The 72089-nt window shown below is 30.7% G+C and overlaps 2 protein-coding genes across 3 annotated transcripts; both read left to right on the top strand.

The window, feature by feature from the left end:
* Positions 1-13035: 13035 nt before the first annotated feature.
* On the top strand, positions 13036-47892 carry LOC106689267 (putative leucine-rich repeat-containing protein DDB_G0290503). Its single transcript, XM_014434162.2, has 14 exons — positions 13036-13374; positions 18415-18474; positions 18557-18700; positions 20435-20620; positions 24805-24930; positions 25983-26114; positions 26188-26286; positions 29478-34581; positions 35308-35372; positions 36528-36747; positions 38091-38256; positions 39878-40040; positions 46277-46732; positions 47755-47892. Exons 1-14 carry the CDS (start codon positions 13192-13194, stop codon positions 47830-47832), a joined length of 7182 nt encoding a protein of 2393 aa, XP_014289648.1. The 5' UTR covers positions 13036-13191; the 3' UTR covers positions 47833-47892.
* A 3269-nt stretch (positions 47893-51161) lies between these two features.
* LOC106689258 (clustered-asparagine-rich protein) lies at positions 51162-66565 on the top strand. 2 transcript variants are annotated; one of them, XM_014434155.2, is made up of 9 exons: positions 51162-51233; positions 56993-57073; positions 58020-58139; positions 59243-59341; positions 61037-61123; positions 62223-62309; positions 63177-63278; positions 65130-65195; positions 65721-66565. In XM_014434155.2, exons 1-9 carry the CDS (start codon positions 51167-51169, stop codon positions 65975-65977), a joined length of 966 nt encoding a protein of 321 aa, XP_014289641.1. In that variant the 5' UTR covers positions 51162-51166; the 3' UTR covers positions 65978-66565. The 2 variants fall into 2 exon arrangements, with proteins under 2 accessions (XP_014289641.1, XP_014289642.1); XM_014434156.2 differs by lacking the exon at positions 56993-57073.
* The last annotated feature ends 5524 nt before the right edge of the window (positions 66566-72089 follow it).

Genomic DNA, 72089 nt, shown 5'->3' with positions numbered 1-72089 from the left:
GAGATATAATTTCCCACCTAACTATTCACTAGGCCTTGGTCCAACAGATTTTCATTTATTTCGGGCCCTTCAATACTCTCTTAATTCGCTCGAGGACTGCAAAACGCATATAGAGGAGTTCATTGCGCAAAAATCTGAGAAGTTCCGGGAGGACTGAATTAAAAAATTACCAGAATGTTAATACCAAAGATAAAGTTATTTTTTCATTTGATTTATTTCTATTTTATCTGAATGATGTTCTATCACAATTATCTCCAACATCCTTTGACAAAGATCGAGTAAGATCACATAAGTTTACTGTATTTTTGAGAAGTATGACTTGATGACAGTGATCAACTTGCAGCAATAAAAAATGAGACAAAACTAACAATAATTTCAAAAACATTAATACAACTTCCTGATGTACGAATGCATAAAAAAAATTTTTTTTGTCTACTATCCTTTAGCCAAAAGTCTTTTTTTTTACTTTTTTTTTTTTTTAACATTCCAATCCACAATTATTTCTCTGCCTTACTTACCTTGGCAAGAGGAAAGGTTCAACCTTAGAGGGAACCTTACAGTTCAGGTAACAAACATTGTTTATTCATCAATAAACTATTTAATCTTCATTTTAACAACACATGACCCAATTAGGAATATTTAGAAAGCCCTCAACGCGGGGCTGTAATTTTGCAGAAGGGAGGATTGTAAAATTCACGAGATGGAATTGGGAGCTAATGGATTGTAAAGTCCTCCCTCTTAGCCCCCTCTTTTTTTTCTTTTCACTCGCTCGCAATAGTTATTGGCGATGGGCAATTCCTTCCGCAACATTTCTTATATTCCTCCTTAATCTTAATTGTTTCTACTTCAAACTGATTATATCCTTTTCTGATTGTGTATCCTGTTTTAAATCCCAACTCCCCTCTTAATTTTTAATCAGATAGTCAGATTATACCGTCAGATATCTTATATCAGTGTTTTTTCTCAGCTCTAGCACTCGTTAGCCACATCCTCTGAAGCAGCAGAGTGGGATATCAACCTAAGATAATGACAGATCCATTATTATCCGTAGTCTTTACATGGATGACCTGAAGTTGTATGCAAAAAATATACATGATGGAACTTGTAGCATCATTCAGCTGTTCCTTCGGTCCGTCAGTATCCTTCAGTTTAGAAAATTGTGTTGTAATGAGTGTTATTAAAAGAAAATTATAGGATAGCAGTCCTTAGCAACTTCGTTCAGGAGCTACCATACAAAATCAACCTCTAGGAGAATTTTACACATATCTTGTTGAAAAAAGTTCTTAAGATGACCTAGAAAGTGATGCATAGTGTAATAGCTTGTATGTTTAAGAGCAGACTGTAGCAGATTCTCAATATGAGGAAAAAATAAAATCCATATGATTACTACCTGGCTATTCCATTGGTAATGTACAAGGTTGGTTTAATTTCCTGGTCAACTGCTAAACTCCAAGAATCGGATGGAGGAATGATCCATACTAAATATAAAATTCATCGCCCAAAGACTTCTTTGGCAAGACTATATTTACCGAGTAAGGAAGATGGGCGTTGCATCATCTCTTTTGAATACTTATACTGAAAAAAAGTAAATTCTCTAAAAGTGTACTTTAAGGCGAGCTCTCCTCAGCTTTCTGATCCATACCGGAGGACTAGGAGGAACACGGATTTAAATATCCGTATTTTTGCATCTCTGCTCACTTCTTGTTTCCCTACAAGAGGAAATCTGATGATACACTCCATTGGCCTTCTTCACTCGATTTAGAACCTCCCGGTCTATTTTACCATCTTTACTTATTATGATCCCAAGATATGTATAAGTATTCGTGAGTTCTAGAGGTTCACCATTACACAAAATTCTAGGCTCTGCGTTTTCTCTTCCGACATACATTTCCTTTTGTTCAGTTAATCCTAATCCTCTTATCTTCAGTTTCTCATTCCATTCATTCAAGGATGTCTGAAGAGCCTCTCCAGAGTCAGCTATCTGTACGATATTATCCGCATTTATCATCGCTTGAGCCAGTGTTGGAGTTAGGTTCCAAAAACCTACTAGTACTCTTGGACATCTCATTTTACCTTCCCATGGTCCTCTTTAATTCTCACCTTTTGTACTAAATATATAAGAAGCAGTATTTAGTCAATAGTCTGAGAGGTGTAGAAAGACTATAAGTACTCGTACGTCAGTCGTAAGTTTGATGCCAGTATATCATTTACATAAGTAGTCTGATGTAACCATAGTGTAACGGTCACAAGATATATTTTTATATTATAAATAACGTTATATTGTTAGAACTTAAACATTGGAGAATTGGTTCACTTACTATGAGGAACACCTTCCAAAGAACAAATTCCCCTTAGAAGGACGGAAGAACAAGGGAGCGGGCGACACAGAAAGGGGTTAGATTGGAACGAAGACAGACGAAGCTAATGGTTACAACTGGGACTGGGAACAATTATCGTCGGACGGGAGGTGAGTTGTGGCCCGCTCCTGTAGGGGAGTCACGTAAGCCCCTACTTATTATGGCTCGGGGGTGTTGAGCACATTTGTCAAGGATCTCGGGTTCATCTCCTCGCTCCTCTATGTTCCGGATTTAGGGAGTGTCTCTCTCTCCACTATTTTATGCTATGTACTTACCGTGGGGGAGGACACTTTCCAAATAATGGCGATCTATTAGACTGGCCGGACAGGGAAAAAAATCTGTCATGTCTATCAAAGTATGTAAAGGATAAAATTGTAATTATCAAAAATTAATTTTCTTGACAGCGTAACGACAATTAAAACAATAAACAATTTAATTACTTTCTCTCGACTTTCAGAAGGTTTAACTGCATCAAATGCCGCATGAGCACCATAATCGACAAATGAGATCTCACGTCCAAGGATTGTAAGTTCAGAAAACGCTCACTAAAATCATCTAGTTACAAAGAGCTTACTTATTTTTCAAAAATTTAACTGTTACATACAGTCAAAGATTTCAGAATCATGCAAAAATTCAATAAGTTTCTATAAAGAATTATCTATGTTGAAGTTATGGCCAATTTTTTTTTTTTAATCTGTATTAAAAAAAGAGAAACAAACGAGTATGGTCCACTGTATTTATTCGAAAAATGTGATCTCAAGATTTACGAGAATAATAGAATTTCCTAAACGGTCTGTTACATTTGAATTGTTTTTCCTGCTAAGACTCCCATTGGAGTCCTATACTGCTTAAACATGGTTGGGGGTCAAGTTCTTCATTTTGTGGGACCGCCACTCACTGAAAAAAGTCGACGTCCCAATAATAGAATTACCAAAACGGTCAGTTACATTTGAATTGTTTTTCCTGCTAAGACTCCCATTGGAGTCCTATACTGCTTAAACATGGTTGGGGGTCAAGTTCTACATTTTGTGGGACCGCCACTCACTGAAAAAAGTCGACGTCCCAGGCCGGATTCGAACCGGCACCGCCAGCAATCTCAAATTGGTAAGACTTGGCCTAACCAACTGAGCTACGGACGGTCCAACATTTGAAATTCTAATATACTAATAAGTTAATTATTATCTATAATATACTTAAATTGCGAAAATAACAGTAACATTAAATACGAACATCATCCTAAAAATCCAGTGTTTAAAGTAGCGGTTTCCAATCATTTAGTACCTTTTTCTAGCACCCCATTCTTTTTAAATAACTAAATGGTAACTCTCAATTTTCGTATAAATCCAACTTCAAAAATACACGCCTAATATTCCAACTTATTTTATTGAGTACAAAATAACAAACTGTTAATATAATATTACAGATAAATATAAAATTGAATAATTTTATATGTAAAAAAAAATCAACAAAAATTAGAATACACAATTAATAAAATATGATAATACTATAATTGATAGTGAGGTTTGATTTTAATACAAATTCCCTCAAACATTTTCATCATTGAATATATCCCTGTTCCCAGTTTTATCTAAGGACAGAAAGAGATGGATAAATATGTCTTCAAAATAGCTACTGTAGAAAACACTGTGTTAGATCAGTAAGATTACAAATTACAATAAAATTCCTAAAGCATCGTTAAGTTAAGCAGGAAAATCAAACTTTAATTCTTGCCAATACGTAAAAATATAATTTTCTATATACATTTTTCTATAGTCATTCACAAGATAAATCAAATGTCATTTGTAGATCCGTTTGAATAGAAGGCTGAAATCATTAAATTTTTCAATCACAAATGGGTTTCCATTCGTATTTCGACACACCATGGTGAATGTAAAACAAGAATTGCTTTCACAGTCGATCAAGCAATTATTAATTACTTTACACCCTTAACTTTCTCTACAGTAGAGATGAATTTAGAAATTGGGGTATATGTTAATGTTATCATTTTTAAAACTTTTTATCAAGTTGTCTTATGTCATATGAAGATAACTTATATCACGATGATAATTAGTGTCTTAATTGAACTTCAAATATTGAATAAAGATATTTAACTATATTCCATATATTTGATTTTTTTCAACGCCCACTAAGCGACCATAAGGTCATGCTTGTCCAGTAGGGATGGTTGTCTCTCTGAATAGATGACGATTGTCTCTCACTCTGGGAAGAACAGCTTCAGGAATGACTACTGCTAGTTCCAAAACCTACATAACCTTTGTTAGAAGGTAGAAGACTGTCCTCCTAAATTCAGGTAACAAATTACTGGATATAATTTTAATAAATTTTAAATTTTAATACCCTGGAAAACAGTCTGGGAATTTGGCAACAAGCTATGGAGTGATGGATGTTGATTGAACGGCAAGTACTCCACTACCATCTGGATGTCCACCGAGTCCTAACGAGCTGCCCATCTACTCAACCTTCAGCCAGTTTGAGTGTGCTATGGCGAACCAAGCGAAACAAAGCATCAGAACAGAACGGAAATACGAACCTACAGCGGAAGGTGTACCCTATAAAAGGTAAAGTTTTCCTTTTAAATTCATACCTACGGACCTCGTACTTTCCTATCGTGCAGAAACGAGCCATTGCGTCGCTATTCAAGTAGGGGAAGAAAGGTTACTCGACTGAGCATTTTAGTCAGATTAGTTACCTCTGGTAATTTAGCAATATTTTTCCTCTCTTGTCCACCAAAACCTGATGTACCAAAGCAAGGAAAACGTATTACACGAACTAAAAACGATCTCTTGGAATTCCATTCAATACAATGCAGTAGATATGCAAACAAATTACAATAACAATAGATATCTATTCATATTTTGAGCAGGTTTTCACAACAAAGTCATAATATTTTAATTAAAAAAAAAGGTGTTTTATTAAACGTTAAGAATACCTCCATAAACATCAATAAAAACTGATGTATGTTCTTCCACAGTAAATCTTACCCTGAAAATAGTTTTGAACTCGGGCCGTTTTTCAATTTCAGGTGCGTTTTAAATATTGCTCGATTTAACTCTTGATCTTAAATTACCTCTTCCAGTTGTAAGCAATATTAATATAGGACCTGGGGATCCTGTTCAGAGATACTTCCGCCTGAGCAGCAGGGGGTCGCATGTGAGCATCATCTGGCCAAGCTGCACCCATCCGCTCCTCATCCGCCGACTGGAGGATTTAAAGTTTCCCGCCACCCTATACCGACTGATTGGAACCTATCTCAGCGGAAGGTCTTTCGTCGTACGGGTCGGCGGGAGCTTTTCGACTCCTGTTCCTACCACCTGTGGAATGCCTCAGGGCTCGGTACTGTGACCAATACTGTTTTTGCTCTTCACAGCCCCGGTGGTATCAATCCAGCATCCGAAGACAGTGGTTGCTACATATGCGGATGACATCGGCATCTACACCTCCAGCGTTAATACTCCAACCGCGCTGACTCATGCTCAAGAGGCGGCAAACACCATCGCTGCTGAACTCAAGCGCATTGAGATCAAGGTGAACCCAGCCAAAACTGATGCAATTGTGATGTCATTGGTATGAGATAAGGTATTTTGGTAAAAGATAAGAAACCACTGTCTACCCACTTCAAGATAGACGAGGTCGACCTCCTTACTCTACCTGGGAGTCACACCCGATCGTCATTTCCCTTTCTCCAGCCACATGCGTGAGAGGCTCAAGCTGGCCCGACAGAAAACATATTGGCTCTACCATTTATTGAAATCTCCGCAGCTCTCGCTCAGACTTAAGTTGCAGATCTACAAGGCTGTCATTTGACCCACGCTGCTCAACAAACTACAGAGCTTTCATAACTCCGTCCTTCGACAGATAGTAAAAGGAACAGCGTTACAGAGGGCCAGAAACACTGTTTTCCATGATGAACTCCAGCTGCCCTCTGTGCCGGAGTATATTGGCTGGAGACACATACAATTTTTTGATGGGTTAAAGGCCTGCACCAACCCGTTGTTCAGGGAAATTGCCCCACCATCACAATCTACCTGGAAGATGGCAAAGAAATGTCCCCGTGGTAAATGTTGTTACCATGGGAAGAGGTTTGGGTTCTGCAGTCTAAACCTAATACAACCACCAACAGCAAAGCGGACCCTCCCCGCTCACCATATTATGATGCGCATTTGGTGCCTTCGACTCTTCACATACAGTGGGCTTTACTATACTCCTTAAAATACCTTTGGGTAAAAGAAGGAAGCATCATTACAATTTACATCTTTTTGTACTTTATTATTATTTATTTTTAATAGAGGATACGAAAAAAAGGGATCCTAGAAGGGCAGGTCTGGTCGGAAAGGATTGCCTTTTTTTAAGTTTCCTCTCAAGAAAATCAATTATGTTACAACTCAAGTGAAATATTTCTACTTTTCAATCATATATTGTTGTATATATTAGCAAACCATACCAAAATAATATACTATTCATTCATATGAAATATAAAAATGTAAAAAATGATTCGCAAATAAGCAGCGATGCATCTTCATCGTAAGAAAAGAAAAAGTTAAATTTTTGAAAGTAATGAAAGCTACTTACTAATAGAAATTCATATTGAAACTTTTTTTTTCACATATCGACGGTATCAGGTTAAAAGCTATAAACGAAGAAAATATGATTTTTATTGAAATATCGTGAGCCATACTTATTTCATCTCATCCTGAACTTATAGAAATTTCAATTTCTCGATTATTTTATCGATTCAAACCATGCATGAGATAAAAAAAAAAATACATCGCATTCACAGAAACCTATTTCAGTAAAAAAAAAAAACTATTTCTTAGTTGTTTTTTTTTCGTTTGGTTCTAATAAATCTTTTTATTCTACTTTTGTGTTATCTGGTTTGTATTTAATAACATAACTTAGTGATATATAGACGTTTGTTAAAAATTTAACCATACCCATAGTTAAAAACATATTTTTTAAATTTTATTTATTTAATGCGCGAATATGTTGTGAATGAGTGTGGTCTTGTAGAAAGGCGATACAAAGGATTTTCATTTTCCGACCTGAAAGTTGGCCTCCTCCGTAGATCAGTGAACGAGAAGGAAGACATCCAGGGGGGAAACGAGTTGGGGACTTGAACTTTGATTTAATTTCAAGTAAGTTCCAGGGACCATTAAGAGTTATCAAGGAGTATACTAATCCATGCAACCAGAATACTAACCAGTCCTCCGCACTGTGATAATGGCCAATGGATTTACGGGTTAACCCGACAAAGTCTACGGGAGCAATTTGTAAAAAGAAATCAGGGAACTAAAAACAAAGTAATAAAATTGTAAATTTGGTCTTGAAGAAGAAATAATATATAAAATAAAATAAAATCGTCCTAATGAACCATCGTACATTCTCAAGACATTAACTAGAATAGGCGAAAATTGAGACCGTAAATACATATTTTTATTTAAATAATTTTTAAGGTTACGGTTGCTAACCTATAAACAAATATTTTTTAAAAAGTAAAATAATAATAATATGGATTATCTCTATAGGAAGTCTGGTGAGTCAATTCATTTAAAATTTTTTGAGGTTAATGACTTTCATTTTGAATGAATTATTTATTAATTATTCATAACATTGTACAACGTTTCGGGACCACTGTCCCATATTCATGAAGAAGGTAGCAGTTGTACAATGTTATGAATAATTAATAAATAATTCATTCAAAATGGAAGTCATTAACCTCAACAAATTATAATGAATAATAATAATAGTAATAGTGAGATTAAAATATTAAATATAAATACAATCGTCTGTTGTGGTGTTATTTTTATTTTATTTTATTATATATATACAATACATATAATAATACAATCATAGTGATATTTTAAGTCTCTTGATGAATGAAAACAAGAAGTATTAACTGCTACAATGAGCAGGACATAGACATTGGGAATTGAACAATGGAAGTGGATATTATTAATAATATAAGAAAACGTTTAATAACATTAATATAGTATATAAAGAATGGTTATTTTAATGATTTAAAAAAGTGTAAATTTAATGTGTAAAAAGCTAAATTTATTTATTCATTTACTAATTTCATAAGTCTAAATAAAGAATTATTTACGATTTAAAATAATTCTTTTGATATTGTTTATTTGTTTATTTTCGTACAGATGTTGAACTGTATAGAGAGTAAGTATTAATTACTTCCATACAAAGCAATAGTTTTACTTGCATCTTTAAAGCAATGACAGCCAATACGACAAACCAGAACAAGTGGTTCCTAAATTTTCATTAGTTAAACATCTGATTAACCTCACCTTGTTCTTCGTGTTATAAAAGGAAAGTTTATTCCTTAAAAACGTTCTCCACAAGTTGATCGTTTATAATCTAAGTATTTGCATTTTCACATCACTTGCCTTGAGTCTTCCTAGATGTTTAATACATACATATTAAAAATTTTTGAGTTACCCCATAGCATTGGGGTAAATGGAATATAATGGTGGATTTTCTATGTAGAAATCCATGCATTAAAAAAAATGCAACAGCGTCAAAAAATGTTCACATCTATATACATAAAAGGGAATGTTCGAATATTTGTCACCAATAAAGTTTTGAATTGCTGGACTGATTTACGTGCAGTTTTTTTCAAAATGTTACCTTTCACAGTGAAAAGGTGTAAAGATAAAGAAATTCCCGGATTCTCCAGTAGAAAAAAAGTTATGAATAAAATTAAGCATAAAGCTCAGGGTAAAGTAGTTCAATAATTTTTTTTTTTTTTTAGAAAAGAGCATTTCATATTTTTTTTAGCTTCGTCTCAAAATACCAAATACCATTATTCAAACAAATTAAAAATTTGAAATTTTTCACTTTGATTTATTCGGAGAATTTTTTTTGTTTCCATCGGTGGCTATTTTTCATATAATCGGTCACAACTCTTCATGTACGAATCGAAATTAATGTAACCGTTGGAAACGTGAATGAATGGTCTTGCAGCCGACTTGTGAACTTTAGGAATTTATAAGGGAGAAATATGGGTTTCAAATAAAGGAAAGATTTTGAAATGTTTTATTTCATTTATTTAGCAGCTCACGAAGCAAAAATCGGATGTCATTGTATATATTGGATCAATTTATGTTACTAAATCATATTAATAGAGTATACGTATGTGTTTAATTTAATTAACTACATAAATTTATAACCAACTATCAATTGTGTTCAATTTACCTATATACATCCTCAAATATAGCAATAGCGAAACATTACCGGATCAGCTAGTTAAAAATACATTCAAAAAAATTAAGTGATGATTTTTTTCTGATTATTTTAATATTCCTCAACAAACTTTATAGTACAAGAGCCGGCAAAAAAAGGCAATTATCTCACCCTAAGTTTTTATTACTTTAATGAAAACTATGTATAATTAATAGTCAAAATTGATGAGTCTGCCAAGTATAGGTAGGGGGAATAAAAAAGTGGGTGTTTCAAAACCTTAAAAAAACATTAATTTTTCATTCGGAGCTCTATATCTTAAAAACTACTAACAACACTAAAAACCCTAAGAGCACATTATTTAAAGAAGAGTAAATTTGCTGAAATATTAGACCTATCCACGTCCAATATTTCTCGAGATATAGCTTTTTAAAAAATTTATTTTGAGAAATCTATATCTCAGGAACTATGTGACGTACAGATGTCTATTAGCACTCAAATTAAAGCTAGTACACTGGACTATAAAAAATTATGTTACCTTTATCTTCGTAGGAATAGTAGTTTTCATGATATTTGCTAAAATAAATTGATTTATAGTTGTTCGGACAATAAATTTGATTTATGAAAAACTTCATTTCAAAAACCATTTGACGTACAGATGTCTGCCAGCGCTCAAATTAAAGCTAAATAAATTTAATATGAAATAGTTAATAATATTTATCTTTGTAGGACTAGTAGTTTTTATGATATTTGACAAAATAAACTCACAAAATGATAATTTCTAGTTGTTTTTGTAAAATGTTGGATTTTTGAAAAAATATATCTCTAGATCCATAAGACACACATAGGTCAAAATAAAGGAAATTTTACTTACTATAAAGTAGTTTATGACACTTATCTGCGTAAGGGTAGTAGTTTTTATGATATTCACATATTAATATAAATTTGGAAAATAAAATTTTGTCGGAACAACTATAAATCAATTTATATTAGCAAATTTCATGAAAATTATTACTCCTACGAAGACAAACATAATAAACTACTTTATAGCTCATTAAACTAGCTTTAGTTTGAGTGCTAATAGACATCTGAACGTTAAATGGTTTTTGAGATATAGATTTTTCAAATTAAATTCCCTAACTACTGATTATTCAGTATTTTCTGTACAACATTTTTAGGAAATATTACTTTTTTAAAAAGCTATATCTCGAGAACTATTTAACATAAATCACTCATATTTTAGCAAATTTACTCTTCTTTAAATGACGTTCTCTTAAGTTTTCTTGTGTTGTTCCTATTTTTTAAGATATATAGCTCCGAATGAAAAATAAAATTTTTTTATCGCTTTTAAACTGCCGCCATTTTTTATTCACCCTACCTATACTTGACAGACTCATCAATTTTGACTAGTAATTATACATAGTTTTCATTAAAGTAATCAAAAATTGGGGTGAAATAACTGCCTTTTTTCTCCTCTTGGGCTCTTGTACTATTAGGACTTGTGCATTTTCAAACGCCATACCCTCCTTTGTGAAGCTACAACAATTTCGACTTCATCTCGTCCGCTGGAGAGTTATACAAGACAACGTCTGGAAGAAAGTAATTAAAATGATAATTTAGAGTTCATTGTTAACACAAGTAATTCCTATCGGTCGAACCTGTTAACTTTCTAAACACTTCAGGAGCTGTGGCAAATCCTCTTTATTGTTAGAGATACTCTCACCTTCAACAACAGCTTTCTTCGCACAGTGAAATGTTTCCTTGGAAGTTTATTGAATCCCTGATTAAAATCAGCCTTCAGAGCTCTCACTTAATCTATGTGACATCTGCTCGCTATTATGAGATGCTAAAAGGGACTTGTAATTAGGGCCAGGAATGGATTTGAAGTACTACCAGTGAAAATTAGTCTCTCTAATGTTAAATAATCATAATCACGTTTATAAAATAACTTTGATGTGAAGAAGTTTAATTTTACACCTTCGTAAAAACAAAAACAAAAACTAGGTAACATAAACAACATCATTCGAGAAAATTGGTATGATTCGGTTACTTGCCTCTTATTTTCGTGTGCATTATAGTATGAGAAAAAATATATTAGGCAGTGTAGCGATGCCTACTAACCCACGAATTGAACCATCTACGTTTCACCCCCACAACTGATTTGGGACAAAAGGGGTCCCCGCCATAAAAATATTTGATTATTAGTTTGCATAATTATTTTGCATTAATTTAATTAATGATAGTGCATTTTAAAACCTTTAATAATTTATTAAACATTTAAAACCTTTTATCTAATACGAAACATCAAATAAAGTAACAATGAAGCAGTGAAACGATAATTCCAGACAAAATATTTTCTTCCGAAGCCTTACCACTTGGAGGAAGTAATATAATGTTGGGAATAATTTAGCAGAAATAGTGAAGTAATAATGGCGGGCCTTATGTGTCTTTCAGGGGCGTGGCAGAGAAGAAGGGGAAGAGCACTGCCTGCTTTTTTATCAGCTTAGATTACAATGATCGACATTTCTTTTAACCTATTTTCGTAGGCGTGGCCTACTTGGCTTCACTTTAGCTTTGAAGGAGAGTAGGTTTATCCCACCCTCTGCATTACAACCACTCGGTCCACCATATGGGTGAAATGTTCTTTAAAAAAATAATAGGGTTCTTTAATGTTGAAAAAAGAAAACAAAACAAACAGGTTAGTATCTAACATAAAACTGTTTTCAACTAACTTATAACAGGTAGGGGAGTTATGGCAAAGAGCTAATACACATAACAAACATTACACTGGGACTCACATGGCCCTAAAACTATAAAATCATTCATTTATAATTATATATACTTTTTTAACTGGTATGTAAATAAACCAGAGTTAGAAACAAATGAACGCCAATAAAAGTTAATGTTATTTTTTATTACTGGATCATCACCATCTAAAACATTTTTGAAAGAAGTTATATTAATAAATTTAATGAGCTTTTGCTACGATTGAACAATAACCTACATAAGATGCTTATTTAAATATAAAACAGCTTTCTTACTTTGTTCTCTAAAAATTTCACTTCTCCTTAAAAAATTCAAACCTGGGCTACTTTGTGCCGTCCTCCAAGTTCAGAGGTAGATTAAACTTTCCTGAGGACTGACTGAATCAGATGCGATTTAAGGGGTGTACTGTGGCTTTGCTGAAGATTTATCTGGATGAATTTAACCCGTGGAGAGGGAAGCGACAAATCCTGCAGCAATAGCGGAGTAGATTGTGCTTGGGCTAACACAATTAATCTTACCGAAACGGCAGACTACCAAATACAAATCGTTTCGATACGCATTCATCTCTCGGCCGGGGACAATTCAATCTGCCAAGCATTTGTCATCCTTCGTTTTAGAGGCTATGAGAGAAATTCGGTCCAAGACAAGCCGTTATGAGTAAAATATCGACGTAATTCAAATTATTCTTTGCAACTATTTAAATTTATCATATGTTGCATTATATTTATGTTATAATGGTGATTTTAAGTTTGGATTTACTTTGAAGAAATAAAAATTCTTAAATAAGATAGTGCCTCGGTAATCGAAATCGTAAAAAGAGTGCAATTCCTCTTTCTTCTTCTTCCATTATCAAAACCAGATGGCGCTGTATATCGATGAAAAAGAACGCATGTTTATGACGTCCTCGTGGAAGGACCTGAAGCTCATACGGAAGAGAAGCCATGGCAGGCTCAAAGCTCACTCGTCGTGCACTGACGTCAGAGCCTGGTCTTGTGATCCAACTGACCAACGAACGTACATCCGTGACGTCGTCAATGATTGCGTAAGTTTGCACTAATACACAATACTTAAACGTTGCATATCATAAAGCCTTTTTATCCTCGGTAAAACCACAGGCTTTCACATATTTATGAAATATATTTCGATCATCGGTCAAGGAAAATTTCAAATCTGGGTTTTCAACGGAAATACAGGTTTTAAAGTCTTCAAAATCCAAATAAACAAGTGTACTTTCCGGTAAATATGCAATTACTCTAAATGTCGGTCCACACAAATATACTTTGGACCCACAGAAGCTTTGTCCAGCTTGTGATGGAACGGCCCTGGAGGATTCTTTCCATATTTTGACAAAGTACCCCGCGTATCATCAGAACCGAATCCGATATTAGTCGAAATCAGTTGTATGAATTTCTGTCTGTACCCTCAGGATTCGACCTTAAACTATTCTTTATATATGTAAACCCAAAACTTTTTGCTTAGAGCTGGACACCTATCGTTCCAATAAGAGGTGTTGTTTTTTGTTTTGTTTTTTGATATTATTAAATATGAAGTAACGTTTTTGTTTTACTATATTATTCTAAAGAACGTAGATAGCCAGGCTTGAGTATATTGTTTGTTATTAGTCTATATGAACGATCTTTAACTCATCATTTTTGTAAAATTACTACAATTGATTATCTATCTCATGTAATTCACAGGCTAACTCTATTTCTACAAGGAATGCCCCATAAACAAATAAATAAAATTATTATTATATTATTATACAGTCGCGAGATACTCTGTCTATGTGAGTGTATGTATTTACGTATGTGGACAGCTTAGCTAAAAAAAAATTAAAAGATGCACGAAACTGAAATTACGTATTTAAATATTTAATCTTGTTACAGCAAATGTTCCGTTAAAATTGACTAACCGTAAGTATCCTTTATATAATCTGTATATAAATAAATTAAATTTCTCTAAAACGGCTAAAGATTTTAAATAAACTCGTCATTTGAAAGTATAATTTTTAATCCTCATGAAAACAATTTTACAGGACTTAAATTCCCTAAGTTCAAAGAAGCTTCCTATAAAGTACCACATATTTGAATTTATCTGTTATCTCTCATTATTAGCAGTAAGAAACAATGAACAAACATGAATTATATAATTTAATAATAAGCGTTCATTGTTGTTATTGCAATAGTCAGATTTTATTTTCATTTATGTATGGAATATATAATAAGAGGAAGTTTTGTCATCTTGGATAATAAGAAAACTGCTGTTGACGAGTTTGAAAAACCTGCGTTCTGCAGTATCGGAGCGGGGGGTCTGAACTTTTTTTTTTTTAATTTTCATAAAATGGTTTATTTTTATAATATAAAAACACAGCTATTATCAATCTCAGAAATCTTATCAATATTAGAAAATCTAAATTTTAAAAATCAATTTGAAAATGAATAGGAATTTTTTATTTCCTGATGAATTGAAATGAATTGAATAAAATTGAAAAATCGTTTTCTGAAAATTTAAATTTTTTACATAAATACACATTTTGAAGTCTCAGTCCTATGCTGGTCCTATGCTATAATTTGATAATAACTGTTTTCATGTAACCATATTTATCAAATAATTAGGGTTTTAATTTCATATAATCTATTTATGAGCCTTTTAGTTGACGGGGTAACTCCTTAAAATCATTCTTAGTCAATTCAAAATTGATTCTATTACAATTTAGCATTCAACAAATGGTTAAAAGCCGAATTTAAATTTTGGTTAGCTGTTATATTTTTATATTCCTGTCACAAAAAAAAAAAAAAAAAATGTTAAAATTTTGCAACGAGGAATATAATTAGAAGTACTTTCTGAAAACTTAAATCTGGGTTAGTCTATCCGTCAACTAAAAGGCTCATTTGGAAAATTAGTGGTAGGAAAGTATTCTCACAGTGAATAATAAAAATATTTATTCCAAAAGGAGCGAGGCTTAATTTCAACTTTAAGTGCAGTGATAAGAGAATGTGCGCTGTATACAAGATAAAAAAATTTTACTTATCAAAATAAAAAAAAAATTATCTTAGTATAATATAAAAGGATGTTCCGGTCGAGGTAAAAACTAAAATAGTAATTAAGGTATTTAATGAGAGCCAACTGCTCTTCCACCGTTGCAGTGCTTAACCAGAAATAAAAAATATATAAACAACTAAAATAAGTATATAGCGAGAAGTGGGTGGAGTAAGGAAACCCACCCTACTGCCCTATTTTATTCATTCCTTTCCCTGTTTTCTAGGTTTTTATTTTTATTTCCCTTAGTTTCCGTTATTTAGTGTTTACTGTATTTTTATATTTATTTTTTATTTGTTATTATTTCAGTTTTCAATAATTGTCTAATACCTTTTTGTAATTCTTGTTTATTTATACTTTTCATTGTAAATGTTATTCTCTTTAATTTTCCTTTTTCATTTGTAAATATATTTTCACATATTTCAAATCATTTTCACGAAATAAAAATCATCTAAGGTAGCTATTAGATGATTTTTATTTCGTGTTATCTATTCTCGTTCATTGTTACATTAGTTTAGTTGTTTGTATCTTTTTGATAAAGCCCTGCAACGTGGAAGTGAAACATTTGCTCACATTAAATAATTTAATTACTATTTGAGTTTTTTTATTACCGAACCCAGACAATATTCCTTTTATATAATACACACTGTCAATCAAGAATATATCCCAGTATCAGTAGGTAGGTATATTTTAAGCACTTTTTTTCCCAATGATGTTTTGGAAGGAAAAATTTAAGCCATTTCTTTACGTTCCGTGAATCCACCACTCTTTCTTTTCTAAAGTGTTGTCGTAATAGCACAAGAGCTGGAAAGAGAAAAAGGCAGTTATTTCACCCCAATTTAAGATTACTTTAATGAAAACTAAGTATAATTACTAGCCAAAACTGACGAGTCTGTCAAGTATAAGAAAGAGGAATAAAAATGACGGCTGTTTCAAAACCTTAAAAAACATTAATTTTTCATCCGGAGCTCTATATCTTAAAAACTACTAACAACACTAGAAAATTTAAAAGAACATTATTTAAAGGAGATTTAATTGGCTGAAATTTTAGCCCTAATAGAGCTATTTACGTTCAATAGTTCCTGAGATATACCATTTTAAAAAGCAACATTTCTTAAAAATCTACTGAAAGATTAGTAGTTAGTGAATCTATTTTAAGAAATTTATATCTCGGGAACTATGTAACGTATAGATGTCTATTAACGCTCAAATTGAAGCTAGTTTAACGTACTATAAAGTACGAGGTGAAGATGTTTGGGGGTGCGGTCAAAGATAAACACAAATAAGTTGGATTAACCTATTTTATTGTCTTGATATATAGATAGATACTGCTTATCCATTAGGCGTTTGATTTTCCAGCTAACAGGTTCGTTTTTTTGTTTTCTTTCCCCTTTCTTTACTTTACTCTTACCCCTTATTTTCTCCACTTTCATCCATTTTCCTTACCCAACGTTATAAGTTTTGTTCACTATATTATTATTGGTGTTTTCAGAATTTTTTTTCTATTCATTTCTTGGTATACTTTACTTATATTTTGCCTTTTTATCAATTATTATTGTTACATATATTTTCTTCCTCTCTATTTTCATTTTCTTTCCATATTTCAATTTTTAAATTATTAAGAACTAATATGTTCATAATTCTTTGGATTATATAACTTCATTTCCTCAATTATGTTATTTTACCCACTTTTTCAATTACCTTAGTATACATTTTATTTCCCGCTTCTCTCATCACTTTATTTTATTAATTCTATTTTGTAAAATTATTCAGTTTATACTTTCTTTTTTATTTTTCTATGCCTACTATGGTTGTTATCTTGTTCTGTTTTTAGCCCTGAAGAAGACTAGAAACTCTACCCGAAACGTTGGCACAATAAAATAGGTTAATCCAACTTGTTTGTGTTTACCTTTGACCGCAGCCCCAAACATCTTCACCTCGTTCGTCATCCACAGTCAACCATCTCTCATAATTATGAGTACTATAAAGTAGTTTATGACCAATACCTTCGTAGGAATAGTATTTTTCATGAAATTTCCTAAAATAAATTGATTTATAGTTGTTGGGACAATAAGTTTGAGTTTTGACAAACTTTACTTCAGAAACCGTCCTATGGTCTGTCAGCACTGAGATTAAAGCTAGTTAAATTTACTATAAAATAGTTTATAACGTTTATCTTTGTAGGAGTAGCAGTTTTTATGATATTTGACGAAATGAATTCACCAACTGTTAATTTCTAGTTCTTCGTATAAAATGTTTGATTTTTGGAAAAATATATCTCTAGATCCATAAGACGCACATAGTACTGTAAAGTAGTTTATGACACTTATCTTCGTAGGGGGTAGTAGTTTTTATTATATTCGCATATAAACATAAATTTGGCAAATGAAGATTGGTCCGAATAACTATACATCAATTTATTTTAGCCAATATCATGAAAATTACAACTCCAACAACGATAAACGTCATAAACCACTTCATAGCCCATTAAACTAGCTATAATTTGAGTGCTAACAGACTTCTGCACGTCAATTGGTTTTTGAGATATAGATTTTTCAAAATAAATTCACTAACTACTGATTATTCAGTACGTTCTGTACAAGATTTTTATGAAATGTTGCTTTTTTAAAAAAGCTATATCTCGAGAACTATTGAACGTAAATAGCTCTATGTTCTCTTAGATTTTCTATTGTTATGGGTAGTTTTAAAGATATAGAGCTCCGAATGAAAAATTAATTATTTTTAACGTTTTGAAAAAGCCACCATTTTTTATTTTCCCTACGTATACCTAGCAAACTCATCAATTTTGACTAGTAATTGTACATGGTTTTTATTAAAGTAATAAAAAATTGGGGTGAAATAACTGACTTTTTTCTCCTCTTGGGCTCTTGTACTATAACTTAGACTGAAACGTCGGCACAACAGCAAAAATTCATCATTTTAATTTTATCGACGTTCGATTATCTCCATTAGACAAAAAAAAATGCTTTTTTATTTATGCAGAAGAAGTATTTGTAGTCAAATTATTTTCATTAATTTTCAGGTCACTACCTTCGGAAATTATGTACCTATTTTTGAACTACTCAACATTATGGGTGTCACAGTAAGTATTCACGCGAAAACGATTCTTTCATGCGCCTAATATTAAAATACAATAACAATCAGTAATAAAAACATTTTTTTAGGAAAACGCCGTGCTTCTAGAAGACACGGTGAAAAAACTCACGCTAATAAACGATATATTACAAGACAAGGATCCTTGTGAGGCCCAGCGCAACTTGACGGATTCAGAACTACAGATTAGGAACATTTGTTACGGAAGATCTGACGTAAAATTCTTTCTTAATATCATAACTGATAACATAGTTTTACAAAATATTACTTTTAGGAATATGTTTTTGAGTGTGTGTGCTGAAACCTTTCAGGTTGATCAGTCATACGGTGCGTGGTAACGCGCCAGTCTATCAACTTGAAGGTTACGAGATCGAGTCCCCGGGATTTTTTCAAGCATGTAAATATTCAATACTCACTGACAACCTCTCTCCGGGCATTTGTGAGGCCCGTAAGCCAATGGGTGGCACTCACAAAAATAGGCGTGGGAGTGACGAACCCACCCTATGAAAACTTCGTCATGAGACGCGTGATGTATTTCCTACGTACATAGCGCGAGGCCTTGGACCTCTATGGTCTGTCGCGCCAATAAACAAACAAACGTATTAAATAATAATAACAGCCTATTTCCTTTCGAACAAAGGTTAAATGTTTCTCGAAAAGTATCCTTAGATGTAGAAGAGATCATGTAGCTGGTCCAAAACGGAAAAACTCCATGATAGAGCACTGCAGGAAATTTACTTGTTTGAAATAGGACATATGAGGGTTTCATACCACTCCTTAGGCAATTCTTCCCTGTGTCATAAGTCATTACAAATTTTGTGCAGGAATCTCACCATATATTTATTATAGTTACTCATAGTAAATAGTTCTTAACCACATTGCTTGAATATCTGCTTAAAGGCTATCTGACACAAGGGCTATTGATCAAAGGTACTAATTAATATTTGACACTCACTGGCAAAATTAGTATAGTTTACCCATTTTTTTTTTTTTTACTTTAAGAAGTAAAGGCTATTTCTTAAGAAGAAATATTTTAATATTTTTAAACTCAAGTAGCCGAGAGACAGGAATGATCCATAGTCTTTCAAAAACTAAGATAATCAGAGCCTGGGACTATATTAGGATGATAGACTCACCAGGAACATACATACAAAAAATTAAAACAAGAACTGACACAATATGTCATATTGTGATATTACTACTATCAACTTTCTGTAATATATATTTTTAAACATCAAGACTTCCTTTATCATTTTCTTTTTTATAATTAAATGATTAAAGAAGACTAGATACCTTAAAGAAGACTAGATACCTTTTTGTTTTGATATACAATAAAATGTATATCAAAACAAAAAAAATTGACTTTCTATAAAAATGTAAAAAGATGAGCTAAGAGCTTTCAAATATTCTAGACTACAAATCCTCACTTAACTTTCAAAATAAACGACTTATCTATAACGATACTAAGAACAATGTGGAGATAGGAATACAACTTTGCAGTTCAGCTAAGGATTTCTATATAAAAAAAATACAGTCAGAAATTAAATAAATAAATTATGCAAAAATTTACTCTGTACCACACTCTACACAGCAAGGACATCCCAACATTAATATCTTGAACACATAACAAATTCATCTTATTTAATTCTTCAGTTAATTATCTCTCCAATCCACTCTTCAGTATCATTCCTTCTTCCATTTACCTGGTGGACCTGAACACAGTCAATGGTACAGAAATGTCAATACAGACAAGGTGAAAATGGAATTAAGATTCTCAACATCATGAAAACAACAAAAAATGTGTTTTGTCCATTGCAACATTATTTATTACACCATTTGACAATTACTATCTTAAAACTAACACTACTCATAAGAATAATCTTTATTATATTATTATTTTTTTTTTTTAATAATAACAGAAATCATCTTAAAATAGAGAAATATGTTAGTTGTCAACAGATGAAATCGAAGTAATTCAGAACTTAAGGTGTCTGGTAAGAGATCTTGCGAAACAGTACTCCTACTTCACAGAAGTACGGGAAGAAAGGGATGAACTTAGGGACCGGCTGATTAGCAGTTCCACCGATTTATGTAACCAACTGGAGGAGCAGAAATATGAGAAAAATTGTCTGCAGGTAACAATATTAAAAACAAGTTTTACATTTAATTATTTGGATATTTATATTTCTGTCCACCTTGAAAAAAAGGAGATTTTCAATTTAAGACATATTTATTCCTATTTTGTATATTTATGTGCATTACATTTCTAAGCAGAATTTTTTTTTTATTTCATGAATTTTTTTTACCAATTGAAAACAACTTTATTTCAGTTTTGAAATAAAAAACAATGAATTGTACTGATAACCTTAGTAAAAATTACCGCAATATTTTATATTATAAATTATTTTCAGCAAATGAAATCTTACAAACTTTTTTTAACATTATTCCTTTTACCTTTGGTAGTTGATGTGAAAATAGCTTTCTATTCCAATAAATCTTGTAGAATAAAGTGATAGGCATAGGTTTGAAAGTTAAAATCAATTGTAATAAATAAATCAAAAACTTCTTAATGGTTGTTTTAATATCGAAAATAAACTTGATGTTACAATCATATATGATTTAGCTATTAATTCTTTCCACACTTAATGGCAATATGTCTTAAATACTTTGGTATGGGATTGCTCATCTATGATGATTTATGAAAAGGGTGAACCATAAAAAAGAATTGAAAAACTATTACAATTAATCTACCATTGGAGTGACTTGTTCCCTTATCAAAACTAAGTGATTTATTTAACGTTTAGCTCATTCACTTGATGTTTTATAAATACAGTTATTTTTTCAATAAATAAAAGAAAAGCTGAAGACATCTAGGGATGAAATATTTTCATCTTCATTTAAATACCTATTTCTACTTTTTATAGTTTTGTATTTTTCATGAAACATATGTAATTTAAATTTTTATAAACCACATGAAGTTTCATCTGGAGTGCTTATCTTCATTTACCACTCATCACATTCACCTGAAGTTATTAGAGGGAATAAAATAGCAACTAATCTGAACTGGCATAAGGGAATTGTATATTTTTATTCTTTCAGGATACACTTCAATTACTTAATTAGATGTTTGAGGAGATGGTAAGGGGTGTGATCAGTAATGATACACAAATATTTAAAACTTATTTATTTGTGTCACCATTTTGACCTGAATTTCAGGACTGAAAAACAAGAACAATATAACAACCTTAATTCAAATAAAAATGAAAATAAAATAATAACAAACTAATTTGGAAACATATTTAACAATAAACTATGTAGATGGTAGATGATACCGATAAAGATAAAATATAATATTGTACAGGTAAGAATTATTTAAATAAATGATCGAAAAAATGAAACACTACTTATGTAAATATAGAAATAAACACAATGAAAGGTGCAGGAGAAGATGTAAATAATGAATGATTGAAATTAACACAGTAAAATATGTAAGTATTGATTAAAAATGGGAAGCATGGGTAGCCCTGGAGTATGGCACATGGCTACTTACTCCAAGGACCCGAGTTCAAATCCGGCTGGACAGAAAATTGTCAACTCCGTGTCAACTAGCCGTGAGTCAAAATCCTGTGGGTTCTGGGGTCCACCCAGCCTCTTAAATTGTGTACCCTTAATTGGGTAAAAATCTGGTGGTCGTGCATGATTCTGACCAACTCAATTCCTTGCACAACCGTTGGTCTAGTAACAGTACTTCCTTACAAAGTACTGAACCCCTGACCCTTCCTGGGTTGCAGCGGTACAGATTTTAATTAAAAATATATAAATAGTAAACAAATTTAAATGAACATAGTGAAATGTCTGGTAGGTGTCTTCTCCTGTCTTCCTGTAGGCAGATGTGTGTCGCACTTAGTGCTTAGACAAACCTCACAGCTTCTTACAACCTCTGATAGAGCCCCCACCAAAAGTATCTTCTCTTTAACGCTTGCATAGTCTCATGGATTCGCCAGTGATTTGTCTTAACCTGATGATACACTAAGGTGACTTCTCGTTGTTCTTCTTCCAGAAGGGTTTCCACTATCAGTTTGCAATGGATGAATGCCCTGTCCATTCCAATCTGTGCCTGTGAGTATCTCCTTTCCTTTACATATGTCATTCTGTCCTGCTTCAGTGGGATCTCATGGACAGTCTTCATGGTCGCCCCGAGAAAATCCTCTTCATTAAAAAAGATTCCTGGTATTCCCTCTTGAGTCGCTGTCTCCAGTCCTCAGCTTGATTGATTGCCCCAATCCGTCCACCCTCGTTCATCTGTTGTTGACGACACTTATAGGTTTTACCTCCTATCTTAATCCTCCATTTTCCCCTGCTATTCTTAATCCAAGTACCCACCTTCCCTAGCAGGTCACACCGCACAATTACTTTATTTTCCCTCGGCATGGTCTTTACAATATGCACTTTCAAGATGCCCTTACTAAATCCCAATGGTTCATACCTATTTAAGTAAATACCCTCTACCTACAAGGGCCACCCAGTGTGATTAACCTACACTGACATACCTGAATCCTGTGCGCTCTCTCTCCACTACACAACTTCTCCGCAGCCTCTTGACATGTGATAGTACTGGAACTACCGGTATCTACCAGACACCTCACTCCTCCAATCTCTATTATAGGCAAACCCCAGTGTTCTCCTCTCGTACGGTTGATCTCCAACGTGCGGTAGCCTCTCTGTGAGTATGCTCATACGAACTCTCCTCATGTTCAAGCTGCTTCTCCTTTTCGTCTCCAAGTCCTCCCCTTGCCTTACTGGCTATCCTCTCGCTCATAGTCCCCTACTTCAGTTTCTGTCCCTGAGGTAATCTCTGTGCATTGACCTCCATCGGTTCAGGCACATTTCGCTCCCTCTGGCGATACATATAGGGACACTATCGAGCAATATGTCCCTCTGTCCCACATTCAAAACATCGGGTGCGGGGACATTGTGCTACCAGGTGTCCAGTTTTACCACACCCATGGCACTTGTGGCCCTCCCGCCGACCATTGTTTCTGGGTTTAACTTGGCTCCTTCTATTTTCTGTGTTACTATTTCTCTATCTTTTACCATCTCTTTGTTCTCTTCTTCTCCAAGGGTTGGCCGATGATATTCCATCCGAGTCCACCCCGACTTCTCTACTTCCATTTGGGCCTCCACCTCTCTAGCGCTTGTATCTATGAGATCTTGAACACATTCCACAAACGAGCGGTCTCTTGGCATTCCCTCTTTCTTCCCCAGTTCTTTTGCCAACTGAATCTTCTGTACCATGAATAGGAATTGCATCTGACCCTCTACTTGGATTGTCTCCATCATCTCACTGAGTTTATCTTGAATTCTATTATAGCGTGCCAAGAGTTCTGCAGCATAATGCCCATTAGACTGTCTTGGTTGTTTCGTTTCTCTGATCATCATGAATATATCCTCCTCTGGGGTCCACCATCCTCCTCTGTATGCCTTGTTTAATCTTTCTTTAATGACCTTCCCGGAGGTCTCTTCATCTGCCTGAATCTGATTTAAGATACTTCTTTTTACATGGCAGACTACCGCTGCTTTCAGTGCTTTTACATCCTTGCTGTCCTGTAGATCCTCAGACATCTTTGCTTCTATTCGCCTCATTAGGCGATCGCCCCCTTTTAAAAAATGATTTATTTCACTGGTCTCTCCGGTGAATTTTTCTAGGTCCGATACCGCCTTCCTCTGGCGGTATTATACATACGGACCTTAATCCATTCTAGCGCCGTGACATGAAATTGTGCTAAAGAGACTTCTGGTAGTGGTTGAATCTCCTGCAGAGGTGGGTTGCCAGCTGCTAAAGTTTGGTTGACTGCAGCTTGAGGTTGGTTGTTTTGGTTCATATTCTCCAGGTTCAGAACTGCTCTTCTTACTATTCTGTTACTGGTCATAATTCAAAGAGAACAATGAAAAAAAAATTTTCTTTTAGACTGAAAATTAAAACGGTATCTAAAGTTCCCGGGTTTCGGCACCAGTTAAGTATCGGCAGATGCAAAATGTCAAAAAAGGGAAGGAGGAATAAGATCTAACATGTTTGAACTGCTGTAACATACTGGCTTTATTGGGTTGGGTACATCTCTTTATATACATTCGATCAGCTGATCTCCTCAGTCAGCTTACATCGAAGGCTGTAACTTATATATATATAAATATTATTAACCTGAGTGAATATGTTTGTAGGCTGGTTTGAATTTTCTCCAAATATAAATTTTTTCTTATAAGTATTATTATAAATGCTCTTGCTTATTAATTTCCTTTAATATAAATGTTCTACTTTTAGTTGAGAATCCAAGCACTAGAAGGAGTTCTGGAAAGGTTTAAAGATTTTAAAGAAAAATATGAATCTCTTAAGAAAGAACACATGAAATGTAAAAGTGAAAAATTTAAAGCTGGTGCAAATCTAGCGGTATCTTTTTTTTTTTTTTTTTTTTTTTTTTTTTATGAAATAATCTAATGTGCAACGATAACATAGTTTTACATAAAATGTTGGACTGCACTAATTTTGCAGTATGAAGTAGCATATTTTCATTTTATATACAAAGCCATTTAATCAGCTTACTCAAGAAGCTATAATAATTTTAGAGTAAATAATAATATTAATGCGTTCATATTTAATTACTTTTTATTTTATTTGCCAATGTTGTTACTTGCCAATCATCCCAAGTATGTGGAACATCATCAGGATTAAATTTAAAACATAGAAACAAAAGAGAAGTACAAAAACAACAAAAAACAAAACAAAGTACATAATAAAAATATTTAATTTCTAATAAAGAATCTTTTCCATCTACTGAGGATCTTACTGATCCTCACACAGAGTTTTTCTCATTGAGCCATCAGGTAATCTCTCTTCAACTTTTGGGAGAAGGTCAATTGGTATACTGCCTGCTAAGACCTATCTACTTCCATGAGGCACATTCCTGTGCTAATAGTGACACACAGCAAAGTCATCCCTTACATCTCACCACAATATAACTCTAGGAAATGAAAAAAATCCAAGAATCTAAATGTAAGAAACTTATACTACAAGTCCACCTAATATATTCCATAAATTACTATGCTGCATTGAAATGTAGTCGTAGTCTACCCAGTCTCTCTGCATTTTATATTCCATAAGATGAGGGCAGGATAACAGAGGATAACTCTTCTTTAAGGAAACCTCTTACATTCTTTAGAGTCAACTGTTCAACTAGCACAAACATAATGAAAATATCTTTGATTTCCTCCACCATTCAAATATCTGAGGAAATAAACCCCAAAATAATAGATTGGTTAAGATAGCTGATATAAAAGCCTCTGTAAAGCCAGCAGCTAAAATAAAAATTTAAATGTCTTTTGAAACAACAAATTTATTTACAATTCTTATATCGATGATTTGAATTTATTCATTAAACACACTTTCTACTCTTCTGTTGAATTTATATTTAAAAAGTTTTCATTATATAAGTGTTTTTTTAGGACTGGGAAATTAATGAGTTGATTTCAAAAGTAGTAGAATTAGAAGAGCTAAAGAAAGTGAGAAATGAAAACAAATCAAAACTAATGAAATTAAAAAAAATTGAAACAGAAAAAAATCTTTTACTAAATGAGGTAATAATACTGCCATTGCAACAAGTTTGATTTTATACATAGATTATGGACAATTATTCTCTACGGTATACAGGTAATCGAGCTAAGATGTACAGTAGCTGATCAAGAAGATGAAATAACAAGATTGACAAATCATGCAGAACATTTAGCTGTCAGTGCAGATTGTAAACAGGTAATTGTTCGACTCATTTCATGTTAATATGTTCAGGTAATAAAATTTACGCTTAGATCATAAGAAAGCTCCAATCATTTAATATTTCTATACAGTTTTTGGCATGTTATGGTTGTTTTGGTGGCCTCGTCTCATTTATGCTTTAAGTCACTTCAAATGCACACATTACATTGGGCAAATATATTCTCAGTTGAGTATGCAACTAAACACACTGTCCCTAATTGTAGAGCTCAAGTAAAGTATATTAATCAGGAATTAATTAATTTAATTATTTGTTTAAAAACCTTTATTCCTTTGCCTTTTTCCTTTAACAATTTCCTATTGGTTGGCTGTTCTAATTCTGTGACATACTTAACTTACTATGTCCAACCTGGGGACTATTTTTGGGCAAAAAATTATTATAATTTTATTAGATTGTAATTACTGTGGTTCAAATATTAATTGATTATAGACCACAATTAGAATTACAGAAGTGGCAATGACCAATTAAACTTACTTGTTACAGTAGTTTTACTTCTGGATTTTCAAATTACAGAATTTGGTATGTAATTTTAATTGAAATTACTTCCACCTATGGTATAAACTCTTCTAAGAATATGTTTTCTCTGTTGTTAGTCTGTAATAGTTAAACCCTTTTTATCTTTGCTGGTTGACCTGGTTGCTCTCACCAACCAGAATATCTGTCAGTGGAGAAGGTCTATCATTTATCTTCTATCTTCTAAATATTAATTCTAGTTTTTTGATGAAATAGTAATTTTATTTTATTTTATTTAGTTAATAGCTGAAATTAGAAATCATAATTAAATTGTTATTGCTTTTATTTCATTCTATGTCCCAAATTGAGGCTTGACTTGCTTAAGCATCAAAAGCCAGTTTTCCTGATCCGGTGCTGCCAACTTCCAATATCCTGTAGCTGGCATCAGTAGCCACTAAATACACACATCTAAGCTTTGGACAACCCGCCACCCTGATTCCTATAAATATGTTCTCTAAACAATTTGGAATTTTATCTTGTTTCATCCTTATAATGTGCTTAGTCTTCCTAGTTTAATGACCTATACTATAACTAAATCTTTATTAATTTTCTTGAGCTCGTTATTTTTCCTTCCTCAACAGAAAGTTTGTTTATAAACACAATAAATATTCTTTTGAGAATTTTCATCTCAAATTTCCAATACAATAGGTTTAGTCATTATCCATTTTACTAAACAATACGGGAAGACTGAACAGATCAGCATCTTATAGATTCTAATCTTTGCTACCCTGTAGACAACCCTGCTTACAAAAGTAGTTCTGAAGGGCAACATAGCACCTGTTTGCTCAAAAGATAAATATTATTTATTCATTGATATTATTTTGAGAATTGGAATTCTCATTGGTTACACAAGCTTGTGAGGAATGTTCATTTCTAACAAGGTTATATACGCTTCCTGACAATCTATGGAATCATAGGACTGTTAGAAATGTAAGGTTAGTTGGATGGAATTGTATGGTTAAATGTATGGAAATATGGTTAGTTAGAATCTGGTATGCTGTTGTCTCCAGCAAAAGCCTTTCTTATAAGATATTAAAAGGCTCTTGTACAAACATGGAAGTAGAGATAAGGGTTGGTAGTTGTAGCAGTCCAGTGGATCAGGTGTTTATAGTTCACCCTATATATGTAAGGGGAATAGAAATGAATAGTAACACAAATAATTGTGACTTATTTTATTTGTGCCAATGTTTAGGCCTAAATTTTTGGCTAAAAAACATAATAAGATAACAACCATAAATGAAAGCAAAAATCATAAAAAAAAAACAGAAACAGTATAGCAAGAAAATTAAAAAGATTACAAATCACACTATAAGAAGGTACTTCATAATACAGACAAAGTAAGAATTTATCCAAAAGATGAGTATTCAAATTTTTATTAATGAAGGAAAAACAAATAAAAGTAATATATGAAAAATAAAATAATACTTCATGTAAACAATGGAAAAATTAAAATGTGTGGAAGGAAACAATACAAATGATACAATGAGAAGAATTAAAATATATAGGTAAAATTATCAAAATACAAAAATGAAATCTAAATTAATAACTTTACATATTTATCTTACTATGCCTGTATTATAAATCACCTTTTTGAAGTATAATTTATAATATATATGTATGTATAGTTGACCGTAAAAATTGATATATAGGGAGATGGTCAGGGTTGCGGTCAAAAGAGAAATAAAAATAGTTTACAACTATTTATTTTCCAACGTTTTGCCCCACTTTGCAGGGCTTCATCAGGGCTGTCCAAATAAATAAGTTGAACAGATAGAATTATGTCTGTTCAACTTATTTATTTGGACAGCCCTGATGAAGCCCTGCAAAGTGGGGCGAAACGTTGGAAATTAAATAGTTGTAAACTATTTTTATTTCTCTTTTGACCGCAACCCTGACCATCTCCCTATATATAATTTATAATGTTTTTAATTTTCTTGTTATAGTTTTTCTGTTGTTTTTTTTCTTTTAATTATGTTTATTATCTCGTTATGTTTTTTAGCTCTGATGAAAGCCTAAAATTGAGACCAAAACATCAGCACAATTAAAATAAGTTAGACTTGTGTTAATTTCTACTAAGAGCACTCCCCCACCCCGAACATCTTCTCCTTGCACTGCTTTTTAAATATTGGATTGATAATGGTTTTTTTCCATTCTGCAAATAAACTTTCTTTCTTCCAGATTTCAATCAGTAGTTCCAGTAATAGCTTAACTAATTCACCACCACCATGGTTTATGAGTTCTATTGGGCATTCATCGAAACTAGGCATATAATAATTCTTTTATATATCAATAGCTTTCTGAACATCATTTTCATAAGGAGATTCAATCTCTTCTTCTCCATCACTAGTTGCAGCTTGTGTTGCCCATCTATTCATGTTGATCATGCTCATTAGTTATTAGGCTTCCCTCTAAAGACTTTTACAGGCTTGAATGAGAGATATAAAGGGTTTTGCCCTCTCATTAGCCTTCTCATCCCTGCTGTTCTTCTTACCAAAAGATTTCTCCATCTCTTTTAGTGATTTATATTACCTATGTCTTTTTTTTTTTTTTATTCTGTGTTCATAATTTTCTTCTCTGGCTTGCCTATATTCAAGAGATCTCCGCTTAATCATAACTAAATAGAAATTAAAGTACACTCATTTCCATTATTTTTCAGGAGCAGCTTAAGGCTGCCCTTGATGCAATGCAGAAGGATCTTCAAAAAACTGTCAATGATTTGATAGAAACTAAAGAAGAACAAGCTAAAACTATTGAAATAGTTGATCAACTGTCCTCTCTAAGAGACCAACTACTGGCCAACATTGCAAATTTAACCACAAACAAAGAATACTTAGAAGGAGAACTATCACTCAAACAATCTGAAATTGAAAGGCTCCAAACACTGGGACTTATTCAAACATTAGAAGAAACCACAATCGAGGATCCACAAGTACAATGTGACTATTTTGATGATTTGATAAAATCGGCTAGAGAAACTATTACTAAGCTCTTAACTGACTTTGAAGCTGAGAAAGAATCGAAAGAAAAACTTTGTAATGCCTATGATAAACTTCATGAAGAACATGCAGCAGCTTTAAAGACAATAGAAGATGTATTATCTGAAATAAATAGTATTAAAGCTGAAAAAGATCACCTTAATGAGAAATTGATGAATTGCAACAAACAATTGGAAACAATGGATAACTTAAAAATGCAGTTAGAAAATATGGAGGCTCAATTAAAAAGTGCAAAAGAAGCCGAGCAAAGATTACTTCAACTTCAGAAGGAATATGAAAAATGTATGACACTCTTCAAAGAAAAACAAGATGCAATAGACTCTTTGAAGGGACAATTGCATGCATTAAAAACTGAAAATAATGATCTAAGAAAATCAGTTGAAGATCTTGACAAATTAAAAATGGAATATGATAAGACTCAACGAAAATTAAGAGAAAGCGCTGGTCATATTGAAAATCTCGAAAATGAAACTAAAGGTAAAGAACAATTACTTAATCAATTATCAGAATTACAAGCAGAATTAGATCAATTAAAGAATACATTAAAAGCTAAAGAATCAGAATTAGAGCATCTTAAATCAGAGAATAACAAGTGCCAAGAAAAAGTTGAGCATTTACAACATGAAAAAGAGGGGTTATTAAAAAAATTTGAAGAACAAAAAAAATCAAATGATCATTTGGACGAAAAGTTAAAAGAATCAGAAAAAGAAAATAAAGCTTTAAATCAACAATTGCATGAATCATCTACTCAGACTGACAGATTATCACAGTTGTTGGTTGCAGCACAAGAAAAAAATAATGATCTAGAACTTGAAATCAATGAAACAAGTCAAATTCTTACCAGAGTAACAACTAATGATGGAGAGCGCCAAGGTGAATTATTGAATTTAAAAGAGAAAATATCTGAACTAGAAGAAGAAAATAAAAAGCTTAAAACTGAAAATGATAATTTGAAAAAAGAGAATGATAAATTAAAAGATGAAATTGCAGACTTGACATTAAAATATGTGCAAGAAAAAGAGAAATTTGAGCAATGCCAAAACCGTGCAACTGACTGTGAAAAACATATTGCAGAACTTGAAAAAAAAATTGCAGATTCAAAAAAAGAGCTCGAAAAATTGTCAAATGAAAATAAGGATCTTAAAGATAAAAATACAAAACTTCAAGGAAAACAAAATGAGTTAGAAAAAAATATTCGAGAACTTGAATCGTCATTAGACAAATGTAACCAATTAAGTAATCTCACTCTTAATGAAAATCAAAAGATAAAAGCATTAATTGAACAATTGGAAATGGAAAAGAAAAAAATTCAAGAAGATCTTGCCAAAGAAAAAAATAAATATGCTGAACTGGAAGGAAAATTGAAAGATACACAAAATCAGCTAGCCGATAAGGTGATAGAATTAAAAAAAAGAGCAGAAGAACTATCTGCTTTAGAAAAGGCTAAAGCAGAAATGATGGATAAATTACAGTCATTTACTGGTACTCCAGACACACAAACCCGCATTACAAATTTAGAGGATCAACTGAAAGCTTGCAATGCACAGAAAGAAAAAGATAAAAATGAAAAGGAGCAATTAAAAGACGCAAATGCAAAGTTGAATGGAACGATTGATGACTTAAACAAAAAGATATTAGGATTACAAGATGAACTGAAATCACTATTGAATAATTTGAAAGAATGCGATGATCTAAAGAAAAGATTAACTGAAGATGAAGAATTAGTGAAGACCCTAAAAGACCAAATAAAAAGTAGGGATGGGCAGTTACTAGAAAAAGACAAGTTAATTGAAAACCTAAAACAGCAATTATCAAAAGAAATAGCTGATGCTAATGAGGCAAAAAAAAGACTAGAAATGTGCAAATCTGGAATCACAAAATTGGAGGACCAAATTACAGAATTACAAGATAAATTAAAAATATGTCAAGGAGAATTAGCAAAAAAACAAAACCTAATGGCTGAAAGCAATTCAGAACTACAAGGTCTTAGAAAAATAAATGATGTTCTTGAAGCTGAAAACAAAAGACTTACAGGAGAATTAAAAGATATGCAGAAAACAAATTCATCACTTTCAAATGAACTGGAAAAAATTAAAGGAGCTCTTGAAGATTGCAAAAAGGAATCAATTAATGCAGCAAATAAGATTGGTGAACTTCAAAACAAAATTAATGAATTAAATAACAAAATTAAAGAAATGAATAATCTTAATGACCAATTAACTAAAGATAATCAGTTACTGAAAAAAACTTGTGATGACCTACGTCTAGAAATAGCTAATTTAAAACAACAAATAGATATGCTCCAATATGATACAGATACCCTTAATACTGATATTGCTGAAAAGGATAACAAAATTAAAGATTATGAAAAAATGTTAAAGGAATCCAGAGACAAAATGAATGAGGCATCTCAAGAACTGTCATCAGTTAAACTTGCTTTAGAAAATAAAGAAAGAGAAAATTTGTTGTTAAAGCAAGACCTTGATGAATTAAAAAAAGTCTTGAAATCCTTAGAAGAAACAAACAAAGAACTTCAAAATGCCTTACAGGCTTTGCAAGAAAATTATGTAACTGTTAGTAATGATTTAAAAGAAAAATCATTGGCTTTAGAAAAACTGAATGATGAACTTAAAATGTGTAAAAAGGAATTAGAAGATGCTAAACAAATGATAATTGATTTAAATAATTCTATTGAGGAATTAGAGAATTCAAATAAATCGTTGAAAGAAGCTTTAGATAATGCTATTCGAAAATTGGATCAAATAAATGATGAAAATCAAAAGTTAAAACAAGAAAACAAACTTCTTACAGATGAAAATAAAGAAGTAAAAGATAAATTAAGTCAATTAGATACTGATGTATTTAACAAACAAGAAGAATGTGCTGAGCTAAAATCTAAATACATCTCTTTACAAAATGAGCTGGAAGTAATCAAAAAACTTTTGGAAGCTTGTAAAACTGAAAATACAGACCTAAAAAATGTTAAGGTTGACTTGGAAAATAAGATCAGAGAATTAGAAAAAAAAGTGAAAGCTTTGGAAGATGAATTAAAGGCAATGCAGATAAAAAATAAAGAGTGTGAAAAAACTGTTGAAGATCTAAAAGATGAAATTAAAAAATTGAAAGATTTAAAAATGGAAATGGAAAACGAAATAAAAAAATTAAACAACCAAATAAAAAAATTAAATGATGAATTAGAAGAAAAAAAAGTATTGTTAGATCAACAAGCTCAGTTGTTTGAAAACATGCAATTAAAATTTAACAAATTGCAGGATGAGATGGAAAAACTTACAAAGGAAAATTTAGAACTAAAACAAGAAATTGCTAATCAAAAGAACGAAATTGAGTCTCTTCAAACTGATATGGAGGTCTTGAAAAGAGAAAATAAAGGACTACAGGATAGAATTAAAGAATTAAACCAACAACTTCAAGAGCTTCAAACAGATTTAAATAAATCAGATAATATTATAAGTGATTTAAAGCAAGAAAAAAAGCTTTTAGAGGATGAAATTGTCAAATTACATGATGAGATATCAGCTCTGAAAAATGAATTAGACGAAATGCAAAATAAGAATGCTTCCCAGAATGTAGAAACTGAGGAATTGAATAATATAATAGCTTCATTAGAAAAAGAAAATAGTAAGATTTTAGCAGACTTGAATGATTTAGAACAAGAAAATGGTAGATTAAAAGATGAAATAGCAAAGAATGAAGAGGCAATTAAAACATTGCAGGAACAACTGGAAAACGCATTACTAGATCTCATTCGGTTAGAAGAAATTGTTAAAGAAAGAGACAATGCATTAGCCAAACTGAAAGACGAACTAAAAATGCTGAAAAGTGAAAATGAAGAGCTTTATAATGACAATATAAAAATGTCAAATGAAATTACAAGATTAAACGATGTATTACTTCAACTTAACCACCAAAATGATTCAATGAATCATGAAATCAAGAAAATGTTGGCTGAAATTGATAATCTTAAAACTGAAAATATGTTACTACTCAAAAATAACAAAGAACTTGAAGAAAATAATGCAAAACTAAAGAGTCAAATAGAAAGTTTAAATAAAAAAATAAAAGAACTTTCAGATGAAGTTACAAAACTCAATTTTGCATTAGATACATTAAGGAAATCAAAAGAAATTGCAGATAGAAACTTAGAAAAAGTTTCAAATGACAACAAAATATTGAATGAAAATTTAGCAAAAGCTAAGCAAGAAATAAGTGGACTACTGTTAATCCAAGGAAGAATGGAATCAGAACTTGCTATTTGTCAAAATAATGTTGATGATTTAAGAAAAAGTAATAATCAACTCGAAGAAGAAATGAAAGAAATAAAACAAGAAAAAACTACTCTATTAAATGATTTGGAGTTAAAAAAAGCAGAATTAGCTGCAAATTTAGATATAATTAAAAAGTTACGAGATCAACTGGAATTGTGTAACAATGCTAAGTACAATATGGAAAATGAATTGAAAACAGTTTACAATAAATTGTATGATGCAAAACGAGAAATTGAAAATTTGAAAAATGTGATATGCCAACTTAGTGACGATATTATATGTTTAGAAACAAAAGTTAAATTAACCGAAGAAGATAACATTAAAAAAGTCAATGAAATAAGTTATTTAAAAGATCAATTACACAAGCTTCAAGAAAAAGTAGAAGATTTAGAAGATAAACTAGAAGCAATGGATGCTAGTAGTGAAGAATTACTCTCTGAAATAGGAAGGCTTAAAACTGAACTTGAAGCAGCACTAGGTATGATATGTAATGTTTAGTATACAATTGGTTATACACAGTGTTTCAGGGTTCAGTGTCTCAGCTGAAAATATGAATTAAGGTTCACAAAAAAAAAAATAAATAAATAAACCCAATGAAAGTATGTCCATTAACGCTTTGTTTAGGAGATATTCATGTCTTAAGATCTTCATAGTTACGAAGCTTTATTAACAGTGTATAGATCATGTAAAATTCTGGCCATAATGAATCATCTCTATCCAAAATTTATATAATTATTATTACTTTTAGTTTTTTTTTCCATTAGGAAGTTGATAAAACCATATTTTGCTAGTTTTCTTAATGATGTCATTTTAATTTTCAATAATTCAAAACTACTTTCAGATTGAGTCTTAAAAATTTCCTAAAAATTATTTTATTTACCCAATTGATAAAATTATAACTCTAAAGAATTCACAAAGACTTGTTTTTAATGAGAGTAAAAGACTAAATTTTTAAAATTTTTATAATTAACTCATTCATTGCAGAAGGACTTACCCTCTGGCATTAAACTTTTTTTCAAAAATTTCATTATTATATTCAATACTAAATACCTCTTGAATGGAGTGCTATTATTATTAATCAAATTAATGGTATCACTATTACTATTAAGTCTTAATTTTTTTATTAAACTCCCTTATCATGAATTTTTTATCCTAAATAATCATGAAACATGTTTTCTAACAATGCTATAAAAAACTATTCCAGCTATGTTGCCACCAGATACTCCACTGAATGAAATACTAAAGAAAATCATGTATAATGGATTTGAGGTAAAATTTTAGATATTATATTCAGAGAGTGTAATTTATCTTAACTTTTATGTGTATGTTTCAAGCTACTTGAATATATAAGCCACAAACTGTTCTAGAAAACCAAATACTAAACTGTAATTATGTAAAGTGATCAATAATTAATTATACTTCTCTAATTGCAATCAAGATGGCAACAACTGATTAGAAATATGAAAATACTTTAAGGATTGGGAAGCGAGTGGTGAATTATTGTGGTTTATATTGCTAATAAGAAGCCAGGTGCTACTAACTCCAAAAACCTGGGTTTAAATACGGCTGTTGCAGATAATTATTTATTTTGTTACTGTAGCTGTAATCAACCCTATTGGTTCTCAATAGGGATCCCTCCTGGGATCCACGAAGCCTCATAAAATGTGTATCTATAATTAGGAAAAAATCTGGCGGTTGAGATCTTTAAAAAATCGCCTCCGTGTATAAATGTCGTTCTAAACCATTTTTATGAGCTTACAATGTACTGAACCCCAAACCTTTCATTGATTGTAGTAGTTCACATTATTATTATAATTTATATTTCTCTACTATTTTTGAAATGATATATCATTGTAAAATTATGTTTTACCTTATTTTCATGCTTCTTTAGTCATGATATTTTTGAATCTTAAGTTTTTCTTTCATTATTTCCATCAAGTGACCAAGTATAGATCTTGAATTTGAAGCATATTGTTAATTTTAAGTCTAGAAATTTCCTCTTTTACTTCAGAGCCTCTACACCTAATTGCATAGTTTTGTCTCACTCTTCCCCATGTATACATTTGACATAGTTTTGTCTCAAAATCATAAATTAAGAGTTGTTATATAATCTTAAATTCCATGGATTATTGATCCTCTAGTTTAGTAGATTAGGATGTTAAATAAAACTTTTTTTTTTATGAAAAAGTTTAAAGCAAAACAAGTTTATAGATTTTCAGATTTCTTTTTTAATATGAAAATAAAAAATATCTTCGTTACATCCCATCTTTTTTTTTTTTATGTTTCAATATATGTTAATATTATATTTTTAATTTCTACACCATTTACCATGGCTATTTGTGGTGATGTTTAGTTTACATCACCGATAACCCTGGTTAGCATCACCTATAACTCTGGTTTCTTATTATTTTTCTTTTTAATTAGGCATGCAGCATGGATGAATTAGCTGAACTTCACCAACTTGTTTGTTCTGGAACAGCAATGTTAATAAAGAAAGGAAGGGCTAATTTACCAGAAAGATCACCTATTTGTAAATTAGATTCAAAATACATGCAATTACCTCCAGATAAGAAAGATATTCTAAAAAAGACATGTCTTCTTCAAAATGAAGTATCTAAAAGACAAATGGAAGCACAGAAAAGAAGTAAAAAAAAATGTTTATTTTTATATTAAATGTTTAATGAACTTAAAGTTAGTGTATAGTACATAATACAGCTAAGGCAGTGGAAGGAAAGTTGTTACTCACTTTTTTTTGGAAATTTTGAGTTAATACTCAAATTTGTATTCTCCATAGGCAACACTATATGCTGAAATAGTGGTGTAGCTCACAACTTTCTTACAGCAGCAACACTTTTTTGGCATGCTAGGAAAATCTTTGTAGTAGTGGGAAAAGTAGTGTGCAACACATTTACACAACTCTTTTCACCAGGAGAGATCATTAAAGTTGGAAAAATACCAGGTTTATTGGTTATTTTATTTAACCTTGAAGTTTGACAGTTAAAATAACCAGTTATCGACAAAAAATTTTCATTTTTTTTGCAGAAACATTTTATTTTTGTTTGAAATTGGGGGAATAAAAAAATTTGAATACCAATTTTTTTTTTATTCAGAAAAAAAAAATCTTTGGTACTTGAGAAGAATCCTGATAATCAGCTTTCATGGTCGCCATCCTGATGACTACTGATATTATGTATTTTGTTTTCCTTATAAGGTCAGCTAACAAAGGGGTTATAGAGGATATGTAGGGAAGCAGTGATACCAAAAGCTATTTTTTTTTTTTTTAACAGCAACTAATCCAATCCACTAAAATGAATCTTGACTAATCTCTGAATAATATTTCTTAGTTATAGTCTTCATTTGTCCAATTGATGTGTTTTAGAACAATCAGTGTGCCCTGTAATTCTTCTTCCCTGCAAATCTTCTGACATTCATACCAACTTCATTCAACATCTTTGTAACTATCATTAGAAAAATACCAACATCTCCAACTCCTTAAATTAAATATCTTATTTCTTTGTCAGATGATAAATGGTTTCGAAGAACATTTCATTGAATAAATCAACTGTTTTCTCCTATTTTAGAGCATGGCAGACCTGACTATGATCTCCCTATATGGTTGCCTGTCTTTCTATCACATTTCACTGTCCAGAATATTGTTAATTGGTTAATGCCAAGGTGTCTGATAATTCTTTCTTCATACAATTTAATCAAACAAATCACCCTTGTCTCTGATATATTTTGCTGAATATTTGGTATATTTGATTTATAACAATACAAAGCACTTTTTAAAAAATACATCTGTTAAAGCAATGATCAACTGAAATAAAACATTAGTCATTTATTTTGATTGGTTCAGATCTAATGTAAATAAATATAATTCAAAAACTAAGTTTGTATAATTTTATAAATATGAAAATTATTTTATATCAATTATTGTTTGAAAATATGGTACTGAAGACTACTTTAATGTACCTTAAAATATTACAGCTTGTGCTTTAGCTGAAAGTGTACAGCAATATCAAAAAGAATTATATGCTATACAAGAATTTAACCTTGAACTGGAGATGAAGTTGGCAGAAAAGTTACCACCATCAGATAAAGAAAAACTTAAACAACAAGCTAACTACACTCAGAGCCAACTCAATCATTTTATGTAAGACTAATTGTTTATTAATGCAGGAGTAATTAATCTAATTGTCAATATGATATAAACGACTGAAACCAAAACTTTAAGTACAAGTTTACTCTTTGCAATTATATTATGATAGTTCTTTAGTGTAATTTCTTGAGCTTTTCATATATATTTTTTTAAAATATTGGATATATTTTTATGGTATATATTTAGAATATTTTACATTAGACCTTTACAGTTTAAATATTTGAAATAAAATATTCATTTTTTTTCTTTTCTCATATCAATTTCTGATTCAAAAAGGATCTAAATGAATTTGGATAATATTTTTTGGATGCCCAGTAAATTTTGTTTGTTTGATTTTAAAAACAGTTTCTGTTTTACTTCCAACTATAAATCAAAGTTTAGTAAGTTTGTTATTGTCCATTCCACCATCACTGATGCTGATTAGTTTTTTAGCTTAATTTCTTGAAATCTTCATCTTCTTTAATTTTTTTTTAATAACAATGTTATTTTTTAATAATAAGGTATTTGGTTGCAGGGCATGGTGACTGATATTTATTGTAAATTGAATTTTTCATAGCTTATTCAGTAGATTTTTTAGTAAATTTGTACTTTTAAAAGTATAATGTTGGTACTAAATCATGGTTTATTACTCCAGATTTAAATTTGTTAATTACAATTTAGCAATGTGTAAGTTTTAATTTTGCAGTAACCATGTTTCACAACAGAGTGACTCATATATATTGGATATAATGTTGCGATAAATAATTAAAATAGTTTATATTAGACCTTAACAGTTTAAAATAATATAAAATACTCCTTTTTTATTTACCTACATGGTGGGAAGTAAAAGAAATGGCAAGGGATGCATATCTTTAATGACATCAGTACTCTCAGTCTCAGATTTTAGTTACCTTATTTTATATTTTTATTCCATACACTAATAATCCACTTTATTTTAAAATAAATTTAAAAGGTAAAAAATAAAACCTGGTTATGCCCCTTTCAGAGTCCAGATGTCATGGGACTATAGCCCCATCGGCTCCCTTCTCTTGTCGGGCCTGGTAATAGGACACCATAAATCAAACCACCAGGTCCCTGTTTCATAATAAAGTACAAACTAACACTATTAGTCTTGTAGATTTATCTTAATTCAATAGCACAAACTTGTACAATAGTAACTTGTACTTTAGTATTTTTTAATTCCTGTAATACCACTAATAGCCATCTCCATCATGAAAAAAATAAGTATTAGTATTATTACCACACTAGTTTCTACACTTGTACTATGAACTAATACTATTAGCTTTCATTATGAAACATGGTCCAGGTGGTTTTCATCACATCTTGATCTGTTGTCTAGCAGGATTCCCTTGTTACAGTTTTACATGATAACATATAAAAGCATTACAAGGGAATTATATTTTTGTAATTATATAAGATCTAACTTAACACACTTAATGAGTTGGATCCCTTACCATTAACTAAGTCATTAAACTAACCTGGTATCCATTTTCTTTTCTTTGATCACTAGCATTTCATTATAAATCTTCCTAGAGTATGATTATATAATATAAATATCTCAATTTTCTTAAATTCTATATGATTGCCTTACTAAAAATGTTCATTATAAAAAAAGATGTCTTGCTGAACAAAGAAAAGGAGAAGTATTGAGGGAGCAATGTGATTTGCAAAAAGCCATGGAAACAGTTAAATATGTGCAAAAGACTGTTTTGAATGATCCAATTAAAAAGAAAGTAGAGGCTCAGGAAGAGGAAGTTTATCAGCAGACTATAACTGAGGTATTTACTTCTTTCTTCAATGGTATAGAGCTTTTTTCATTTTGGCTAAGTCTGAAGATATCACTCATTATCAAACACATAATAATTTATAATCCTAGTTATTCTGCCAACTTTGTTTCCTATCTCCCATAATAATTTTTCTAACCGATTTAGTAATCAGTTTTCTTATAAATTTTCCTTATCTAAAATTTTTATTGTTGGAAATCCAACATAATGTTACAACTAAAATCTTAATTTATTAAACCTATCTTTTAATCACTTAATGTTTATTTCGTTTCTCTACACTGTTATCATAACCAGGACTTAACTGGTTACCATCTTTTTGATTATGATTATCATTATATCTCAATACTTATGAATTTTATTCTTATACCTGAAATATTTTTACTTTTTAGAGGCTAAAAAGAAATATCTGTGAAAACAGCTACAAATATATTACATTTTGCAAAATGCAATAATTAAAGTATAGACATTTTTACTTTGACTTACGTAAGGTCAAATGGTGCAAAAATGAGCCATATTTTAAAAAACTTTATTTTACAAATCATAATTGCTAAAATAAATTATAAAAAATGTTTATTCTATGAAAATTTAGTTCAGTAACACTTATGACAAAAAATTGTTAACCACATTAAATTATTATTTTTTAAAAAATGTATTTTGCATCATATTTTTTATACTACTTTCAGGTAAAAAAAAAAGGATAAGGAATAGGCAAAATGAGACATTTTGTTTTTAGGTGCATGATTAAATTATTTTAAGCTAGAATGTTATTTTGACAATTAGAGTGACAATAAGATATCATCTATAGCCATTTTGCTTTATTTAATTTAATTTAAATAATTATTTAATTAATCTTTGCAAAATATTGAAAAATTTATAAGATCCTTGCAAAAAAAACCTAAAAATAAAAATTAAATTAAAAAAAAAAAAAGTACAAAACTAAATTTTATAACTCATTTGAACATTGACAAATGTATATAAATTAAGAAAAGCCTTTTAGAAATCAGTTGAGACTTGAAGACAGGAAAGCTGAGTCCATTTTTTTTTTTATTTTGCTACTAATGCTATATATTAGGGTTTAATGAAACCTTTCTGTGCAACAATGCATTAATTTGACAATCTTATTGAAAGAAACTGATATGCAAGCCTGTAGAAGGGATAAAGGTAGGTTACTCTATTTTATTCAATAAAACAAAAAGTATTAAGTGTCACAGATAGTTTTTCCATTACCCTTCAATTTATCAAAATTATTAATAGCATATCCAAGCTATTGAGAAGCCCTGGCAGTTCCTTCATTGGAGCAGGTAGTTTTATTGCATCTTCCATGCTAGTACAGAGCCATCTAGAATTTTAAAATCACATTTGGCCGCATATTTTACCTCTGTATCCATCTCAAATTTATCCCTGCAACCACCTTAAAATTTGCCTAACTGCGTTAACTCACTCCTCCTCAGTTTGTACTATAATGGTTCGAAATGCACTCATAGAAACACAACTGTTGCCGAGTGTACCTAATGATTTAATCTTTGATTTTAAAAGATTTCAATGCCTAAATGAAGAAGTGTTGTAATAGCATAAATTATTTAATCATTATTAACAAATATTACTTTTCCATATGCATACATTTCAATAAGCCATTTACTTGTCCAATAATGTTAATTAGGAAATAGTTAACTGCTTTATTTTTACTAAAATTGTTTAAGTCTCATTTTTACCATCACACACTGTTGTAATAATGCAAGTGAAAAATTTCAATCCATTGTTAACCATAAATGGTCCCCTGAGTTTAAATAACCAAGTCACACAAAATGGTCTCTATCTTTGTTCATGAACAGTCTAGCTGAAAAACAACAATTTGTTGGAACCTGAAAGCACTTAACTAAGATAGATATGTGCTTGGAATGTTATAGCTTATAATTATAGCTACTTTTTTGTTGAATGTTAACTTATTGAAAGCACCCCTTCATACTTTTTTACAATTTTCTTTAAACTCATTATATCAATGTAAAATTAAATGGTCTTTAATATCAGTTAGGTTTTATTCCCATTGTAGTATTCTGGAAGATATTAAATGATGAGATTTTAAAATATCCGAAGTCATCGGTCCTTCGACCATTCGATATCTCCCTGTCCAATGTATATTCGATTTTTTTAAATGCTCATTGACAAATGTTTTTTTTCTATATTCTCTCAGAGAAATACATGTCTCTAGGTGGTCTCCATCCATTCTCCCTTGATTGCACAGCACACATATGGGATCCCAAGCCAGGCCAATCTTGTGGAGATGTCTCTGCAGGAAATTGTGTCCAGTCGTCAGGTGGAAGCAGGCCACTGCATCTCTTCTTGGGATGTCCGCTGGGTTTGGATTTAGTACCAAACTTCTACATCTTTTCTCTACCACCCTTTCCATGTGTGTTGTTTTTGTTTCCTTCTCAATTATGGTCCTTATCATTCCTTTCACCGAGTCATAGGATCTTGGATGCACCAACTATGGCAATTTTTCCCCCTGCCTGGCAAGATTATTTGTTTCTTTGTTTCCTGAAATCCCACAATGGCTCAGAATCCACTGTAGGACCATATCAGTACCTCGAAGTGTCAGATCGTGGAGGAGGGATTTACATTCCAAAACAGCTCTTGATATTATTTGTCACGTGTTAGTAACAGCAAGGATAGCCGCTTGAGAATTAGCAAAGATAACAACATTTCAGTCTTGCCTTCTAGATAGTGCTCTTAATCTTGCGGTGCACCCAAGATTAGTCGGAGTGCTTTGTTCTTCTGCCTGTCTAACCTCTTTAGGGATGCATCAGAGACAGTACAAATGACCTCAAAACCGCATTCTAAGGTTGGATGGACGTAAGTCTTCTTATATGCGAGACTCATCACATCCTGGGTGGCTCTCCATGTCTTTCCTCCAAGACGATTTAGGAGCTTATGCCTTTTTTCTCCCTTTTCCACAATCTTTTCAATTTACCTGTTCCAATTAATTTTACAATCTAAATTTTCTCCCAGGTATTTGCCTGTATAGATTCTTGGCAAGGGGACATTATTATTGATGACTTCCAACTCGTGCACTTTTTTTGACAATGTGAATGGTTGAAACTCAGTTTTCTGGTTATTCACTTCCATTTCATTAGATATAGCTCAGTTAAAAATCTTCATCATTGCCTCATTTATAATTGCTTCAAGTGCATTTTTGCTGCTACTGGTCGCATATATTAGAAGATCATCAACAAACAGTAGAGCAGATATTCCGGGTATTTCCTCGAGCACAGTCACTAAGTCATCTATTATTATGTTGAAGAGTGTAGGACTAAGGACAGATGCTTGAGGTACACCCTGGCTAAACGTTCTAAAACTTGAACATGAGCCATTGTATCTTACTCTGAGAAAACTCTGAGACAAGAAGTACCATGTGATTCAGTACATTTTTCCATTAACATTATTTTTCAAGAGCTTATTTAGAAGGATTTTCCTACAGACTCTTTTAAAAGCAGCTTTAAAGTCAACATACACTGTTTATACATCGAGACCTGTCCGTTTCTTACTTCAGGTATCCTGTGTGTATGTTGAATTTTTTATAATTAATGTGGAATAAAGGGGGTGTTAAAATTGTGAGACTTTTCTGGTTATTAATGAACATGCATATATTTCTTTATAATTCAAATATTAATTCCCTGGAGGGGCAAGTGTGTTAGTGTGTTAGCTAAAAATATTATTTAAATTATTTTGATTATTGCTATGATAACAAAAATTTGGGTGGCCTCATATATTAAGAAATAGTGATCTCTTATCTGGTGACTGGGTAGGAAGTCTTGCTGCCGCGGTTACTTCTACATCCTATGGCTGCTTCCCTCGTCCAGATGTATATCCACCTTCCTCATGCAGTGGGCGAAATAGTGAAAACCATGTGCTTTTCGTCCAGTGTTCATCGAAAAACGTCTCTCCCAATCGGTCGCTGGCCAGCATGTCCTCAGCTGTAGTAAGGGCAGTCCAGGTTCTATCTTCCATGCCATGATAGATAATTTAGACTGCAGTGGCGGTATCTTTGGAGTCTTTCAGTGTCCACATCAAGGGGGCATCAGAAAATGAGACTCCCGACCTTGACTTCATACAAATTTAAAGAAGTGAAAATATCAGATACTTAAATCCGACAAACTGCAAGCGTATGTTGTTTGCATTGGAAGCCTCCTTTTACATCCTCACTATAACAAGCCACCAGCTCAGTTGTACCTCGATGTCTTCGGAAACCTGCTTGCTTTGCCAACATCCTATTTCCTCTAACTAGATACATCTGGAGCTGAGATAAAACCATTCTTTCATGAAGCTTAGAAAAAATCCTTGAGAGCGAGATAAGTCGGTAGTTTTCTGAGCACAAGAGGAACATTTTCCTTTCTTAAGTATTGGGTTCATCTCAGCCTTCCTCCAGACACTAGGATATTGCGAACTCCACACAGTATTGAGGAAGTCCAAAACGGTAAGTTTAGCTTTTTTATCTAGATGGATGAGAAACTCTGGTAAGATATTAACAGGCCACCGCTTTTCCCCTTCTTTGTTGTGCCAGTTCAAGTTCTTTAAATGTGAAGTCGTCCTCAAAGAGTTGGCTTTCAAAAGAGTTCAGGCATAGGATTGGTGATGTGGTATTTATCATTCTATTTTCTTCTGTTGGTTTATGATTAGAGGTCCTGGTAAACAATTTACAGAAGCTCCTTTTATGGAAAGTCCAGAAAACATCTCCTTATTATTAAACTTAAGAGGGATATTCCTTGGATCTTTTCCACTATTCAGCTTTGAAATAAATCTATGTCCTTTCACCCCATCTCTCTGAAAGTCCAAATTGGCCAAAAATTCTCTGAAAGCTTTTCTTTTGGCTTGAATAACATTGAACTTAAGGGTTGCAGTAACGTGTTTTAGCCTGACAATATCCTCCAGATTTTTTGACCTTTCAGCATCTTTTCTAGCTGCATCCGTTTTGTTTTAGTTTCTGGAAATTATCATCCCAGAATGGAGAGTGCCTCTTAATAAATTCCCTAGGAATAGACTGCTTTACAAACTCGAGAATTGCCGCTTGAAGTCGCACACAGCTTGTATCAATATTCTTGTTAAGAGAAAGAGATGGGAGCTGTTACCTTTCCATGAAAGTGGGCTCAGAATTTTTATTTTCCACAAAATCAATCATATTTGTGTCAATGAATTCCTCCACAGTTTTTCATGCTGTTTCAATTAGTGTAGCCCCAACATCTAGAGTGTGCATTGAAGTCTCCATTCAAAAGGGATATTTCAGTTCAGGTGTCTTCCAGCCAACATAGCTTCAGGTTATTATTAGGAGGGTTATAGAAATATTTGGTAGTGGAAGTTACTTGAACATAGATTTATTTCCACTCCTTCCAATTTATCATTTGTATCCATTTCCTTTTTAATTTAGAACTTGACCATGAAGGAAAACCTCATACCAACAATTATCTTTGATTCTATCTGCCTAGCTCTTGGAAGTGAGTAAATTTGGTAGTCTGGGTACTTGTAGTATTCTAGAGAATCAGCAGCAACATCTGCTTTAACAACGCAAAAAATGTCAATTTTATTTGCAGATACAAAATGTTTTAATTCAATGTATTTTTCACTGGTGAGACCACCGGCATTCCAAAAAAGTGCGTTTAATTTAAAGCTGTCAAGGCCTTGAAAAATGCCGTTTGCATTGGCTGCGCCATATTAGGCGGTCTGGCGATTATGTGATCATTTGGTTGGTTATTAAGGGGCACGACGAGAGTGACACCATCTCCAATTAATAAATATGAACTATGAAAGAATTTTATTTTAAACTAATGTATAGAAGATATACATATATAGATTAAAATAAGATTACCAAAGAAAAAGCCAAAAATTGTTGAAAAATTAATATCTAACACACAGTGGAAATTAAAATATAAAAATTTAGTGCAATTGATTTTAATATAAAAAGATATTGGAGAGTGACAAAAAAGATATAAATTTGTTTTTTAACTGATTTTCTAAATAATTATAATAGCGTTTCCAAAGTTTTTATGATAATAGTCGGCCTTTACTTTAACTTATCTTGAAGGGATTTATTTCAATTAAAAATAGAGAGGTAAGTTAAAGTAGTGAAATGTACCACACAAACCATGCTAGATACTTAAAAAAATATTAATGAGAAGTGGGTCATTGTAATGCTCTTTTTTTTCCTTTGCAATCTTAAAATAATTTTAATACATTTTCAGTGTTTAAGAAGCAAACTGAAAAATGCTATCCAAAATGAAAGAAAGCTTCTTAATCTGTTACAAAATGAAAAAGCAAAAAGTGCTTGCTTTGAATACCATTTGAAAATCGCTGCCAAAAAGGACAAGGAAAATGATAAAAAAGATCTTGTACCGAAAGTCTTGATAAAAAAACTGGTTGAGGAAAAAGATGAATTTAGTACAGAGACCGATTCTGAAACCCAATATTGTGACGATATAAACGATAATGATCAAGTGCCTTCCGTACCAAAAAAAGAGCAAAAGCCTTCTGGACCTAATATTGTGCTCTCCACAAATACAGGAATGAAGGATAAAATGTTGAATGATAAAGAAGTTCAAGATGAGATTGAATTCCAAAAGGCAGTCCGCGATTCACTGATAGAAGCAAAGAAAATAACAGTAGAACAAGGATATAAAATAGTTTCTGATGTGTCTAAGGTATGAATATTATTATTATTATTTTTTTTTCCACTAATTGCTCTCTTTCTCAATTTTTTAACTGAGGACTGAAGGTAGGCTAAATAATTAATTTTTAACATAAGATATAAATATTTCTCAATATATTTATACTCAATATATTCAGTACTGCTACACATTTCAGAGCCCCAGCAGTCATTAAAATATCTGTTTTTATCTTGAAATTTTATCTGTCCAAAACAATGAATTTTTTTAGGGTACCTTTTGAAATATCCTAGTCTGTTCTAAAACAATAAATATTGTTTTGTAAGTATTCAATCAAGGCCTGGAAATAGTATACACTTTTTTTCAGAAGACTTATGAATATGAAGTTTAGATGTATTTTAATATAAAAATATTACTTTAGAACAGCCATGGCAAGTTGAACATTATTAATACATTACTATATGATTAATTGATCATGTCTATCAGAAATAAACTTTTTTCATAGCTGTATTATAACTAACATGAATACATGATGATCTTTGGAAACTATATAACTCAAGTGTGACTTAAAATTTCCCATTGTTTGAGAATCACGCATACATTGGTTCATGGTTTATCTATAAAAATTTATACTATGAGGAAGAACATTTTATTATTCCAAAGATTTTAATACAATGGTTTAGTCACCAAAGATTTGGATATCCAAGCCAAAAAGCTACTACTGCCATTTGACCTGTCACCTCTCACAAGTATACCCCTAACAGTGTAGTCAGTGTGGTGCAAATATCTTTGAACATTACTTACATTGATCGAACATCAATTATATTTAGTAATAACACAATTTACAAGTTAATCACTTTTAATAATTGATATTCATTAGCCACACCACCGCAGTGAATTGTAAATGAGCTTTAATTAGGTAATTGAGATTTAGTAAGATCATCCATAGTTCAATAAATGGTCAAGATTATTGTTGAATGATAATAAAATTTTAAATAAATAAGGATAATAAATGTATAAACTAAATTTTTAATTACTGAAACATATTGATTTTTCAGGATCCTCTTCTAGAAGAAATTGATGAAAATGAAGAAGTTGATGATGAACCTCCGACTATAGAATCTGAAGTTGATTAGTAATGATGGATGATAATTTTATTACCACTAATCTAAATAAAATCAACTATAAACACTCCATTTATTGTATTTTTTTATTCAAATAAGGTTATTTATTATTTCCTGGAACTTTAGTGTCCAGAAAAAGAAAATCAAATAAGATATTTTTTGTCCATGACAATGGTCTTATTTTTAAGAATATATCATAATAATGCCTCATTAAGTCTTCTCCATCACCCAAAGCACATTGTTCTATCTTCTAACAATCTAGTTTCAGTATTTTTAATTATGCCTCCAAGCTTTCTGTATGATTGTACATCTTATCATCAAAGATACAGCCACAGGCCAGCTTATTCTCATGGAGACAGAAGCCTATTGTTCCCTGCTACCAATCAGGAAGGTGGCAGACTGGATAGGCATAGCTGGCAATAACCTAGTTGAAATCATTACTTACAATAAAGCAATAAAGTCACTGGAAATGTGAATTTAAGCATCAACAAGTATATTCAATGACCTAGCCTACGAAGGCAAATTAATACTTGATACTGACCTCCACTGGTATAATGTCCAAATGTTCATCATTAGAAGATCTATTCAAACATCCAATTTGCCACATACTGGCGCTTATGATATTCAACTCGGACAAGTATCCGGCCGACCGCCCAATAACTCTATGCCCCATCAGGCAGGGCGAAGCTTCAACTCAGGAAAGCTCTTGCCGATTGTTCTCTCATGACAACTGGTGAACGAGATCTTTGCGTCTAACGACCGAAATGAATCCCGCCAGCCCGCCTCATTAGCCAACATCAGGCACATACGATCGGTCTCCTGGTTTATTATTGCATATTGTATTGTATTGAAAATAATTCCCCACATACGACAGGGGGCCCTTGAGATAAAGATGGCACTGCTCGACTGAATGGACTATTATTTTCTCATTTTATAAACAGTGCCGCGATTGTATATTTACAAGTTAAACAAATTTGTAACAAACTGTTTTACTAATTGGAAAAATGTGGAAAATCGATCACTGATTGGTCTACTAGTATTGCTATTGATCATATAAGTCAGGTAGCCCAACCGATCGCGGGACCCGTTGACGTTTACTGTCGGAATAGGACTAGTTTAAAGGCTTTTCAACGTAATTATGGCTTTTCTCTTATTAAAGTTCTGAATGCCTCAAATGTACTTTAAATTCAAAGAGGCCACGAGACCAGCTAATGTAAAATGTCATTAGAGTGCTACCAATAGGTAGTTTCTCTATATGCCTGTAACACTCCAATTTAACTTAGATCAGATTTACTAAATGTATTATAATGTACAGTTGTAAATAGCAATAAATAAATATTTAAATTTAAAAGCTCAAAGAAATAGTTTTTTTATGTAAAAAATATATGAAAATATTACTGTTCCCAGATTTTTTTTCAGTACCGATCATACTATAATGCATTTATAATTAATTCAGAATTTACCCTTCAAAAATTGAGGTATAATATTTTTTTTGCCTATCAAAAATTTAATACATTTATAAAAATAAATTATTCTTAAAAAAAAAATAAAAATATTTGTAGCTAGTTGAATTTACTTTCTTACCATTATTTACAATGTTTTTCTTTCATTCATTTTTTTTTCTCCTATTTCCTTCATCATTCATATTTTTTAAAATATTTTCTCATTAACTCCATATAATCTCGTATCCAATCCTTACAATCCAAAATCCTTCGTAAAATCCTAAAAGTTCCCTACTTTGTCACAAATAAAATCATCTACAAAGACCTGAATGTTCCATTTGTAACCGATCAAACCCGAACCAGATATCAATCCTTCCATTACAAACTCCCTAACTACGCAAACCCATTAGTTTCTAATCTTGCTTCCTCTTTTATTCTGGACAATCCTCCGAGGCGTCTGAAGAGAAGATGGCCTCGAGACCTTATATTGTAAAAATGTTTTGAGAGTGCTACCATTGAGTAGTTTATCTAGATGCTTGTACCATACCATTATGATTTCCTCAAATTTACTTGATGTATTTATGTACAGTTGTGAATATCAATAAATAAATTTTAAAAAATAAAGAAAAAAATAAAAACTCCATATAATAACTATAGATGAAGTTAAGCACAACATTAAAGGAGCTACGATTAAAATTAAAATGAATATTATTCAGAAGCTCATTAAAAGAATTGTCTCTAGGAGCAAAAAAAAAATCATTATCATTGAAAACATATATGGCTCTGAATTTGATTTAATTGTATGTTTTGCAGCTGAATGCTATACAATACTGCTAAAGTTAACAAAATTCTACGAAGAAAATTGTGCGCCGCCAAGTAGGTTTTTATATTTTAATCTTCGTTAATAGGGTGAGTAAAATATAAAATTATTCCAAAAATTAAATTTATGGAGCGATCCCCCTCCCCCTTGATGCTAAGTTGACTCTGATAACAAAGCAAAAATTCAATTTTCAGAAAACAAAATAAGGGGACTAAGATAAAACAAAACTGATATAGTGACGATATACTGACCTAAGTATTTGGAACTTTTTTCTTTGGGTACTTCTTATATTTTGTTTTTCATTTCTCATTCTTAAAATTGTCTTCATTGGCTTTCTAGATGATTTGAAATTACATTTTATTAAGTTGGGTAAATAATAGAAGAACTGCGATTAAAATTAATTCGAATAGTATGAAATAGTAAAAAAAAAAATAAATAAATAATTAAAAATAATATTTTTGAAGCTCTATATTTTATTTTATTTTCTAATCTTTTGGAGCTAAATCCAATAAAGACAGGAGTCGTACTGTTTTTTATAGAATCAAAAAAAGTTCTACGAAATCTATCAAGAAAAACCTGTTAAAAAATTGAAGCCATATGGACCGTTTATTGTATGAAAACTCCAGTTAACAGAATGACTCTATACAATCAGTTTTTGTATGATCATATATTGTACATCAACCATTTAGCATAGAATAAATTATTAAAATCTCAGCTCATTTTGTAACTGTTATATTTTACAATTATGATATACTCTTCCGTTAGAAAAATTTACGAATTTTGCAACTAAAACATAACTTGTCAACAGAATTATTGAGTCAGAGAATTATTGACAATCGATAGTATTTTTATTCTTCTCAAAGCCAAACTATAAGTGATTGTAAACGAAAGTTGTTTAGCGAGATGTAATTTCTTCACAATTCGAATAAAAAATAATTTAAAACAATCATAGCATCCAGACGTAAATAATTTACAGGAGAAAAAAGTGAGGGTAACGGTGGGTGGGAATTTAAAAAACCTCCCCCACCACTTCTGGTGCAGCGGGAGGGGTTGTCACTCATTCCTTCGTGAGTCTTCAGGCGAGATGTACAGCCGTGTTCCTTCTCTGGTTGGCCTGGACCTCTGGCAGGCCATCAATGGTGAACAAGAGGGTATGTCATACATATTTCATTATATTCATAATACTGTAATATATCTTTGCCAATCATTATGAAGATTATTTTTTAATCACATAACAATATTTAGCTAAATTTAACAAGGTGTTAATTTTCACTCAATCTTAGATCAATCCAATCAATTACTACATTATCCAATTATTTATTATGTATGTAATTGGGTTGTGATTTAAAAATTACTGTACAATCTTCATTAATTAGTATTATTAGTAAATGAAACCGTAAACAAGTCCGTTAAGACGCCTGATTATTCCATAAACAATAATAATAATTATTAATAACAGAAAATGTAACAGAAAATTTTCATGGCAAATTTATAAATCAAAGCTTATTTACAAATATACTAATAATTATTTATGCAAGTAAAACTTTGTAAATAATTTGTTTATTTTATTAGCTTACAAGAAAAAAAAAGTCGTTATTGTATTTAATAGCGAAAAAAAAATGCAACCTCTAATTATTGTTCAAATTATTTAAATTAAATTACTGATTTGTTGTTTTATAAGATTGAATATCAAATTTATATTATTATTACATGTTTTAATTCGTTATAACTGATTTATTATATAAGTATAGTTTTGAATAATTTTCTTTGTTTAATGTAAAGTGATTAAGCATTCCTCTCCCGCGCTTTCTGCCTCGTCGACAATGCTCATTAAGGCAACAATGTCCTCTTGGCAATTTATTTCTTGAAACAAAATCAAAACGATTTTTTTTTATATTTTTGAAATACAGAGTAAGCACACATCAGCTTGATTTTTTTTTTTTTACTATGCGGTTTGAATAACTGAAGAGCTTCCTATAAAAAACAAAATATTATTAGTTTTGAAATGGGGCCTCAAAAATAATTTCGCCAACGATTTTACATTAAAACAGTGAAATCCCTTTTCATCTGGATTTTTAATTATCTCGACAATTTAATTATTCTCTATTTTACCTTTTCCAAGATTTTTTTTTGCACTTGCACTACATTTTTAATGATCGTTGTTATATCTGTCATCCCAGTGAATATGTGGTTAAGTCGAATTTTGGTAAAAATGAGTTAAGTGGTCTAAGAGAATCACAGAGGCAACATCTTCATTGTGCATAAGTGTCTAAGTCAGTCAACGTTTTAAAACAGAGTTATTGCGATGTGTTTTTTTCAACGGTCGGTGAACAATTAGTTAACTCTTTATCTAATTAGTGATAAGACATATCAAATTGGTGTAAAACAAGTAACAAGTTACCAACGTTTTGGTAGTATTGACGAAATTTCGATGATTTACCACAAACACCTGATTTTACATAAATGTTTAACTTTAACTTTAACTTTAAAAGTTGTCCCCTGAAAAGTAAGGAATTTTGACTTAACCACATATTCACTGTGGTTACAGATATTATCTTCGCCTCGAAATTTAAACAGTAACGAAAATATATGAATATTGTCTTTAAAATCAATTCAATATTTAGCTTATTTATTTATTTATGAACTCCTTCCTGGTCATGTCTGACATACGGAGAAGAGGGGGGGATATCTATGGAGTACTAGCCTATTCTAACCTCAATTTATCCTTTTGCGGGACCGACCCAGGAGTAAAAGCCGACCCCCAAGGCCGGATTTGAACCGGCTCCACTGCAGTCAGGAACCAGTTAAAGTTGGCGCTTTAACTCGCTCGGCTACCGACGACCCACAATTTTTCACTTGATTATTATAATATATTTGAAGTAATAATGCAGGAATTTCACATTAAAACGACTATGTACCTGTTTGTAATTTTGTAGTAATGATTGGAAACAGTAGACTGCTTAGGGTATGTCAAATTGGAGGTGCAAAATTAGAATTCAGCCTTTTTGGATAATAACATAAATGCAATGAAAGATAGTAATGCAATATTTATTTCTTTTTTTTAATAACTACTTGAGTTATAAAACCTATAAAATTTAGGATAGTAAACATGAAATATTACATTCAAACAGCATCCTGCACACTACTGCAATACTGTAGCCTTCTATTTTAAATTTATTATAATTTGGAACAGAATAACTATTTACATAATACATTTTTTTAAAGATATTTGATAAAATAATATCATTAATTCAGCTTTATTTTCTGAAAACAAACTTCTCACTTCCTAAGACATTTTAAGACTGGCCCCTTATCCACCTTTTGTTATATATAGTAATACATTTATGTTCGCGAATTTAATCATTTATTTGTAATTAAAAAATGTATTTATTAAAAGTTTTATTTATTTTAATTACTCTCATGCCGTTGTAGTGGCGTTAGTTCGAAAAGGAATGAAACGTTAGGTAATAAAATTAACGATTACCTGATTAAATTACTCAGTAGTTAATAAAATTAATAGTACTCAGCGTCCCTCCTATATTCATAAAACCTCCAATTCAAATTTTAAATCCAGTCCCGTACTACCAGGTTCCGTTTATCTGAAATCTACCCACCACCTCACCGAACTGATGCGTTTGATAAACCATTTTTTACCCGAGCTGCATATCTCTGGAACTCCATTCCCTTAAACATATGTCATGTACAAACTCTTCCCTCGTTTAAACCCCTTATATTTAATTATCTTTTACTTCACCAATGTAATCCGATATTATAATAGTGCAGGTGTTTTTATTTGTACTTTTTGTTTTGTTTTTTATGTATTTAGTCAGTTAGTTTTTATTTTATTTTTTTATCTCTATATCTAAAATTATTTATACATATAAATAGTTGACTGAATAATTTAAAATATGATGAAGATGGTCAGAGTTGTTGTCAAAAAGAACAAAATAGTTTTCAACCATTTATTATCCGACGTTTCGCCCCACTTTGTAGGGCTTCATCAGGGCTAAAAAGATACAAAAACAACTAAGAACATTAAAAAAATAAGATACAAAAAGGTAAATTAAGATAGGATAAATATTATGTAAAAAATAATTTTCTTTTCACTCATTTTTTACATAATATTTATCCTACCTTAATTTACCTTTTTTTTGTACCTTATTGTTGTAATGTCCTTAGTTCTTTAATATCTTTTTAGCCCTGATGAAGCCCTTCAAAGTGAGGTGAAACGTCGGATAATAAATAGTTGAAAACTATTTTGTTTTTCCTGACCGCAATCCTGACCATCTTCATATTTTAAAATTATTTATATACAATTTTAGTATAAGTTATAATTAACTTTGGCCACACTGGTTTTGGCCAGTATATGTTGTAAATTTAAAATTACCTAATAATTGGTCTAAAGGGGTGGTTAGCTCCCAGAATAATAAACTATTTTTAATTTCATAAAATTCTTATAACGAAAGTTGAATTTGTAGATCATATAGCAATATTTCTATGATTATCTAATACCACCAACTTTATCGATATTAATATTTCCTTTCTTTTTGGGTATCTTTATTTTGTTTCAACACAACATTTCACAATTCAACACACAAGCGTGGGAATACGTCCGTTTATTGCTTTCTTTGTTTACTGAATAATTTGGGATTTGCGGTTAGTGACAAACGTGTAGATTCGGCTTAAAATACAGTATGACATATTGACAATAAAAATTTTAGAAGGTTGAAAAGCCAAGGATGGCAAGTAACATGTTTTTGTAATAAGATGATCTATAATATGTACCTTTGCCTGAACCAAATTTACGATTCAGTATTGACAAAATTGTCAAATTATCAATAATTAACTGATAATAGGTAATAAAAATAATTTTGATTGCAAAATATCTTTTCATTCAATTATCACTCTGTCTCACCCTCTCATTCATAAATATTTCCACTTAAATTCCATAATTAAACACTATATCATAATACATAGCTAGTTTAACCCTTGACTTAGGAGGTTGGATGTGGCTAATCCCAGCTAAAAATTAAATAAACAAAAATTTTAACCTGATCTCCCAACGTTTTGGTGCCCTGGGGAGTCAAGAAATCTGTTCTTTTAATTTTTATTTTTTTAAACTGCCCTCTCTTAATAGCGTTTATAAGCAATTTTAATTAAAAATACCCTGATTGAATAATATTTCACTACAATATTTGCTGTTCGAAGTAGGTTCTCAATTTTCACAACTTTTCTGGTTTTCAAATTTTTGGGAGGACGGCGCCCCCCACCCACCTTCTCCACACTCTCCGAACCCCTGTAACGACGTCCTTGCCCAAACAAAACAAAAAAATAACGTGTTTTTATGTATCACATTGAATTTTTTCGCAAGGAATGCTTGAAAAACAGCTCATTATGTTAATACGAGTTTGGATATCAATTTTTTTTTTTTAATTTAATAGTTGAATCTTTTAAAAATACTTTTAGGCATAAAAATAGTTTTATGATTTTTTATTTTTTTTTATTTTTAGGATGTTATTATTAAAGTATAATAGTTATTATACTTTAATATATTGTATTCCGTAATAAATATTTTTATTTTCATAAACCTCTGTATTCCTATATCTCATAGCTTTTAAAAAATATTATTAAAATTATAAAATGTTGGCTTAAATAATTAGAAACAATTGGGCTGATAGTTAATCTTGCATTTTATTCGTGTAGATATCTTCCTTTACTCTACTTTCTCTTCATAATGTGATCATTTTGAAAAATTAAAAATACTAAGAAAAATTATAAAAATGTTGAATTTTATGTAGTCCGTATGGAAATATATTTAAATTTGAATGGTTACATTCTATAATAATAGTGTTTACCAAGATAACATGAAATTCGTCTGAAGTTTATATATCTGAACTCAACAAAATCTAGAAGAAAAGAAATTTAAGAAAAAAATTTACGCAGGATTTGTAGGGGGAATATTTTGTAAGAGAAACGATTTCAATCGGTTACTTTTGTTTTATTACTTTTAAACTATTTCCAGTACACTAATGTGTCGCATCAATTAACCATTAAATATTTCTTTCTCATTAGAAAAATAATAAAAATGAATCATACCGTTATTTATTTCTTTTAAGGTTATAAATAATCGTATGTAACAGAGGTCAGTGCGGTCATAGGACAGGAAACTCGTAATCCGATAAGTCAGTCAAATCTAATACAAAACGTTCTAAAGCTTATTAAAGCTAAATCTAGACTGAATTGTCTGTAATCCTATAATCATTCTAATGACTTTCAAGCAATGGCTGTTTCTTGTTCCAGTAATAACAATTTTCAGTTATAAGAAAATTATGAGACTATAAAATAATTTCAATAACTATTTGTAAACATAAACAATAAAAAAAAGTATGAGTAAGGCCATGTAATAACTTATTTATAAGGACTTGGAATCAATCGTTCATTGTTTTCAAGTTAAAATTAAAAGAAACAACATTATTTAAACTTTTTTTAAAAATTTGATTTCAAATAAAGGGTCAAGATACGCTATATATATATATATCTACCCTGAAAAATTAAAATTGACAAAAGAGGTTTTCAATTCAGTAGTTATATACTCCACTTCAATTTGAGCTATATTTAAAAATTTTAAAAAAGTAAATTCATTAAAAATGCACCAAATGAGCAAAAACCAATTTAATGGGCTAGAGGAGCATAAAATATACTTTTAAAAAATATTTCCTTAATAAGGGTGTTTTTTTTTCAGGATTGAACCCTAAAATTAAATAAGTATTTTCAATTTACTGTTTTTAGTAAATAGTAAATCATATCAATGTTGAATAAGCATAATTAAGCAATCTATGGTATTATTTAAAAAATAAATAAAAATTTTTTCCGCACTTTGTTGGATAAACTAGTTTTAATGAATTTACAGATAAAAGATGGAAATCTGATACTAACAACAGGATTTTATCAAGATTTATCTATACCAACAGATATTCTGCCTCTTTTAAAGGTATAATCCATTTGATTTTGCCCCTTATTTAGTTATACATCAATAACATAAATGGAACAACCTAACTATTTATCATTCTCTACAAGAGGATTCGTTTTAAGAACTAGTTTATTAGTTTCCTGATATTTGTAGACTTTTGTTCCTTTTTTATATATAATAAATATTAATAAAGATATTGGAGAAGTTTGTCGGGGGGTGCGGTCAGCAAAGAGTGAATGTGATTGTTGTTGAGGTTGATGAGATCTAGATGTCTCTTTGCTGACCGCACCCCCCGACAAACTTCTCCAATCATTAATCTACGGTCAACTATCTACACCTCATTATTAATAAAGATAATATGTGATTCGTAAATGGTCTACTTTTTAATAGAAATATGTACTTATTGTCATATGTAATAAATATGGTTTATTTAATAATTGTTTTGCTTCTGATTTTTTATTCTTGTTATGGATTTAGAAGGGTTTTAAAACAAAATAATAAAGAGTATGATTTTCACTAATGGATACTACAAGGGAACAGCCTAGTAGGCCCATAGTCTGCAGCAGCGTTACTATCAACAGTGGTGTTTTATTCATAATTATATTTACAAATTGTTTAGAGTACAAATAAACAATTTTAATTACAAATCAAATAATAAAACAAATTTTCTACAATTCCTTACTGAGTTGATTTTTCGATTTAAGTAGACTTTTGTCTCTAACTGTATATTATAATGTATAAATATTCTTTAACCCCGGAGAGGTGTAGTCTTGAGAATTTTGCCCATATTAGAAAATAAACATCTATATTTTCCAAGTATTTCATCTGTTTTTACGTTTTTGCCTACCTTCCGTTAACCTTTTGATGTTGTTATTGCTGCTTGTTTATGTTATTCCCTCTTTTTACCTCCCCATCTATACTAAATTTATATATAGCTTTATTTGATATAAATTCAATTGATTTCCAGAATCGCAAATAAATAATGTTGATCTCTTACAAAGTAGTCCTGAATTATTGGTGGAAGGAAATTACCATGTAATAAAAAGAAGCGACTACAACAAAAACTTCATTCGTTTTCTTCAAAATGGTAAGTTACTTAAGATGAAACATAATTCTGATTCTATCTTATAATTTTATTATATCTTATTGTCTATTTTTATGGTTCAATATTAAAACATTAAGCTGATTAAGAACAAACATATTACAAACAACATACAATAATATTCATCCCTATTTCTTTCTGCTCTTTAGTTGGGTAAAACTCAAAACTCATAATACATTTTAGATAAATATTTCAAATACAAGATAATTTTAGTATTTTTAATGAAAATTGCCTCAAATACAAATTATTGTTGAGTATTTAGGAAGAAAAACATTTCAAATAAAAGTTATACCATGTATTTAGGGAGAAAATAGTTTGAAATACAAAATAATCTTAATTATTTAACATATTTTATACGTCTCTTACCCACTTACTAAAATTGATATGATTTGTAATTTTATATAATTCCTAAAAAAAAGTTTTTTAAGATATACCTATGTATTATATATTATTGTATTTTGCATTTAAATGAAAATAAAGAAGTTTTGAAAATAAAAATAAAAAAATTCCTAATAAGCGGTCAGCCCTCCAGTTGTTGCCTCCCCCACCACCCCTGTGTAGGTCACATAAGTGCTTTGTGCCTCCTCATGTAAAGCTGGCATTGCTAATATTTGAGGTCTTAAGATCAGGATTTATTCTTCCTCCTCCCTCATTATATATTCATATATTCCTCTGTGAGTTTGATATTTGTAGAAGAAATATTTTCTGTTATGTTGATGATTGATTTCTATATTCATAAAAAAGTTTTCTTGCCTACCTTTATCTAGTTCAATAAAACCATATGCAACCCTGGAAGACATAAAGAGATAGTTTAAAGGCTTAAAGAAAAAAACAATGTCCTTCCCTGTTGCTCTCGGAAGGAAAAGATAAATACAAAACACGCATTACTTGATCATCATTATTGTATTTTAAACTATAATAATTAAAACAAATAAAGCATCCATGTTACAAAAAAACAGTATTTTCTGACATAAGTTAAAAAATAAACCAGGTTTATCCAATTTATTATTATTATTAATATTTTTTTTTCTTTTTATGTTCATTATTTTAGTAAATGAATAAACTATTGATCAAAACTTTATTTTTAGATCATGCAATGAATACTTTAAACAATAACTTGATTAAAGAAATTCTGAGTGAGGACAATTCTACAAAAGATTCAAGTTCACATCATCATGAACAAAATTGTAAGTTACCATGAATAATATAATAATTGAAGCAATATCATTCACTAAAATGTTTCAATGCTAATGTTACACTATTCTTATTCTATACAAGCTTGAATTCTTTTGAACTATACAACAAGCACATAAAGCTACCCTTAGCCTACTGAATAATAATTAGCCAACATCAAAATAGCTTCACATGTCCTCTATAATTAGATGATCAGTTCTATCTTGCTTCTGGAGCATCAGATTTTTCTTCATGATCTCCTTCGAAAGATTGTTTTCTCCAGTATTCTCAGAATATGAATGCACTATGCTATTACATATTTTGTAAATATCCATAGTCTTGCATCTTCATCCTAACTTTGTTTTGTATTTAGTATTTCTAATAATTCAAATCGACCTCTGTTGCAGATATTTTATTTAGATCCAAATTTGTACTTTTCTCATTTCCTGAATTTTTATAAGGATGGAGCGAGTTTTATTGTTTGCTTAAATCCTCATCCTTCAGCACTTTGATTTTTGCTCCAAATCTTCATCTTCTTTCAGAAAATCATAGACTATGGAGCTGAAGGATAGGATTCTTCTAAAAATTTCAGATGTGTAGTTATCTAAGATGTAGTGTCATTGCTTCTGAATGTCCTTATTTTTCTATGTTCTACAATCTTAGCTTTAGCTTGATTTTTCTGTCTCTACAACATTCTGTTAAAATAATCTGAAGAAAAATAGGGGATTATAAAGTATCTTTCCAGAATCCATAACTGATTTTGAAACTTAAAATGTTTTTTTAAGTTTTAATTGATATATAACATTCAGGGTGTTTGGATAATTTTATAAAATATGCATTAATTTCTGCATAGATCTACTGGTACTGATGGCTTAAATAGTCTGGCAAAAGAATCTACTAGCCCTTTTTCCATACCCCTGAAGGGTTATTAAATGTTGCTGCCATATACTATTCAAAGAGTGAGGGTCAAGACTCATTTCTTGGTATATCTTATAAATAAATATTAACTGTCCCAGGTGGGAATCCAATCCCTACTATTCTGAACTGTGCACTCTGGGACTCTCGTCCCAACATTCTTGGTCACCACAGCCTCTAGCTTATGTTTAAGAATGAATATTTAGTCAATCTCAGATTTATAGTGTTATAATCTGTTGTGGAACAGGAAGGGTTTTAGAACAAAAGAACAAAGAATATATGGTGGACTAATGGAGGCTACCAGTGAATAGTCTGAAGAAGTGTTGCCATCAACAGTGTTGTTTTATTCATAGTTATAATTACAAAGTAATCAGGTTACAAATAAAAATTTTTAACTACAAATCAAATAATAAATCCAATTTTTTACAACTGAATCTTTCTTATCATCTAACATATTCCTAGATATTTACACGAACTTCACACTTTGCAATTCCTTTCATATGAGGCATTGTTCTTTTAGGAGTTATGTTTTTCCTTCTAGCATTCTCTGATAAACCTGTAACTTTTATGAACTTTATCAATATTACTATAAACTACTTGCAAAACCTAGTTTTCTTGAGTTGTGTCCAGTTCTGGAAGATAATTCTACTATTTCAAAGGATGATTACATAAATTTATCATAAAAAAATAACAAAAGGATATAAAAATAATAAGCTTAGAGGCATCATTAGTGTACAATCATTAACTTAATTAGGCTTTTCATTATTATAAAATGATTTTATTTATATTTTCAGGGTTCGATTGGAATTTTCCAAATCGTGATCTTATTGGGGAAGAGCCCATGAGAGAAGAATTAAAAATGTTATCTGAAAATAATTCCAGTAAGCTACTGAAATTTATAAATAATTTTTTCTAATTTAAAATTTAATAATATTTGATGAATGTTGTAACTTTTGCCGCTTCTGAAACCAGCCTGCTCTTTCCTTAACCCTTCATCCATATCCTTTGTAATCCTATTCTTTATTATTGTAAGGGCTTTCCTTGGCACAGAGAGCAAAGTTACTCCTTTCCAATTAAGATAGTTCAATACATCTTCTTATTTTTTTTTTTAACCTTCACAATTATTCTCTTCTGTAAATCATTAGGAAACTCTTCTTTGTTCCATATTTTAATCAACAGTGGTAATAGGAGCTTGACTATAGTGTGCAGATTAATCTTAAGGACTTCTGAGGGGACTCCTACAGGATCTCTGGTACAGTTCTGTTTTTTATTTCAATCTGTGCCTCAAAAATTGTTTCCTGTCAATGTCTATGAATATAATATAAATGTCAATTTATATATCTTTGATGCTAATCTTTGTCTACATTCATACATTCAGTCATGAAAGTCTACATTCATAAATGCGATGTGGTTCCCTATAATGATGTTTACTTATAAGAATTCCTTAAAATAATCTTTTTATCTCTGCAATTGTCGCTCCATCATGGTCAAGATCTGTATTAGTTTATCTTTTATTGCTCTATTTTTCATAATAAAATGAGTGATTTTATAAAGCTCCCTATTATCTTTTTTTTTTGGCTGATTTTTCTACATCTCTAACTCATCTATTTTCTTTTGTCTCTTCTAACTCTCTTATTAATATTCTTATTTAAAGTGTTGTACATTGCATGTGCCAATTCCTTTTTATTTCTCTGTTTTCGCTGGGATTATTTCAATTATCGCTGACCTCCAATCTTTAATTTCTTTCCACATTTCTTCAGAGAATCAATCTTTTCAATGAGAGTTTCTGAAGTCAAAAATTTCTTGACTAATATTTTTAAATTTAGTCCAGGATCTTCGATGTTTTCATTATTCTTTTCATAATTATTATGCAGTTTATTTTAAATTCTTGCCTCTTTTTTTTTTTATTTCTTAAATTTTTGATATTGATAGGCTTTTCATTATTATAACATGATTTTATTATGTTATTTTCATTTTCAGGCTTCGATTGGAATTTCCTAAACCGTGATCTCATAGGAGAAGAGCCCACAAGAGAAGAGTTCAAAATTCTGTCAGAGAATTATTCCAGTAAGCTAATGAAATTATTTAATTATTTTCCTAAACTGAAATGTAATAATATTTGAAGATTCAGTAGGAAAAACAATGAGGTTTCATTCTTTGTTGGTATTGAGATTTCAGTGGCTTCTGTTTGTTAGTATCATGAAATAACAACATTCCAAGTGGTAAAGGGAAAAACAATTAGATTCCATTGAAAGTCAGGTTTTAAAACATGTTCCACAGTGGAAGAATGATAAGACTCCCATACACCTGAGGAAGAACAATGAAAGTAATTTAACATGCCATCTCTATCACTAGTTGACATCATTGTTCCTCGCCTTAAAATGAGTATTTAGTGGTATTTGATCATGAAAATGATTTAGAAAGAACTTCGTAATAATGGAAATTAAGATTAAGTTTTACTCATAATTTGAAAAATTGGAAACTTGTTATTTTTCCATTGGAATATTCATTTAAATTTGTTTTATTCCTTCTTTTATACTTAAAATTACCATGTAATATGTATATGACATCCATGGAGATGTTATTTACAATGTATTATAGTGCGCTTACAACTTTTAATCTGATCACTAAAAGATTTTGTAATAAAATCTCACACCACAAACAAAATAATATAAGTGAGGCAAGTGAAAGAACTAGAAAAATAGAGAAATGATAAAAATTCATGAGATTCATATGACTAGAATCTTTTTTACTTAAGAATATGTTGTCAACATTGCTACTTAGGATCAGCAATAAAATTTAATCAACATTGTTCTAATAAACCAAAGAAAGATTCTCTCTACAGTATTTATATAAACCATATTTATTCCAATTCCATTAAAAGTAAAATTTATAATTAGTGGAAATAAATTTATCATTTATTTTCTCTTTCAGATATATTGTTAAATGAAAAAAATCAAACTGAAACATTGATGGTGAATCCATTTAGCAAAGAACATATGCGTAGCCCACCAGATTTACTTGACAAAAATAAATGTAAGTGTTAATTTTGTCTATTGCTTGAGTTTATTTGAATCAGGAACTTTTTTTAGTTATTTTATAACATTACCTATAATCAAGTATTGATTTTTTCTTAAATAAATTTAATTTTGATCCTCATATAATAACAATAATTTATTATTACTATATAAACATAATTTTTTTTTCCCCGGTTCTTTCTTGTATTAAAAGTAAATTTAAGGATCAAAGTAAAATTATCATGTTAATGTTAAAACTTACAACTGCAAAATTTAATTATAATTGAATTTATTGCAAATTTCTGTTGCAATAACAACATACAAAAACATATTCTATAATTTTCACTTGTTATTTACTTATGAAATTCACTATAATGTTCTGAAGTGAAATAAATTGATTGGAAACTGGGTGATTAGTACAATACTGAACTGCACTGGTCATAAATGAACACTTTGAACCACAGGAAATCTCACTCACCACCTATGGAAACATCTCAGTGAGGACAGGAATTCACCACGTGTATCTCATCACAATGGCTCTTAATCCCTCTAATGTAGTAAATTGTATGACTATGTCCAAGTCTCCAGAACACCACACACGGGGCATTGTGGGGTTCCATGCCCTGGCCAAACCTAGGTTGCCTCCCTCAAAACCCCCATGGCCTAGGAGAAGTTGTGACTATAGATGATCCATTGTTATAGTTTTTTTTTTGTTTAAACCTACATTTCTTACACACCAAGTGGTTACCTAACAACTTATCAACCTATTCTAGCCAGAGTGGGAAGATTAATATTTCATTTCATGGAGCCACTATGAAATAAAAGCCTACCCCTCCTCATTTATCCCACCCCCCTCCCAAGCCTAAGGTGACATTTTAAAACACTACCACAACTACCAATTTTTTTTTTTAAATTAAGATTAATTTTGAATATATTGTCACTAGGCTTATTCATCATTCAACTTATTGGTTGACTTCAACTCTACTATTGGAGGCCATCGCTGCATGTACCCATTTAGATTACCTTTGTTGGGGTTCTAAACTACCCCCACCTGTAGATTTTATGAAAATCTTGTTTGCATTACCTCCTTTAAACATGATTGATCACTTCTTGAAGGAGTAGAACCGGTTTTGCTAGGACCAGCAGTACTTCTTGTAGTTACCTCCTCTCTTGGACATATCCTTTATCCATTTTTGTCCATGATCATAGGGCATGCCAATCAGTCTTGCTCTTAAGAAGGATGGCTTGTATCTTGGCAGCAGTCATCCTCATCTTCTTCCCCTCACATCATCTACGCCACTAGACTTACATATCATTCAGTTTCCCACTTGATCCCAACTATTAAATTGGAGACCTTCACTGAAGCAAGGTTTTATATATAAGCAGTGGTAGGAAATGCTTCCTCCTCTAATAGTTCTATTAACTCATCAAAAACAAGCTTCCAAAGAGAAGGACAAAGGCATCCCCTCTATATGTAAGCTTCTAAACAGTAACAGCTGTCTCTAATCTTCACATATCTGTCCTCACATGAGCATATAGGTTTGGGAATTATTGTACCTCTGTTGCTGCTTGAGTTGGCCACCAAACACAGCTGAAGTGGGAGAATGTTTTGAGTAGCAATATTACATATTTAGTTTCAGTACTTGATAGAAGAAAGTTATGGCGTCAGCATCTATGCTCAATCACCAGTTATATACAATTTCTAGGGTATCTCAACATCCGAACTAATATATAGCTGATATAAAAAAAAATGTTTGTTACAGTTGAACTCAAACATGGGCTACAAAGTTAGAAGATCCACTGTGCTCCTCCACATCTAACTGTTTTTATATTAATAAAGGCAAATGTGACAAATAAATTTTTGTTTCAGATGTAGAATCAGGTTGGAAAGATTTGCCTTCTACCAAAAATAACAATCGGAAAAATTTTAGAAGAGGTATATTTTGATTTGATCTTGAAATGCATTATTGTGATATTCAATTATAATGTCAAAATTTAGAAATTCTCTTGTATAATAACAGAGATTTGTTAAAACAAAATGTACAATTGGGTCTTTTAATTCCCTTAAATTAAAGTACAAACTATAGTAAAACTCATGAAATAAGGTCGGTGGACACATTACCATGTTATTCTTGGTCCCAACATAGCAATGGACAGACTAGTTCAGCTTTTAAATCATTTAAAGAGAATGTATACATGGCAACCTCAACTGTACCCTGTTATTGGCACTTATCTTTCTCCTCTCAGAAAAGCAAAACATTTATCATTTCTATAAGATTAAAAAAAAATTATAAGTTTATTGTGTTTTGAGATTTCTTTTATTTTCAAATACATTTTCTGAACCAATTATTAACTTTATTACCTCTTTGTCTTGGTTATGAAATTCTAAGAAATATTATTAAAATAAGCTCAATTATGTGTGTGTATTATATATTAATCTATATTTTCCTCTGAATTTCAGATAATTGCTGTCGATTTTGTTTAAAAAATGGTGAAGTACAAGTTTATTATGAATCTCATTTGCTTAAAGACAGTGCTGGAAATGTAGTGTGCCCTATTTTAAGTAAATATACATGTCCTTGCTGCGGAGCGACTGGTAAAAAAGCTCATACTATTCGTCATTGCCCATTCAATGCTCAATTTTCTTCTATGCTGGGGAATAATTATAAAGTAAAGAGAAGGAATGCTGCTGGGCATATCACCACCTTCAGGCTTTAAAGTTTTTTTTTTTTTGTTTTTTTTCAAAAACGTCTCTGTTAAATAACTGTCCATTTAAATTTACATATAAAAATTAATGCTTTCATAAAAATTCATGATTTATAGTTAGATGTTGTTTATTTGAACTTATCAAGCACTGATAAGATAGCTTAGCTAAATGTTTATTTAGTTAAATATCCAAAATTGAAGGAAATAAAAAGTTAAATAAATGTAAGAAAGTGTAATAATGAAATAAATGTTATCACAGGATTTCTATATCTTACATTTAAATTTGTTAGTTTTAGAACCCAAATGATCAAATTTACAGTCATTAGTAGGTGGGAGGAATGAGAAGTTTGAATACTTTCAATAAATGAATTCCTAAAACAGAAATCATATAGGTACTAGATATCATCTAAAGTATATTTTCTATAGAGTAGCCATTCAAGTTTACTCCAAATTATATTATCATTAATTTCCTCTATATTTACTTATTTTTAAGTGTTGAAGCTAGGCTCCTAAAATTACGCTATTGTCTCGTATGTTTATTTAATTGACATCCTACTGTATTTAAATATATATAAAAGAAAAATCACCTATTAATATTATTGTTCATAGATTGATTATTGTTTTTTAATTAATTTTAGTTTTAATTCATTTTTTAAATTTAATTTCTTTATTTATGCCTCTGTATTCATTAGGTTCATCAGAGAAATATCAATTTGTTGTTAGGGGTCAAGTAAAATGTATTTAAATTGACTTGTTACAAAACTAATATTTATTGAAATATGAACAATTTGAATGTTTCTTATTTTAAAATATTAAAAATAAATATTTATATCATATTGATTAAAACAACCTCTCTGCATGAAGATGAGTTAGTAAAAAAAATGTATTCACCATTAAGATAGAAAGAATATTAATGTTTATTATAAACCTTATGTATTTTATCTATTATAAACCTAATGTGTTACAATTTATTTAATTTTTTATTGAATAAAGTAATAATAAGTTAATATGAATAAGATAACAATCAAAATTTATACTGTTGATAACAAAGTTTTGCACAGTAAGCCCGCCCCTGGTGATAAAATATTGGTGAATTGTTGCTTGCTATTTAAATTCACAGAGGATTGTGGAAACATCATAAAACCTTACTCTCTAATAATATTTAGATATTTCATTATAGTTATCGAACCTGCAAGTAGTGATCATAAATCTCTAATTTTTTTTTTATTCTGATCATAATTACCTTTGAAGTAAATGTTCGTTTTCTTTTAAATTTGATTTCATAAATGACCTGAGTATAAATTATTTTGTATATTTAATAATTATATAAACTTTGTATCTTTAACTAAATATATAAATTGTGAATTTCATTATTTTTGTAACTTTATTCCTCCTTTCTATATAAATACTCTTAACAAACTAGTTATTATTTAGATTTAATATTCTAGAATTTTTTTCAGCAAAACAGCATTAAATTTTTAATAAATATATGCCCTTTTCAAAGAGAATAAGGCAATAAGAATAAATAATCTTAGTTTAAGATGCCTTTTCCTTTGTACCTAATTAACAAGTCTAACTGAAATGAATAATTAAAATTATTTACTACAGTTAAGAAAACATTTTCTAGAGTATCTACTCAGAGCAATGAACCCAGACATTCTCTAAGGTTGTTAAAGGACTTGCATGTAAAATTAAAAAAAAAAAATGCTGCACAGTTCCACACATTATTTACTTAGTTAAGTTATAATATTTTTTAATTGGTAAATTATGTTAATATTGAATACTGCTTCTATACTACAATTGAACATTGGCATAAATAATAAACACTAAATAACTTTGTAAATAAAAAAAAAAACATATATTTTACAACAATTTGAACTTGATAAGTTGAACAGTGACATCTAAAATCAAGAATCACCTTTTTTTTTTAAATGAAAATGAACTATTCAACTGATGCTTAGACTTCAGAATACTTTTTAACGCTGAATAACTTGACATTCTGAAATTATCCAGTGTCTTGTTTTTCCTTTTATTACAATTCTAAAATAAATTCAATAATCTGTTTATGTTCTTTTGGATTCAATCGGGAATTAAAAGTGAACTCTTGGTATGGACAATATTTTTACAATCTTCATCTGATAATAGAAATACTATTTCATTTATTTATTTTTCATTCTTTAATCTACCATTAGGTACTTGAAAAACATGTTAGATTTTGGAAATTTTGGAAAAATAAATATCATGCTAAATTAATTGGAAATAACTCTAGAATATATTAAATAAATGTAAATATTTAGTTTTCTTGAATCACATGAATGGATTTAATGTACACCTCTGAAATTGTATTACAAACAAGCAGCCAGAAGAAGAAATTTATAATTGAGGTAATGTTACAATAATTTAAATATATTTTTAATGGAAGTTTGGCTTCTGTTAATTTTTTTTATTTATATTTCTATGTACTTTAAAACAATTTAGATTTTAATTTGTGAAAAATATAGATAAATAAGTTAAAACTATCACATACATAAAAACTAAAAGTTATTACTTGAATTGATTGATGATTAATTATTATTATATAGATAATAATATCTGCCAGCTCTTGTGTAAAAATGTGTATGCTACAGATAGAATGTTTGATTAATTTAATTTAAACAATTTTTATCGTGAATCAGTTCTTTTGAGCGAATGTTGGATTGATTCTTTTTAACTTATTTTATTTAATTTTTATAATACTATGTTCACCTAGTACTTTTATCATTAAAAGCCATGGACACATATTTACTCGTTGTTCTTGTTTTCTTTACTTTATATTTTAACTAAGTGGTCAAACTACATATTATTTTTTTGTTTTGATTGACATTTTAGATTGTATTGAATAGAGAAGTGAATGAATCCAGGTGAATCGTAATTCTTTCATGTGAATCAATTGAGAGTAAATCTTTTTATAGGAGTCAACTCTTTGATTTGATACCCAATTCATCTGTCCATTTCTAGTGCATATTGTAAAAAAGGCCAAAGTTTAATGGCTGAAATTAATATTTTTTCAGTTATTCTCAACTAATTAATTTAACAAATTTAAAATTGGAAAGTCTCCGAGTACTTTTCTGCCCACCATCCAGACCATTTTGCACTTTCCTATTTATCATTTTGTACACACCTCTTATTGAATTATTAAATTTATCTCTCTATTTTCCTCCCTCTATTACTTCACACTCCCTTGTTGAACAATATGGCAACCCTGCTTAAATAAAAACTAAATGTAAAAGAAACCAAAGCATTCAAAAGTACTGATTGCAATTTAATTGATTTTCTTGTCATGGAGGTCCTCAGTGATTTCATAGAAAGATATGACTAAACATGAATGTAACCTCAAGGATATAGCCTGGAATTCCCAAACAAGTCTGTTGTTGCTCTTGTCGCAATTTGGCTGAAAGATATTTCGTAGTATATCCGATAACATATTAATAAAATAACAAAGAATATAGATTTGAAAAGTATCAAAAACAAGAACACGAAAAATATGTCTAATGGATCTCGAAAAATTATGCTTGCAGGTTAAAGTACAAGAGATAAGAGTGTCAAGGCTGTCTACTGACTTGTATTCAATACATTTGAAACGTCACTAGATTTGACCTTACAGCTTGGAGGATATTTCCAGTAGTCTGCAGTGCATAAATTCCATTTAAAGTTAAAAATACTTTACCAGTAACAGTCCAATAGTATCTAATCTTCAAATATAGCATTAATTTTTTATTCTTTTTTAAATTTAAAATCATATAATACTTATACTTTGGTACATATAGTATTTTTTACTTTCACATACCTATATATGAAATTTACAGGATGAGGAAGTATTGCGATCGTGAAAAATTTCGAATTCCGAAATTCAGAATTCTACTGAAATACACTTTTTGAGTTCAAATAACGTACTCTCACAAAACGGTCTGTGTGTGAGCAGGCTGGCTCAAAAAATAAAAGTCTTAAAGAACTGAAATTAAATATTTAGGACATGTATGCCTGGAATGCTACAGCAACATGTTTGTAAAAATCGACTTAAAGGAAGTACCAGTTTATAAAATCGATTTTCTCAAAAACGGTTCTAACTATTTTGATTGAATTCGATATATCATAGTAGAATAAAGTGATATTTATTATGAGACATTTTTTATGCCCACTGAAATAGCTTGACAGGGCTTAAATGCAGATTTCCTCCAAATTATCATTAATTTTCATAATTATGAGAGATAGTTAACCGTGGATGATAAATGAGGAGAAGATGGTTGGGGGTGCGGTGAATGAAAAACACAAATAAGTATGATTAACTTATTTTAATGTGCCAACGTTTCGGCTAGAGTTTCTAGCCTTCTTTAGGGCTAAAAACAAAACAAGATAACAACCACAGTAAGTATAGAAAAATAAAAAAATATAAAAAGAAAGTATAAACAGAATAATTTTACACATACAATGAATAATTTTACAAAATAGAATTAATAAAATGAAGTGATGAGAGAAGCGGGAAATAAAATGTATACATACGTTGGCACATTAAAATAAGTTAATCATACTTATTTGTGTTTTTCATTGACCGCACCCCCAACCATCTTCTCCTCATTTATCTTTAATTTTGTTTATTTAAAAATAAGTACCCATCTCACATTCATACTAGTCATTAAAAATGGTTAAATATAAGCTATGAAAGAGTTTGATATTTAACCTACAGAGATAAGAGGAAAAATAATTTTACCAGGTTGAAACATATGTCCGGAGATAGGAATAGTGATATAGACGTATTATATATCGTTGGAAAACCTGAGTTTTTTTTTGGTGAAAATAATATTTTATAACAAAAATCATAGAATGTAACAAGGACGTACCCAGGATCAAAACTGGGGGGGAGGGGGCATAGTCGATCAGATTGACATTTCAGCACGGAAAAGGAGAATTAACTAAAATTTTAAGAACATTATATTTGTTGGAAGAAGATAGTGGACCGTATGAAGTAGATTCTAGCAAGATAGTCCGGGTGGCGGTCAATAAAGATTTCAAAATAGTAAAAGAAAACTATTTATTGTTAACCAACGTTTCGCCCAACTTTACAGGGTTTCGTCAGGATTAAAGGAAAAAGATACAAACGTTGTAAGAATTTACAAAACATTAAAATAAATATTCAGAGAAAATACGTAAATAAAATAAACATATAAATATTTTTTTTGTTTTTGTTTATAAAATATATAAAAGAAAAATAATAATAATTTAAGGAAGTATACATATAGAAGGACTAGACATTAGTTACTAATAGATACAACCAGGTGTAATAGAATTCTAAATATAGAACTAGAGTAATAAATTGTAGAAAAATATTCGTTAGAACTAGTTATAAATATGATAAAAAGGTAAACAGAAGAATATGGTATAGTATAGTAGCAAGAAAGAGGAAACATTAAGAAATTTGTTGTCCTTTTACTTGCTAATATTAATAATATAATATATGTTTTACGACTTTAAGCAACAATCAACAACAACAACAACAACAACTTGCTAATATAGTCCTCCTATATGTATTCTTCCTTAAATTATTATTATTATTTCTTTTATATATTTTATAAACAAAACAAAAAATTATTTATTTTCGTATTTTCTGTGTATATACTACCTTTACTGTAACATCTCACTCATCAACTTGATTTTTTTTCTCAAAACGACAGTACCTATGAAGCTACAATTATCAATACTGTTTGTCCTGAACAGAGTTGGGTAAAATTTACCAAGGATACAACATTAATTTATCATTCATGAATAAGAATTGTATCCATGACAATTTTAGCTACTAATTTCAACTATAGCTAATTTTTGCCCATATCTGCTCCTGATGATGTATATGTGCAATCAGGTTGGATTCCGAAACATACGAACTCAAAGTATTTTTAAAAATTACTCTAAAATCTAAAAAAATCAATTTTCGAATAACTCGAAGACTATAAATCTCAAGAAAAATTACAATCATTCGTTTAAATGTTAATTTAATTCTCTTTAGAACAAAAAAAGAAAATTATCTATACCGTACTAGTATTAGCAAAGATGGAAAACATTTTTAGTCTTTTTAAAATATAAAATAACAGAA

This window comes from Halyomorpha halys, unplaced genomic scaffold (assembly GCF_000696795.3).
Source record: "Halyomorpha halys isolate HHAL.00 unplaced genomic scaffold, Hhal_1.1 Scaffold1313.1, whole genome shotgun sequence".
Lineage (NCBI taxonomy): Eukaryota > Metazoa > Arthropoda > Insecta > Hemiptera > Pentatomidae > Halyomorpha > Halyomorpha halys.
This window is presented reverse-complemented; position numbering and strand designations above follow the sequence as displayed.

Excerpts from the sequence above, each read along its gene's own strand:
- LOC106689267 (XM_014434162.2), top strand. The coding sequence starts at position 13,192 with ATGGCGCTGTATATCGATGAAAAAGAACGCATGTTTATGACGTCCTCG. Across the intron at positions 20,621-24,804 it reads ATGAGAAAAATTGTCTGCAG|TTGAGAATCCAAGCACTAGA; the intron begins GTAACAATATTA and ends TTCTACTTTTAG. Across the intron at positions 38,257-39,877 it reads AGCCAACTCAATCATTTTAT|ATGTCTTGCTGAACAAAGAA; the intron begins GTAAGACTAATT and ends TTATAAAAAAAG.
- LOC106689258 (XM_014434155.2), top strand. The coding sequence starts at position 51,167 with ATGTACAGCCGTGTTCCTTCTCTGGTTGGCCTGGACCTCTGGCAGGCC. Across the intron at positions 61,124-62,222 it reads GTTATCTGAAAATAATTCCA|GCTTCGATTGGAATTTCCTA; the intron begins GTAAGCTACTGA and ends TTTCATTTTCAG. Across the intron at positions 63,279-65,129 it reads TTTACTTGACAAAAATAAAT|ATGTAGAATCAGGTTGGAAA; the intron begins GTAAGTGTTAAT and ends TTTTTGTTTCAG.